A 72,089-nucleotide genomic window follows, 5' to 3' on the forward strand; every position below is an offset into this window, starting at 1 on the left:
AGACCCCGTTCTAGGTGTGGATCTGGACCACGGTCTATATTGACCCCGTTCTAGGTGTGGATCTGGACCACGGTCTATATTGACCCGTTCTAGGTGTGGTTCTGGACCACGGTCTATATTGACCCCGTTCTAGGTGTGGATCTGGACCACGGTCTATATTGACCCCGTTCTAGGTGTGGATCTGGACCACGGTCTATATTGACCCCGTTCTAGGTCCAGATCTGGACCGTGACCTGCCAGTTGAGTATGGCTGCTCTATAAAGTCATTTTTGATTGGTTTTCATCTTTCATTGCATTAGGTAAAGTGATGAAATGCCTAATAATAGAGTGGTAATTGTCTGCTTTCAGTAAAGTGAAACTTTCTGCACATCATGCATGATGACATCACACAAATATGTTTTTCTGTCTCACTCTTCTTTATTCAAACAGTTGCATAACATTACACAACACAACATAACGCAACATAACATAAGAAAACACAACACAACACAAGACAAGTTTACATAACGCAACATAACATAACACAACGTAAAGTAACACAACACAACGTAACACAAATTGCCTCTAAATCATACAATTGACATTTTGGCCCTCCTGCACGTTGTATTAACATAAATAGTTTTTAAAAAAAGTCAAAGCCCTGTGCTACAAAACGATACAATATATATTTTAAAGATATGGCTTTTAGCTGACGCTTTTGTCCAAAGCAACTTACAATACAGTAAGTGCATACATTTGTTTAGAATATGGTCCCAGCGAGAATCAAACCCACAACGCACCATGCTCTACCAACTGTGTGTGTGTGAGTTTGTAATATAGTAAGTACTAAGTAATGTGAAACTGTCTTCATGCAGGGCTCTCTCAGTTGGTGAGAACACAGCAGGTTGTCACAGCAACCCTGGGAGAAGATGCAATCTTAAACTGTGAGCTCATGACACCCAAAGACGTGCGGCAAGTCACCTGGCAAAAACTGACACCTGGGGCGAATGAAAATGTGGCCTCCTATAGCAAATACGGTCCTGATGTCAACCCACATTTTAAGGGGAAAGTGGAGTTTGAAGACGAGGGTCTGCAGAACTGCTCTATCATCATCAGAGGAGTGTCAAGAGGAGACGAGTCCTGCTACAAGTGTCTGTTTAACACCTTTCCAGATGGACCAATCAGCGGAACGACCTGCCTCCAAGTCAATGGTAAGAACTGATAACATAATGTACTGTAAATGACTGACCCAGAACAACTTCTTCAGAACTTCAGGCAGCCATTTTATCAGATCATACATCCAATGTCTTGCAAGCATTTATCAAAATGGAATCATTTAGTATATCATGTAAATGGAATAATTTAGTAAATCATGTACATGAAAACATTATAGTATTTACATTCACTGTGAACTGTGTCTGTTGTTGTTCTGTAGAGCTGTATGGACCCTCACTCCTCATCACACAAACCAACAACAGTCACACCACTCTGTCCTGTTCTGCTACTGGACGACCTGCTCCTATAGTGACCTGGGAAGACTCAGAAATTCTAGAAAATTCCACAATGGCCAATGTCACCCATCCCAATGGAACTGTCAGTGTCACCATAACTTCCATGCTGGCAGCATTCAGTCTACCTGACAAAGACACGAGGGTTGGCTGTATGGTTTCACTGTTCTCTGGAGGTGTCACCAAGAACGTATCCATGGTTATTCCAGCTAGAACTCAAGCTCCATTTGCTGGTGAGAAATGGTTCTGTACATGCCTACAGTAACAGTCAACATGCTGGTGTCATTCTGAAGTACTGTTTCTGTATTTTCTGTGCTAGGTCTACCTGAGGTCACTGATGGTGACAGGATCAGTGGTAAGTCATTCATCTAATGACCACAACTAATCTCTGACACTCTTATCTGTGAATTGTACCATTCTCATCTTGTCATCTTTCACAGGTAAGACAACAGTGATTGGTGCAGTGATGGGTTCACTGTGTTTCATTGCTGTGTGCTGTGGAGCTGTGGCACAGTGGTGGTGCAAACAGATAAATAAAATGAGAAGGTACGTTTTACTGTCCAGATGACAAAGAGAAAATACAGTATTCATTTGACATTGATTGTCAAACTTACAAAAACAATCTTTAGCCCAAATCCCACAGCCCATGACAGAGAACAGGAAGAACTATCAACAGTCAACCCTCAACATGATGACCCTGATATCTAGAGGTCTAATCTAACAGTAAGACACATATTCTAATTAACAGTAGGGTTTATGATTTCAAGTAAACAGTGTTTGTACTTACTGTAGGTAAGGAATAGAGTAGAACACACTGAATTGTTTTTCAGCATCAAATGGAATCCCTGGAGAATATGTAATTGTAAATGCCCACAAAAGTAGTTATATTAGTACACTTTTACAACAGATGATTTGGCTCTTCTCATTATCATTGCCAATTTTAATTTCTTTCAGGACCACAACAATCTCCAGTCCATTCAAAATGTAAGTATTTGTACAACCTTATTTTTATCATCCTGGTAGAGTGCTTGAAACAGAGATGATTGTGAATGTTATAATGTGTCACAATAACCCCAAAATTCAAAACATCACTCCAAAATGTACTTTTTGTGTTTCAGGTAACACTCCCTCAGCTCCTCAGCCAAGCGTATGATGCAACAAGCACAAGATGATGTAGAGAAGTAGGTTTAAGTCCTCTTTTATTTTATTCTCTCAACAAGAAGCTCTGGAATGATGTTCTGTGGTGGTAGTCACGGTGACTGAATACATGCAAATGATTTGCATTGTTGTTATGTTAATCATGTCACTAATATAGGATACTCCATTCAGTCAATTTTTTAATTACCTTATTTTATACAGAATGCAGTGCATTCGGAAAGTATTCAGACCCCTTGATTTTTTCCACATTTTGTTACGTTACAGCCTTATTCTGAAATGGATTAAATAAAAGTATACTGTATAATGATCATTTTAATTGTATTTTAAACACCTTGGTCAGCTATTTGTTTGTATTAGACCATAGCTGTCAACACTTGACAGTTTTGACATTTCTATCTTAGGAACCTTTTAGAGTCTTACGAGAACTGAGTGACTACCACACTGTATAACACACATCTGTGTGGTTCAGAGACCGTCTCTATCCATAGGCATTGTGGGTACTGAATAGTGGACTGAATGGCTGACACACATACAGTGGGGGAAAAAAGTATTTAGTCAGCCACCAATTGTGCAAGTTCTCCCACTTAAAAAGATGAGAGAGGCCTGTAATTTTCATCATAGGTACACGTCAACTATGACAGACAAAATGAGAAAAAAAAATCCAGAAGATCACATTGTAGGACTTTTAATGAATTTATTTGCAAATTATGGTGGAAAATAAGTATTTGGTCAATAACAAAAGTTTCTCAATACTTTGTTATATACCCTTTGTTGACAATGACACAGGTCAAACGTTTTCTGTAAGTCTTCACAAGGTTTTCACACACTGTTGCTGGTATTTTGGCCCATTCCTCCATGCAGATCTCCTCTAGAGCAGTGATGTTTTGGGGCTGTCGCTGGGCAACACGGACTTTCAACTCCCTCCAAAGATTTTCTATGGGGGTTGAGATCTGGAGACTGGCTAGGCCACTCCAGGACCTTGAAATGCTTCTTACGAAGCCACTCCTTCGTTGCCCGGGCGGTGTGTTTGGGATCATTGTCATGCTGGAAGACCCAGCCATGTTTCATCTTCAATGCCCTTGCTGATGGAAGGAGGTTTTCACTCAAAATCTCACGATACATGGCCCCATTCATTATTTCCTTTACACGGATCAGTCGTCCTGGTCCCTTTGCAGAAAAACAGCCCCAAAGCATGATGTTTCCACCCCCATGCTTCACAGTAGGTATGGTGTTCTTTGGATGCAACTCAGCATTCTTTGTCCTCCAAACACGACGAGTTGAGTTTTTACCAAAAAGTTCTATTTTGGTTTCATCTGACCATATGACATTCTCCCAATCCTCTTCTGGATCATCCAAATGCACTCTAGCAAACTTCAGACGGGCCTGGACATGTACTGGCTTAAGCAGGGGGACACGTCTGGCACTGCAGGATTTGAGTCCCTGGCGGCGTAGTGTGTTACTGATGGTAGGCTTTGTTATTTTGGTCCCAGCTCTCTGCAGGTCATTCACTAGGTCCCCCCGTGTGGTTCTGGGATTTTTGCTCACCGTTCTTGTGATCATTTTGACCCCACGGGGTGAGATCTTGCGTGGAGCCCCAGATCGAGGGAGATTATCAGTGGTCTTGTATGTCTTCCATTTCCTAATAATTGCTCCCACAGTTGATTTCTTCAAACCAAGCTGCTTACCTATTGCAGATTCAGCCTTCCCAGCCTGGTGCAGGTCTACAATTTTGTTTCTGGTGTCCTTTGACAGCTCTTTGGTCTTGGCCATAGTGGAGTTTGGAGTGTGACTGTTTGAGGTTGTGGACAGGTGTCTTTTATACTGATAACAAGTTCAAACAGGTGCCATTAATACAGGTAACGAGTGGAGGACAGAGGAGCCTCTTAAAGAAGAAGTTACAGGTCTGTGAGAGCCAGAAATCTTGCTTGTTTGTAGGTGACCAAATACTTATTTTCCACCATAATTTGCAAATAAATTCATAAAAAATCCTACAGAGATTTTCTGGATTTTTTTATTTCTCAATTTGTCTGTCATAGTTGACATGTACCTATGATGAAAATTACAGGCCTCTCTCATCTTTTTAAGTGGGAGAACTTGCACAATTGGTGGCTGACTAAATACTTTTTTTCCCAACTGTAGATAGGCCTGCTGGTTATTGTATGTGTAAATACAGTATGTATGTATGTAAATATATTTAGCAGTTGGTTAATGATGAAACATGATAAATCCACACTAGACTTGTGTTTTGTTTTATTCTTCCCTTTAATATGAATCAAATGTTGTAATATTATAACCTACACAATGTCATAATGTAGACTACTTTCATGGTGTGTGTTATAATATTATAATCTACACAATGTCATCATGTAGACTACTTTCATGGTGTGTGTTATAATATTATAACCTACACAATGTCATAATGTAGACTACTTTCATGGTGTGTGTTATAATATTATAACCTACACAATGTCATCATGTAGACTACTTTCATGGTGTGTGTTATAATATTATAACCTACACAATGTCATCATGTAGACTACTTTCATGGTGTGTGTTATAATATTATAACCTACACAATGTCATCATGTAGACTACTTTCATGGTGTGTGTTATAATATTATAACCTACACAATGTCATCATGTAGACTACTTTCATGGTGTGTGTTATAATATTATAACCTACACAATGTCATCATGTAGACTACTTTCATGGTGTGTGTTATAATATTATAACCTACACAATGTCATCATGTAGACTACTTTCATGGTGTGTGTTATAATATTATAACCTACACAATGTCATCATGTAGACTACTTTCACTGTGTGTGTGTTGTTTTCTTTCTTAACTTTTTATACATCAAATGCTGTAAGATACACAATGTTGTAATGTACTTGGTTGTGTGTGTGTGTTTTCTACTTTTATAAATAAAATGTTTAAACAATGTTGTAATGTACGTTTTTATTTAACGTGTCATACATTTTCTGCTGGTAATGCTTTAAAAGTGAATCGTCTTTGATTCTTCTGCTACTCAAGAGACCAACAGAAGTTACAAACAGTTGCCACTAGGGGTCGCCTAAATATACTTTTAGGGAGAGAGGTCGCAGAGAAACGGGTTTGATACTGTAGTTTTGCAGCGCTCATGCAACTGACGTCACTCATGAAGAGGCGGAACATATCACACCCGGTCTGTTCAGTTTAAACACGGATTTGATAGTCAGTGTAGCAGATTATGTTTTGCACCATACAGAGAACAGAATTGAGTGATTCTCACTAACTCCATCCACTGCTCAACAGATAAGTAGTTGTTAAAACAGTATGTATTTGTTATAGGGCCCAGTTAAAATTAAAACCTGTTAAACGTTCATAATAACGTTGTCTATATTGCATTCTTTTTGAAAGATGAGACAAACCTATAGGCCCTACATTTATAATAATCAATGTTTATATATTTTGGGGGTAAATTATATATCCTATTTATAACCTGGAACAACTCCAAACACTTACAATACATGACCAAAAGTATGTGGACACCTGCTCGTCGAACATCTCATTCCAATACCATGGGCATACATTATCTTTTTTCAGGAGAAGACCCAGATGCAGACAGTGTTGAAGTAACAAAAAGTTTATAACAAAAACAAGGCGCAGGCAAACGACAGGTCAGGGGCAGGCAGGGGTCAGTAATCCAGATCAGAGTCCAAAAGGTACAGAACGGCAGGCAATCTCAGGTTCAGGGCAGGCAGAATGGTCAAAACCGGGAAAACTTGAAAACAGGAACTTGAGCAAGACAGGCGCAAGGAGAAAACCGCTGGTAGGCGTGACGAAACAAAACGAACTGGCAACAGACAAACAGAGAACACAGGTATAAATACACTGGGGATAATGGGGAAGATGGCGACACCTGGAGGGGGGTGGAGACAATCACAAAGACAGGTGAAACAGATCAGGGTGTGACATTAATATGGAGTTGATCCCGCCTTTGCTGCTATAACAGCCTCCACCCTTCTGGGAAGGCTTTCCACTAGATGTTGGAACACTGCTGCTGGGATTTTCTTCCATTCAGCTAAAAGAGCATTAATGAGGTCGGACATTGATTTTGGGCGATTAGGCCTGGCTCGCAGTCGGCGTTCCAATTCATCCCAAAGGTGTTCGATGGGGTTGAAGTCAGGGCTCAGTGCAGGCCAGTCAAGTTCTTCCACACCGATCTCGACAAACCATTTCTGTATGGACCTCACTTTGTGCACGGGAGAATTGTCATGCTGAAACAGGAAAGGGCCTTCCCCAAACTGTTGCCACAAAGTTGGAAGCACAGAATCGTCTAGAATGTAATTGTATGCTGTAGCGTTAAGATTTCCCTTCACTGGAACTAAGGAGCCCGAACCATGAAAAACAACCCCAGACCATTATTCCTCCTCCACCAAACTTCACAGTTGGCACAGTTAGCGTTCTCCTTGCATCTGCCAAACCCAGATTCGTCCGTCAGACTGCCAGATGGTGAAGCGTGATTCATCACTCCAGAAAACGCGTTTCCACTGCTCCAGAGTCCAATGGCGGCAAGCTTTACACCACTCCAGCCAACGCTTGGCATTGCACATGGTGATCTTAGGCTTGTGTGCGGCTGCTCGGCCATGGAAACCCATTTCATGAAGCTCCCGACGAACAGTTCTTGTGCTGAAGTTGCTTCCAAAGGCAGTTTGGAACTCATTGGTGAGTGTAGCAACTCTGGTGTGGCTGAAGTAAAAATATTTGCAAACATTTCCAAAAACCTGTTTTTGTTTTGTCTTATGGGGTATTGTGTGTAGATTGATGAGGGGGAAAAATTATTTAATCCATTTTAGAATAAGGCTGTAATGTAACAAAATGTGGAAAAAGTCAATGGGTCTGAATACTTTCCGAATGCACTGTAAGTGTTTGGTTTGGGAAGAGAAGAGTGGCATCTGCTCCTCCTGTTCTCAATGTTTTCTCTTGAGTCTCTGTAAACAGGAAGAAAACAGATTGTGAGTCTATTGTTTCATGAGATAGGTTTGATTGAGCATTAGTAGCTACTGGTAGTGAAGTAAAAAGGACAGTTTATTCTTACTGACTATTAAAACTGTAGTGAACAATTTGGTTACACTTTACAATACAGTGTCCTTATTACTGTGTAGGTCTAACTCCTGTAAGTACAGTGTAACAAGTACTGTCATTACTCATTGTTACCCTGTACTTAGGGTTAGGGTACAAATTAAATAGATTATGCAATATCTCTCTTACCTTCAACAGCTGTGAATAGACCCCACAGCACCAGAAACAGAGCAAGTCTGGATATACTTCCACACGTACTGACCAACTGCAGAACCATACATTGACCCAACACTGCCTGCTCAGACCGACTACAGATATGACTAAAACAGTGGAGGCTCCTCAGAGGAGGAAGGGGAGGACCATCCTCAGTCAATTTAATACAAATATAAATAGTGAAACATTTAAAACTGTTTTCCTTTTTAGATAAAACAATACTAAATATATTCACGTCACCAAATAATTGATTAAAATACACTGTTTTGCAATGAAGGGCTAAAGTAGCCTCAACAGCACTCTGCAGGGTAGCACCATGGTGTAGCCGGAGGACAGCTAGCTTCCATCCTCCTCTGGGTACAGCCTTATTCCGTTCTGCAAATGCAGCTAGCTAGTTTAGACTACTCAAATACCCGGCTCAAACAGAGGGATGCTATGTTAGTTAGCTGGCTATGACTATCCAACACAACACTGGAACTCTTCCAAGTCAAGGTAAGCTTTTGGTTTTAATAATTAGCTATTGTAGTATCTAAACAGTTTATGATTTTGCTGACGTTTGCAAATGGTGTGTTAGAGGAATTTGGCTCTGCTTGCGGAAACATCTGGACAACATTACTATAGGGGCCCTCTAAGACAGAGGAGATTCGGATGTGTAAAGGCCAGGGATTGGTCTATCTAAAACCACCCATATTATGTTACATATTATAAATACCATGGTTGGAACAAAGGAAGGAGAGAATTACATATTAGAGATTGGGTCAGTTGTTCTCCAGATGTCTGCAGGAGTCTGTAAATTGATACTGTAATCTTTGATGTAATCTTTGATGTAATAAACCATTATAATCAAGGACAGTGTCAGCGGATTTCTTGTCATCACAGCATATCAGCATCGTTGTCTCGACACCACACTATGACATTACTTTAGCTATTCCGCCCATTCTGTTGAAAACCTTTTCTTAAACGGAAGCAAACGGAACGAAACGGGGATAAACATACCTGAATTTGTCCAATGGAAACTCTTCTATGCAACTGTTGGACTAATGATTACACACTATATCAGCTAGATGCAGGCAAGAGATGGATGTACCTGGCGCCGACTAGCTCTTAGGAAACTTTGCTCTATTTTTTTTTAAATGTATTATGTATTACATGATTAGCTCAGAAAGTGTTTTATATCATTACATACAGCCGGGAAAAACTACTTAGATTTGTGTGTATTGGGTATTTGTTGTGAAATTGTTAGATATTACTTGTTAGATTTTACTGCACTGTCGGAGCTAGAAGCACAAGTATTTTGCTTCACCCGCAATAACATCTGCTAAACACGTGTATGTGACAAATACAATTTGATTTGATTTGAAGAGTGTGCAAGGCGGTATAGAATGTGTCACTGTCTGTCAATGTGTCACTGTCTGTCACCTCACAATTTTCTCTCGACCTGTGTGCACCAACATTGCAAACTTACATTTATAGGCTTGGTTGTAGCAACCTCATGCTGGGTATAGGGAAAATGTGAGTATCATGTAGTAGCCTTAACCTATAGAAGTTACATTGAACTGGGTGAATGGAATATGAGTGACAGTCATCCAATATGCTGTAATAGAAATTAGGCCATGCTCATAAATAAATAAAAATCGTCCTCCCTCGTCTTAAATGGCATTGACTGACACTGGACTACAATGCAACGTTATTTACTCAGTAGAGGAACAAAATAAAACTTAAGCAAACCAAAGTGATGCTCCTTTGACTGGGTTCACTTAGTTATAATGGACCTTGAGAATTGAATAGGAGGAAGTGGTGCTGTTGTCTAGATTCTACCTGTCTTACAGTTTCGCCCCCCAGCCACAGACCTTCGTTGACTCCAACCTCCTCTCCCCCTTGTTTTCCTAGGGAGGGTCTGGTCTCCAACCTCCTCTCCCCCTTGTTTTCCTAGGGATGGTCTGGTCTCCAACCTCCTCTCCCCCTTGTTTTCCTAGGGATGGTCTGGTCTCCAACCTCCTCTCCCCCTTGTTTTCCTAGGGATGGTCTGGTCTCCAACCTCCTCTCCCCCTTGTTTTCCTAGGGAGGGTCTGGTCTCCAACCTCCTCTCCCCCTTGTTTTCCTAGGGATGGTCTGGTCTCCAACCTCCTCTCCCCCTTGTTTTCCTAGGGATGGTCTGGTCTCCAACCTCCTCTCCCCCTTGTTTTCCTAGGGATGGTCTGGTCTCCAACCTCCTCTCCCCCTTGTTTTCCTAGGGATGGTGTGGTCTCCAACCTCCTCTCCCCCTTGTTTTCCTAGGGATGGTCTGGTCTCCAACCTCCTCTCCCCCTTGTTTTCTGCTTGCCTTTCTTTATTTTCTTTCTCCATCCATCCATCACTCCAGCCACCCCTTTCTGACGATCTCACCTCCTCTCATTCTCTGGTAAGTCCATCACCATCTTCATCCATCCTCCCCTTTCTCCTCACCCTCATCACCCTCTTCATCCATCCTCCACCTACCTTTTCACCTTTCAACCGGTAACACCTCGCCAGTCATCTCCAAGACCTTCCTAGTAACATATCCCAGTAATCCCAGTGCTTATCTCTTTCCTGTGTGTGTGTGTGTGGCAGTGTTTGGCCCCAGCAGGGGTTATTAACCTGCTCCATATGGACCTGGATGTACTATTGCAGGCCGCCACATCTCCGGCACCCAAGGTTGGTGTGTCTCCCTATTGGTCAGGCAGCAAGGTCACCAGGTCAAGGTTCAGGGGTCAGTCAGACACAGGCTTGTTGTCCTGGTGGTTTGAACCCTTCCCCTGGTTCAGTGCACAGTCTTTGCATGCTATGCATGGGTTCACTCAACGCATGCAAGGGATGAACTGACAGCCTTCCTCACATGGCAGTAAGACCGAGGGTACCGACTGACAGACTGGGTACAGACTGACACAAACAGGGTACTGGAAGACAGGGTACAGACAGACAGACAGGGTGCAGTCAGTGTGTCTCTTCAGTCCAACCACTGAGATGGAATACGATCCATCATTGCAGCATTACCAACAGGCAGGCCACTGGACTGGACTTTAGAAAGGACAAACGATCAGTTATTCATGAACTGTAACGATCCCGGCAGTCTGAGTCGGGTCCTGTCTGTGGACTAGTTTTTCTGTTCGTGATCTCCAGTTTCCCGAGGGTTCGGGAACGCTCCGGGGAGCTCTCTTGATTTCCGCACCTGCATCCCATCAGCAATCTGCACACCTGGTCCTGATCATCACCCTTCTTAGGCTCTGGCCTAACATCCATTCCCTGCCGGATCGTTAGCCATGAACAGTAGGTTTACCAGAGTATCAGTCTTAGAGCCTAGCGTTAGTTTTGTTGTTTTTGCACCTTGTTGGTTTGTTGCTTACTTACCCCGTTTTGTTCCATCTGCAGTCACCCGTCCGGAACCTTCATCCAACCTCTGCCTGGTGGTCGGCGGCTGCCGACCCAGGATGGGATCAACCACTGCACCCCCCAACAACTAATCAACGCCGCCCGCTCTGTTCCCTGGATTATTCAGCATCACTCTTGAATTTGTAATAAACACTCACCTTCGTTTCAACTTACCTTGTCCTGGTCTGCTTCTGGGTTCTGGCTTAGCAACTCGTGACAGAGCGATCCGGCCAGTAATGAACCCAGCGGACCTGGACTCTGTTCGCCATGCCATTACCCATCAGGAGAAGATGTTGGGCCATCGATAGCACGGTACTACAGGAGATCGCGTTGTCAGTTCGGAACCTTTCTACCGGTCTGACGGAGGTCCAGAACCAACGCAAGTTTCGGTGGAGGATCCACTACCGGTTTCACCCATCTCGCCTGCCGCTTCTGGAGCTGTGTCCTTCCGTGAGCCCAAGGTTCCGACGCCGGATAAATATGAGGGGAGCTGGGAAGATGCCGTTCCTTCCTTATGCAGTGTGGATTAGTGTTCGATCTACAGCCCTACTCTTATGCCACAGACAAGGCTAGGATAGCCTTTGTGATTGCGTTGCTGCGTGGTCGAGCGCTGGAGTGGGCTTCAGCCGTTTGGGAACGACAAGACCCCTGCATGGCTTCATACCAGGGGTTCACGGCCGAGATGAGGAAGCTCTTCGACCATTCCGTCCGAGGGAGGGACGCAGCTAGGCGCCTGTTTCGCTTCACCAAGGAACTCGCAGCGTGGCCGACTTCGTGATCGAGTTCAAGACGTTGGCTGTGGAGAGTGGGTGGAGCGAGGAGTCTCTGCAAGCGGCCTTTTACCAGGGTCTGTCGGAGCAGCTCAAGGATGAGTTGATCTCCTATCCGGAGCCTAGTGACCTGGACAGCTTGGTAGCCTTGTCTATTCGGGTGGATAATCGAGGTCCGAGAGCGAAGGAGGGAGAAGCAATGGGGTCCGTCCAATCGATCAGCTTCTCAGTTCCCAGTCGGGTCGGGTGGTGGACCAGAACACGTCGATCATTCTCCACCACAAAGGATTAGTGGAGAGGTCCTCTCTCCCGATTCTGAACCCCATGCAAGTGGGGCGGCACGGGTTAACCAAGGAGGAGCGTCAACATAGACGTAAGACCAACTGCTGCCTCTACTGTGGTAGCTCGGGACATTACATCTCCACTTGTTCCCGGCGGTCGTCAAACTGCCCGGCTCGCTAAAGTTGGGAGGACTTTTAGCGAGCCAGTTTCAACCTCTCAGTACCTCTGTCAGACCCGTTTCCCGGCTACCCTTGTGAACAGGAATCAGAGCTTAGCGATTAACGCTTTTATCGATTCAGGTGCCGATGGAAGCTTTCTTGATGCCGAGTTGGTGGAACAGCTGGGGCTTTCCAAGGAGCAATTGCGGAAGCCATTAAGCGACCACTCTGAACGGCAGTAGTCTGGCACGTATCACGATGAGGACTGAACCGGTTAAGATGCGGTTGTCGGGGAATCATTCTGAGATGATTTCATTCTTCATTCTGCCGTCTTCCCATGTTCCTCTGGTCCTTGGATACCCCTGGCTGAAGGAACACAATCCCACGTTCGATTGGGTGACGGGCAAGGTAACGAGTTGGAGCCTTGATTGTCATGCTAACTGTCTCAAGACTGCCTGCCCCCATTCGGTTCCCAGTCAGGTGATTGAGGCTAAACCCCCAGATTTGTCCCTGGTTCCCGAGACATATCACGATTTGGGGGAAGTTTTCAGTAAGCAGAAGGCTCTGTCACTCCCTCCCCACCGACCATATGATTGTGCCATCAACCTGTTCCCTGGAGCTGTCTACCCCAAGGGAAGGTTATACAGTATCTCCCGACCTGAACGTGAGGCTTTGGAGACCTACATCAAGGAGTCCCTAGCTGCTGGTCTCGTTCGTCCCTCGTCATCACCCCTGGGGGCAGGATTCTTCTTTGTGGGTAAGAAGGATGGCTCTCTTCGACCGTGTATTGATTATCGGGGGTTGAATGACATCACGGTCAAGAACAAGTATCCCCTGCCCTTGATGAGTTCTGCCTTCGACTCCTTACAGGGTGCTACGGTGTTCACCAAGCTAGACCTACGCAATTCGTATCACATGGTCCGGATCGGAGAGGGGGGCGAGTGGTTGACGGGTTTCAATACACCGATGGGTCACTCGGTATCAGGTGATGCCGTTTGGACTGACCAATGCTCCAGCGGTATTCCAGAGTATGGTGAACGACGTCCTGAGAGATATGATCGGTCTCTTTGTGTTTGTTTACCTGGATGACATTCTGATCTTCTCGAAGGAACCTTCCGACCCACGTCCAGCATGTCCGGCAGGTTCTGCAGCGATTGTTGGAGAATCGCCTGTTCGTGAAGGCCGAGAAGTGCGAGTTTCACGCCCACACGACATCCTTTCTCGGGTACATCATCTCCAGGGGGAGAGATTAGGATGGACCAGGAGAAGGTTAGAGCGGTTCTGGAATGGGCCCAGCCCGGTGCGAGATTGCAGCTCCAGAGATTTTTGGGGTTTGCGAATTTCTACCGCAGATTCATCCGGGATTACAGCCGTGTGGCCGCTCCGTTAACTGCCTTGACTTCCAGTATCAGGACCTTCAAGTGGAATCCGGAGGCGGATCGAGCGTTTCTGGATTTGAAGAGGCGATTCACCAACGCACGATTCTCTCTCAACCGGACACGGCCCGTCAGTTGTCGTTGAAGTGGACGCGTCTGATGTGGGAGTTGGCGCCATCCTGTCGCAGCGATGCTCCACGGACAGTAAACTCCATCCCTGCGCCTACTATCTCGTCGCCTTTCACCTGCGGAGAGGAATTACGATGTGGGTAACCGGGAGCTTCTCGGGTGAAACTTGCCTTGGGGTGGCGCCACTGGTTGGAGGCGGAGCAACCGTTTTGTCTGGACTGACCACAAGAATCTCGCTTACGTGCAATCGGCTAAAGCGTCTCAACTCCCGTCCAGGCCAGGTGGGCGTTGTTTTTCGGACGATTCAAGTTTTCCCTGGCGTTCCGGCCTGGATCTAGAAAGCGGCAAGGCGGGACGCCTTGTCCCGGATGTTCTCAAGACGGAGGAGAGTGGGTCCAAGACCGAGACAATTCTCCCCCGGAACTGCGTCGTGGGAGCAGTTATGTGGAAGATTGAGGAGGAGGTGCTGGCGGCCCTTCGGACTCAGCCCGGTCCCGGTAACGGTCCACCCGGTCGGTTGTTTGTGCCTGAGTCGGTTCGTCCTGCTGTCCTCAAATGGTCCCACGCCAGCAAGATGGCTTGTCACCCTGGCGTGGCTCGGACAATGGCGTTTCTTCGCAGGCGTTTTTGGTGGCCTGCCATGGCCGAGGATACTCGGGGTTTTGTTGCTGCCTGTCAGTGTGTGCGCAGAATAAGAGTACCAATCGGCCCAGCTCTGGACTACTTCACCCCCCTTCCTATTCCCCGGCGACCATGGTCGCATCTGGCCCTGGACTTCGTCACTGGGTTGCCCGCTTCTGAGGGGGAACACGGTCGTTCTGACTATCGTGGACAGATTCAGCAAGTTCGCCCACTTTGTGCCAATTGCCAAGCTTCCCTCTGCCTCGGAGGCGTCCGAGATCCTGGTTAGGGAGGTTTTCAGGGTCCACGGTTTGCCCAGTGATATCGTTTCCGACCGTGGCCCTCAGTTTACCTCTGCTGTCTGGAAGTCCTTCTGTTTGGCCATTGGAGCTACAGTCAGTCTCACATCTGGTTTTCACCCCCAATCCAATGGTCAGGCGGAGAGAGCCAACCAGAAGATGGAATCCACGCTACGCTGTCTGGTCTCTTCCAACCCCACCTCCTGGGTCTCTCAGTTGCCTTGGGTTGAGTATGCCCACAATACTCTCCCTACATCTGCCACTGGGATGTCTCCCTTCCAGTGCCTGTATGGCTACCAACCTCCCCTGTTCCCTTCTCAGGAGAAGGAGCTCTCAGTGCCTTCTGTTCAGGCCCATATTCGATCGTTGCCACCGGACCTGGCATCGGGCCAGAAAGGCACTCCTTAGGAGTTTCGGACCGGTATCAGCTCCAGGCGAATCGTCGCCGGATCCCGCTCCCACCTATACCATCGGAGATAGGGTTTGGTTGGCCACACGGGATCTTCCGTTACGGACTGAGTCTAGGAAGTTGTTACCGAAGTTCATTGGTCCGTTTGTGGTGGAGAAGGTGATCAATCCAGTGGCAGTTCGACTCAAACTACGAGGACGCTCAGAGTCCATCCCACCTTTCATGTCTCCTGCCTCAAGCCTGTTTTCCTCAGTCCTCTGTTGCCTCCTCCGCCTCCCCCCTCCTCCTCCTCGGATGATCGGAGGTGGTCCTGCCTACACGGTGCGGCGCATCATGGATTCAGACGGCGGGGCCGGGGTTTCCAGTATCTCGTGGACTGGGAGGGGTATGGTCCTGAAGAGAGGAGTTGGATTCGCGGCGACAGATCCTAGATGCTGACCTCATCCGTGACTTCTACCGCCTCCATCCTGGCGCTCCGGGAGTCCGCCCGGTGGCGTTCGTCGGAGGGGGGTACTGTAACGATCCCGGCAGTCTGAGTCGGGTCCTGTCTGTGGACTAGTTTTTCTGTTCGTGATCTCCAGTTTCCCGAGGGTTCGGGGAACGCTCGGGGGAGCTCTCTTGATTTCCGCACCTGCATCCCATCAGCAATCTGCACACCTGGTCCTGATCATCACCCTTCTTAGGCTCTGGCTAACATCCATTCCCTGCCGGATCGTTAGCCATGAACAGTAGGTTTACCAGAGTATCAGTCTTAGAGCCTAGCGTTAGTTTTGTTGTTTTTGCACCTTGTTGGTTTGTTGCTTACTTACCCCGTTTTGTTCCATCTGCAGTCACCCGTCCGGAACCTTCATCCAACCTCTGCCTGGTGGTGCGGCTGCCGACCAGGATGGGATCAACCACTGCACCCCCCAACAACTAATCAACGCCGCCCGCTCTGTTCCCTGGATTATTCAGCATCACTCTTGAATTTGTAATAAACACTCACCTTCGTTTCAACTTACCTTGTCCTGGTCTGCTTCTGGGTTCTGGCTTAGCAACTCGTGACATGAACATTTGTTCCAGTGAACCAAAGGGAGATTGATGCTCTATTATTGGATGCTATCATAATATAAACAAAACCCTGAGAGGATAATAAGTAATACTAACACAGAAAATCAGAAATGGAGAGTGGTTAATATGGAATACGAACACAGAGAATCTGTTAAATTATAGATTTTAATAATAAAAAGACTTAGGCTATTTTTATTGTTCACATTATTTGCATTGATGATGTATTGAAGTCAAGTGGTTCAACATTCAAATGCAGTTTGATGTACCACACAGGACAGATTGGAAAAAGCAAAGGTTGGTGGAACTCCACCAAGTGGACAATTGCTTCAGTTCCGTTGTGGCAACAATGCTACCAGAGATATTTAATACAAGATCAAATGTTATGTCAATATTATCATCTCCAAATTGTTTCCGCCCCCACCCGTGATATATTATTATTCCAATTGAGCTGTTAATCTGGTTTTAATTTAACAATGCTCGATTGGAGGAAGGATCACCACATGACTTTAGAACCTACCAACTTGTTTCTTTGTAACAGTCAAATGTGGTTATTCCCAACATTGATCAACTCCCATTCTATGCCACCATTTTCTAAAAGCATTATCTTTGTTATTTGGCGGAAAGCTTACCGAGCTCATTTTGGTTTAACCATCTTGAATTTGAGGTGTCGGCCCCTTCCTGCTGAAAGCATTGCTATATACACAAGTTTACGCGCTGTATCCCGGGTGGCGCCATAACTCTACACAAATGCATTTCATTTCCGCGGAAGTTGTTGGCACAGCGTCTGCGGTGTAAACACAGCGATGTCGGCGCTAGCTTGGGAACACTGCTCAACCACGGCGCCTGACAAGTTTTTGTCAGAACACTTACACCCATCCTTCCGTGGCAATGCAAGACCCGTCAAGGAGGCGGAGGAGGAACTTGCAAGGGACTATTTGGAAACTCTGGGCAACAGCATTGAAACCAAAGGCTTAGTGGTGTGCGAAAAGGAACCGTGGCTTGCAGCATCTCCCGATGGAGTGATAAACAACGACATTCTGTTGGAGATCAAATCACCTGTGATGGGAAACAAGTCACTTGCAGAATTTTTTGGCAACAAAGAACTGCGAAATCACAACTGTGGCAAACGGAGATAGGGGTAGATTACCATATTGCCTGCAATGGTCCAAAAGGCTACTACATGCAGGTACAAATTGGGATACACTGCACAGGGCTTCAGCACTCCAAGTTGGTGATCTGGAACAAAACTGAGCACCTAGAAATCGAAGTACCCTACGACCAAGGCTTTGTCCAGGGGCATATCATAAGGCTACGCACATTCTACTTTGCCCACATGCTCCCGAAAATTGTTGCGATTTTGTTGAGGGGAAGGTTACAGTTCTGCAGTAAATATCTCAGCATTTTAAAACCAAAATAAACTGCCTTATTTAGGTCATGCCCACAGGAGCCAACAGATGTCCATTGTTTACATGATCTCTTTATGCTGTGCAATATATCAGTGTGCGTACTGTTTGAGTGAAAATAAAGTTTGATGTAATTTCAATCCTTAGAGTGCTACAATTTATTTTAACACAGTTCATAATTCATAGTAAGCTCATACTGTACATAAATAACACTGGATTAATTAATTGTTTTGAGGAAACTAAACAAATGGCTTCAACAAGAAAGATTGCGTGTTTAATCTTAACAGGTATTAAAAAGTAAAATACAAAAGCAGCCCACACAATTACATCACTATGAAAATATTCATATATAATATTAAAAAATACAATGCACGCAGTATTTGTTGTGTTTATCTGTATTTAATGAACAACATGGCTGGGTGTTGGTAGACAGGGACACAGGGCAAGATTCTAAACCTCACTGATCAGTGGACTCTTCAGGTTAACTAGGGCCAGCACAGATGGTTAAGATGTTGTCCAGTTTCGGTGCCATGCTGATGGGAACATTCTGGGATAAAAACACCTTCAGCCTCTGGATTGCTCTTTCCACATGTATGCGGACATTGGCTACTCGCCTGGTGCGTGTCGTCTCCTCATTGGTCAACTGATTGCGCCTGTAGGTGAAAGCAGGGATGTTCAAACTGACCCTTCTCTCATCAAGCAAGTCTCGAATGGTGAACCCACGGTCTGCCATGACCTCATCACCAGCCCTCAGATAGTCTAGGAACCCACTGTCCATGGTGATAAACTTATCGCTGCTTCTGCCAGCATAGGCATCAGATATAAACATGATTAGCCCATTAGGGGCCACAGCTGACGAGATATTTCACAGTGTTGCGTGATTTATACTGGCTGAAAGTGTCACTCCTTGAGTCGTGGTTTGTGGCTCTCTGCATGGCACTTTCGGCACAGTCAATGATGCAGGTGGTTCGAGGGTAGTTCCTCTGAAACGACAAGGGCATGGTGGCACGAATGGTCTCTCTTGGAAGCCAGGGGATCTGTTAGGCCTACTGCTGCTAGGTAGCTCTCTCTCTGCTCTCCCCCTCCCCTCTGTCTGTCCTTGATTGCAGGAGTGAAGTCTGGTGTGCGGGAGTCAGGGTTCCAGCTGCAGCTCATTCACCATAATCACCTCAGCCTTTAAGACCCGGTCAAACTTTCCACTCATCGTCAGATCATAGTCAAGACAACCATGTTAGTCTCGCTGCCGACTCAACCTGTCTGTTTTCGCTCTTGTGTTTTTTTGGACTGGTTATTTACTTTTCTCCTGTGCCACAGATATTTGGAACCTGACTCCTGCCTCCGCGTCACTCCTGCCACCACCATCCTGCTCTCCACTATCGGGCCTCTCCTTTGGACTCACCACGGACACTAGGACATTACGGTACCACACCTGCCCTGACCTGGATCTGTACCCTCCCTGTAACCTGGACTTGCTCTTCCCCATTTATTGGAAACCTGGACTATTGAACATTATAATAAACCTGTTAAAACTTCTCTGGCTTGGTGTACTTGTCTGCATTTGGGTTCTATCCAGTTAAATCATAACAGTATGATCTGACCAACATGAACCCAGCAGACAGTAGCTCGGATACCACCCCAGAGTGCACTCAAATTTGGACTGCCATAGCCAATCAGGGCATTTTACTTGGTCAACATGATACCCTGTTTAAAACGATTGCTGAGGACAGTCAGGTGCTGCTTAATCAGGTTCAATTACTCTCCAATCAAGTATCTGCCCTTACTACCCCTTCAGCCCAGATCAGAGAGAGCCTTTTGTTCCTGCTCCAGAGCGCTATGACGGGAACATGGGAACCTGTGGCGATTTTTTGACTCAATGCTCGTTAGTGTTTGAACAACAGCCCCTCACCTACGCCTCAGAAAGAGCCCGTATTGCCTACCTTATCAACTCTACTAGCGGTTCCGCTCGTGCCTGGGGATCCGCGGTCTGGGAGAGTCAGTCGGACATTTGCAACGCTTACGTTGCCTTCACCACGGAGATGAGGAAGGTTTTTGACCACCCCGTACGAGGCAAGGAGGCTGCGAAACGGCTGTTTTCTCTTCGGCAGGGGGCTCGTAGTGTGGCGGAGATGGCAGTGGAGTTTCGGACTTTAGCAGCAGTGAGTGGTTGGAATGACGAGGCATTACAAGGAGTGTTCATCAATGCTTTGTCTGAGACCGTAAAAGATGAATTGGTGTCATATGATGAATCGCCTACGCTGGATAATCTTATTTCACTCACTATCAGGTTGGATAATCGGATTCGGGAGCGCCGCCGGGAGAGGAGTGTTAGTTCCAAGCAACCTGTCTGTCATCAACAAACTCCTCCCTGCATCGTCCCTACGGAGAGAGCCGTGTCTTCCCGAGTCGATACGAGGAGGACTGAACCCGAAGCCATGGAGGTGGGTCGTGCACGGTTGTCCTCAGAGGAGCGTGCACGTCGTATTCAGGCTCGGGTCTGCCTGTATTGTGGAGAAGCTGGTCATTTCGTTCCTTCCTGCCCAGTTCGTCCGGGAAAAGGGTCGGCTCATCATTTATGGGAGAAGTTTTGGTGAGCCGAGCAGCGGATTCTTCCTCTTCTCCCGCATTCTGCTCCAGGCATCCCTCCAGTGGCAGTCCCAGAATTTCTCTGTTAGTGCGCTGATTGACTCTGGTGCCGCGAAAGCTTTTTGGATAGAGAGTGGGCTCAACAAATGGATTTGGAGACTGTTCCTATGGACTGTCCGCTGCAGGCTAAGGGGTCTAAATGGACAATTGTTGACCCGCATTACCCATCAGACTGTTCCTGTTTGTCTTAGAGTGTCGGGGAAATCATCAGGAGAACATTCAATTCCATATTATCGACTGCCCACAGACTCCCCTGGTCCTTGGTATCCCCTGGCTCATAAAACACAATCCACACATTGATTGGGTGACAGGTAGCATTGTTTCATGGAGCACTTTTTGTCATGTGAATTGTTTGTGTTCTGCTCAGACTCCTGCCAGTACTGTGCCTCAACCTCCACTGGAGTCCATGGATCTTTCCGCTGTTCCTGACGTGTATCATGACCTGGCATCCGTTTTTCTGCAAACACAGAGCTACTTCTCTTCCTCCTCACCGGCCTTACGACTGCGCCATTGACCTCCAGCCAGGAGCCCCGCTCCCCAGCAGTCGCCTGTACAATCTCTCCCGGCCGGAGACGGAGGCTATGGAGAACTACATTCGGGACTCCTTGGCGGCAGGTATTATGCGTCCTTCCTCGTCACCTGTAGGAGGCGGGATTCTTTTTGTTGCTAAGAAGGATAAGACCCTCAGACCCTGTATTGATTACCGTGGACTTAACAACATCACCATTAAGAACAAGTATTCTCTGCCTTTGATTAATTCTGCTTTTCCCTCCTTCATGGTGCTACCATCTTTACGAAACTGGATCTACGAAATGCGTATCACCTGGTGCGCATTCGTAAGGGTGATGAATGGAAGACTGCCTTCAACACACCCTTGGGACATTTTGAGTATCGGGTTATGCCTTTTGGGTTGTCTAATGCCCCTGCTGTTTTTCAGGCACTAGTCAATGATGTCCTTCGGGACATGTTGAATCGGTTTGTTTTTGTCTATCTGGATGATATCTTGATTTTCTCAGAGTCCTCCCAGGAACATGAACTGCATGTGCGCCAGGTGTTGCAAAGGTTGTTGGAGAACAAACTGTTTGTGAAGATGGAGAAATGTGAATTTCATGTGTCTGAGACCTCTTTTTGGGTTACATCATAGCTCAGGGGGAGCTGCGGATGGACCCAGCTAAGATCTCTGCTGTCACGGACTGGCCAGCTCCCTCTACCCGCAAACAACTTCAACGATTCCTGGGGTTTGCGAACTTCTATAGGAGGTTCATCAAGGACTACAGCCGCATTGCGGCGCCACTCACCGCTCTCACCTCCATCTCACGACCGTTCGCTTGGAATGAAGGGGCCGAATCAGCGTTCGAAGAACTGAAACATCGCTTCGCCTCGGCTCCCATTCTGATGCAGCCGGACCCCCGACCGCCAGTTTGTCGTGGAGGTGGATGCATCCGACACTGGGGTAGGTGCAGTGTTGTCACAACGTTCTCCTGAAGATAACAAACTGCATCCCTGTGCTTTTCTCTCAAGGAAACTTTCTCAGGCAGAGAGGAATTATGATGTTGGAAATCGTGAACTGCTCGCCGTTAAGCTGGCTCTCGAGGAGTGGCGACATTGGTTGGAGGCGGAACAACCCTTCATCGTTTGGACGGATCATAAGAATCTGGCTTACCTCCAGTCAGCGAAGCAGCTCAACCCCCGTCAAGCCAGGTGGGCACTATTTTTTGGGAGATTCAATTTTTCTCTGTCTTACCGTCCTGGGTCACGCAACGTCAAGCCTGACGCCCTGTCTCGTGTTCATTCGGCTGTTGATACTGGTAGTAACCCTGAACCCATTTTGCCTCCTACCTGCAGTATTGCAGTCATCACATGTGACATCGAGGGGGATTGTTAGACAGGCTCAACATCAGCAAGCTGACCCTGGGAGGGGTCCTCCTAACCGGATGTTTGTCCCTGAGTCTGCTCGCTCCCAGGTACTTCAGTGGGCTCACTCGTCTCCCCTTACCTGTCACCCTGGAGTTTCGCGGACCCTTGACTTTGTGCGACGGAAGTTCTGGTGGGCCACGATGGAGGCGGACACTCGAGCCTTCATTGCTGCTTGTACGGTATGTGCACGAAGTAAAAACTCCACCCAGGCCAGCGCTGGTCATCTACGACCTCTACCTATACCCAGCCGGCCCTGGTCGCATATCGCTATGGATTTTGTCACTGGACTTCCCCCCTCATCTGGTAAGACTGTCATTCTTACGGTGATTGATCGTTTTTCTAAGTTCGCTCATTTTTTGGGCCTACCTAAACTGCCCACTGCCAGAGAACGGCTGATATTTTGGTTGAACATGTGTTCCGCTCTCATGGTCTACCCACGGATATTGTCTCTGACAGGGGTCCCCAGTTTGTCTCCCAGGTGTGGAAAGCTTTCTGTAAAGCTTTGGGCATTACATCCAGCCTGTCCTCTGGATATCACCCCCAGACCAACGGGCAAGCCGAGAGAGCGAACCAGGAGATGGAGACCGCTCTTCGCTGTGTCACTGGGTCTAACCCTGGGTCATGGAGCTCCATGCTCCCCTGGGTGGAATATGCTCATAACACCTTGACTAACGCTTCCTCTGGTTTGTCTCCTTTTCTGTGTGCTCTGGGTTATCAACCTCCCCTGTTCCCTTCCCAAGAGAGGGAACTTGCGGTACTCCTCGGTGCAGTCCCACATGCGCCGCTGCTTCAAGGTCTGGAGGAAGGCCAGGGTAGCTCTGTCCCGAGCTTCGGCGTACATGCAGAGGCAAGCCAACCGTCACCGGTCCCAGGCTCCCGGTTACGCTCCTGGTCAAGAGGTATGGCTGAAGTCACGGGACCTTCCATTGAAGGTGGAGTCTAAGAAGATGGCGCCTCGTTTTATAGGACCGTTCAAGATACTGTCTATTGTTAACCCCTGCGCGGTTAAGCTACAGCTTCCTGCCTCCCTACGGGTTCATTCCACCTTTCATGTTTCCCAGATTAAGCCTGTGTCGGTTAGCCCCTTTGTGCCCGCCCTCTCGTCCCCCTCCTCCGCCCAAGATCGTGGGTGGGGGTCCGGTCTACACTGTCCGGCGACTTCTGGATGTTCGCCGCCGAGGTCGTGGTTTCCAGTACCTGGTGGATTGGGAGGGTTATGGTCCCGAGGAACGTTCCTGGGTGCCCAGGAGCTTCATTGTGGATCCTGATCTGGTCCGAGAGTTTCATAGGTTACATCCCGATAAACCCCGTCGGCCGCCAGGTGGCGTCCGTAGAGGGGGGGGTACTGTTAGGCCTACTGCTGCTAGGTAGCTCTCTCTCTCTGCTCTCCCCCTCCCCTCTGTCTGTCCTTGATTGCAGGAGTGAAGTCTGGTGTGCGGGAGTCAGGGTTCCAGCTGCAGCTCATTCACCATAATCACCTCAGCCTTTAAGACCCGGTCAAACTTTCCACTCATCGTCAGATCATAGTCAAGACAACCATGTTAGTCTCGCTGCCGACTCAACCTGTCTGTTTTCGCTCTTGTGTTTTTTGGACTGGTTATTTACTTTTTCTCCTGTGCCACAGATATTTGGAACCTGACTCCTGCCTCCCGCGTCACTCCTGCCACCACCATCCTGCTCTCCACTATCGGGCCTCTCCTTTGGACTCACCACGGACACTAGGACATTACGGTACCACACCTGCCCTGACCTGGATCTGTACCCTCCCTGTAACCTGGACTTGCTCTTCCCCATTTATTGGAAACCTGGACTATTGAACATTATAATAAACCTGTTAAAACTTCTCTGGCTTGGTGTACTTGTCTGCATTTGGGTTCTATCCAGTTAAATCATAACAGGATCAGGACTTTGAACTGTTCACCCATCACGTCAATCCAGTGACTAATCACAATGCTTGCCATGGATGTAGACACATTGAAGCGGTGAGCAATATCTCCTAATATTAGGTTTAGTTTTAGTTTCATCAACGTCATAAGTATTTGGTCAACAACAGGAAGGGTAATTGATGGCTTACTGAAAGGCAACAACACCGTCACCAGGGTGAAGAATTGAACCATAAGCACTCCTGTATACAGCCGGGACCTAGCATCATCAATGACCGTGGTGCTGGTCACAGTAGGACTCTTTTCTGCCTCGCACTGTGTGGCCTTGTCTACTTTAACAGACTGTGTTGTTGAACAGTAAATGTGATCAATATGTGACGGATCCTCCCATTGGGTCTGGGCATCTCGAAATGTTGGTGTGGCAGGCTCGGCCTCAGGTTTCTGGAGCATCTAAAAAGGGGAAGAGAAAACATGGATGGAGCTAAATTAATGCAGGCATAGAGTCCTCTCACTACAAACATCACAATGGAAAAATGTGTACTACAACATTGCACTCACACGCACACACACAATCATCATCACAACAGCCTGCCACCTTGCATTGTATTTATGATGTAGACTAAGGCACACGCAGGCAGGCACACACACACACACAATTAATGATGTAGCTATCGTGGGCATTGTTTGTCCCATCTCCAAAACAATCAACTGCCTTAGCAAAATACCGGTAGCAATGTTAATGTATGACAACTTCTTCATAATTAACAGTATTGTCAGCTTCATAGCTAAAGTTGCTGAACTTACCCTCAGATTCAAGTCTGCGTTTCTTTATCTGGGGGGAGGCAGTGGTCCGCTGGGTGAGTTGACGCCTCTTTGGCTCGGGAGGGCGATTGTATCCCAACCACAACTCTGGGAAAGGACTATCCTTGGTAAGTTTTTGGTCAACAAAGTGATAGGAACAAACAAAAACGTTGAGGGGTGGTTTCTTTAGATTCAATGCCTTCAGCCAGGTCCTTGATTCCGAGTCGGTATCATGCTTGCGAAAAAATTTAAACAATGGAGCGCATGGACATTGCCTCTTCGTAGCTGGTTTGTGGTCGTAGCACTCTCTATCTAACCACTCGTTCAGGTGCTTTCTCTAGTTTTTGCAACCAACTACCCGACACACGTCGTTCCCGAACCACTTTTCTTCATGTTGTAATTGTAATTTTTATATCCTCTTTGTCACTGCGATATCAGTGCTTTGTCGGCACAACGGAGCTAGCTAGCAAAACAAACCCAGCCCGGCAGAACGGAAGTGGATTGCATCGACGGGAGGAGTTCAAGAAGTAGAGCGGAAACGGCTCAAAAACTTGTCTATAGCTTTTCGCCTTTTGGCTAAGATCAAGATCGAGTGCAGTACCCAGGCGATCCTGAAGGTGGAGTGATGTCGTCATCTGCCACTTCACAGTCGGTAGCAGCTGGACTGAAGAACACTGCGTTTTCAATGGACTGGAAAAGAAAGTTTGATGGAGAGATTTCGTTTTGGAAAATAAGTTATTTTTGGACCTCTACGGCTGACAGCAGATGATGTGCACTGTCAGCAACAAAACACACCCGAGAAGTTCTATGATGTGTCTTTCTACACCATCACCAGGCTGGAGGAGGTGAGAGGGCTCTTCTGAACGAACGCGACAGCACCCACCCTCAGTAGTTTTCAAGTTGAGTCCCTGTGCAGGCACAATCTGAGGGTGCTAACCGTGCACATGTTCAACCCCTGGGTCACTGAAGAAACACTAGTGTGCTACCTCAGCCGGTATGTGACCATCTTGCCAGGAGTGAGAGATATTAAGGACGCCTTAGGCATCTGGACAGGGAAGAGGCAGTTTCGCGTGCTGCTAAAGGAGGACGAGAGCGGCCATGATGGCTACCTCCATCCTCCCGCGTCTTTTTCTATCGGTGCAGACAGGGGCTACCTCATGTATGCTGGGCAGCTTCGCTTCTGCAGGAAGTGCAGCACGTACGGGCACCTCGCTGATGCCTGCACCCAGACAAGGTGCAGAAACTGTGGGACCCTCGGCCATGTAATGAGGGATTGCACCGTGCCTAAGCGCTGCAGTCTGTGCAGCTCAGAGGAGTACCTGTTCCGTCACTGTTCAAAGGCAGCCCCCTCTTACGCCAGAGCGGTGAGCGGGAAAATAGCAGATGAGGGAGAAGTTATAGAGCTACGCGCTATTGAGGAGGTCGTGGAGGAGCTAGTGATGGAGAGAGAACGGCGAGAGTCTGAGGAGAGCGGGAGTGAGGCACCATCATCACCTCATGAGGAGAACGGAGCGGGGGACAGGAGTTGGAGCAAGCAAATGGAGGAGGCTACGGGAGAGCCCACCGCGCCCTCTGCTCCGGAGAGCTGGACCACTGTGGGAAAGGGGAGGAAGTGCTCTGTCAAGAGGAAGCAGATGAGCCCTGTTTCCTCACTCATCCGCATGGAGAGAACGGAGAAGTCCGCCATTGGGGGGGGGGAATCGTTTCAGTTGTTTTGCAAGCGTGTAGTCTGAGGAGAAAAGCGCGAGAAACCCGGGCAGCGCAGAGGAGACTCTGCTTTCCCTGTCAGGCGCGAGCTCTACTGACAGCAGCGGTCTGGCACCCAGCGGTGTTCCAGCACCCACACTGACTGAGGAGGAAAGTGTTTTCCCGACCCCTATCTTTGTGGACAGTCCTCCCGCCGGGGACCACCGTTTCCCAGACAGGCCTCCTAACGAGGACTTAAAGTGAGTCTGAAAATTAATGTCATAGTTAGATAGTTTGTCCGCTTCCCTCCTTTCCCCATGTCGTCCATTTTAACATAGCTAGCATAAACGCTAGAGGGTTTAGGAACCTTGTTAAAAGGGCGACTGTTTCTTCCCATTTGTCGTCCATTTGCTTCTCTGTGTGTTTTTTACAAGAAGTACATTTAAAATATCAAAATGATATGGAGCGATTTACGAGGGAATGGGTTCAATGAACTAATTACACACATTTCTGTTCTGATGAAAACAGTGCATTCGGGGGACTCTATTGAGGCGCACGAAAACATATTTAATGTGCCTAATAATAAAGTAGTCAATTAAACATTACGGTAAAAATGAATTACCTTTTTATTGTGGCATAAACAAAACCAGTCATTATATTTTCATCTGATTTGTCAAACAAATCAATTCAAAATGTAGGCTACTTCTGTGCATGTTCTTCCACTCCAAAATTATTTCAGCATCCAAACTGCATATATAACCTATTAGCGCCATTTGATGAATGGAAATAGACATCTGTTACAAAACACCTAAAATGTTGCCTAATGAAGTTCAGCAATTGCCATTGATTGGGACTACGTTAATTGATGTGCCTTGCTGACAAATTGACCCTTTTTGTAGCATGAAAAGTCGTAATGTGCCTACAGTGTATCATGTATGTAGCCTATTGGATAATGGCAAAATCATTTGGGCTTTTTGGGGCTTGGGTTCATTAAATGTCGTTAATGTAGTGCTCATAAAATATATTTAATATATGGCTCATCAGGCTCAGTTAGAATCAGGTTTGAATGTTCATGCTGATCAAAGCTCTAATCAAATCCAGACATGTATATGCTTTACAATTTTACAATGCTTTTGAATGACACTTTCGGTTTTTGCGGGAGAAAAGTGATTTATTCTCGGTTAATACCGGGTTACCTGGGAGGAAAGACATTTATTCTCGGGATGGAACATTTGTAAAATACCGGGAAAATATTGAACCCTAATGCGCATACAGATTGATTCACAAGTCACCAACCAAGTAACTTACATATACTGTACCTTCATTAGGCCTAATGGCATTTTATGTCCATGATATGACATTTCTTGTAGTGACTGAGTAAGCCTAATTGTAAAAGTAAGCCTCAAAAGTGCCATGTTTGTACAGTTTATAATGTGGAGGACACATTTAGGCAGCCAGGACCATACGCCAGGACCGCTCCGGCCTAGCTCGCAATGCAGTCGTTGAAGTTTGGCCTCTAGTAATTTAGGAGTGCAACTTTATGAAGGCCTCCTCACAATGTCCTTATCAAACAAGGCTCTACAGAAAGATTTTAATAATAAAAAGACATAGGCTATTTTTATTGTTCACATTATTTGCATTGATGATGTATTGAAGTCAAGTGGTTCAACATTCAAATGCAGTTTGATGTACCACACAGGACAGATTGGAAAAAGCGACGATCGGTGGAACTCTGGTGCCACCAAGTGGACAATTGCTTCAGTTCCGTTGTGGCAGCAATGCTACCAGAGATATTTGATACAATATCAAATGTTATGTCAATATTATTATCTCCAAATTGTTTCCCCCCCACCCGTGATATATTATTATTCCAATTGAGCTGTTAATCTGGTTTTAATTTAACAACGCTTTCTCTCATTTCCGATTGGAGGGCGGATCACCACGTGACTTTAGAACCTACCAACTTGTTTCTTTGTAACAGTCAAACGTGGTTGTTCACTATGGAGGACTAAAAGTGCCACAATTAAATAAATAAATACACCATTAAATAATTACTTAAATGTGTCATTAATTAATTAAAATTAGAATTAAATACATAAATGTGTTATTAAATGTGTCATTAATTAATTCAAATACCGATTCATTTTATGTAAAATACATATATAATAATTTCACTATTTACATTTACATTTCATGGTCCTGCGTTATGTATTTTACATAAAATGAATCGGTATTTGAATTAATTAATGACACATTTAATAACACATTTATGTATTTAATTCTAATTTTAATTAATTAATGACACATTTAAGTAATTATTTAATGGTGTATTTATTTATTTAATTGTGGCACTTTTAGTCCTCCATAGTATGTTCCCGACGTTGATCAACTCCCAATCTATGCCACCATTTTCTAAAAGCATTATCTTTGATATTTGGCGGAAAGCTTACCGAGCTCATTTTGGTGTAACCACAGTCGAATTTGACGTGTCGGAGAACGGCCCCTTCCTCCCGAAAGCATTGCGGTATCGCTTCTCGGCCTTTTGGCTAAGATCAAGTGTAGTATCTGTTCTTATCAGTTTAATATCTGATACGTCCCCTATCTGGGGACCATATATTAAATTGATTTTTGGAATAGGGAGATGGAATAGGGGCTTGCTCCGTCCACTCCACGCATCGACCTGGTATTGCAGTACCTCCAGGAACGGTGCACCCCCTGTCATTGTAAAGGTAAATCAGGTAGAGTTAACGCAGTTGCTCAGTTTGAATTTGTTAGGATCGTGATGTATATTGTAATTTCACAACAGTGCAATTCACATGATCAAAAATATACACAAATAGCTAAGTAATTAAGTAGTTTTAAAAAAAGAAGACCGTTGTTATGATTGGAAATATATACACTAGAAGAGAGACCGATTACCTATATCACCTTCCACCTGGCTACGGGCACAATTAAATGGTTTAGACAACAGACTGAAAGATTTTAATTGGCTTGTTTTACACAGACGTCTTCCGGTCCGTTCAACATTATATGATCATAATTTGACCCTGAATAAATTTTGTCCCAGGGACAACTGTTTCGCAATTGAAACAATTCCCCATGTTTTATGGGAATGCTCTTTTGCCCAAATAGTTTGGAAGAAAATTAAAATAGATTTTAATATTTTATAAAACATTGATTATGAAGGGGTAGCCAAATTTGAACTAAAAAATGTGGAAAAGGTGCAATTATTAGAATTAGTGACTCTGGTGTCCCTTATCAAGACCAAACTTTGGGAGGCCAGATGTGGTGCGGTCAATGACACCCTCAAGTGGTCACCGACGGGATTGGTTAAATTTATAAAACAAGAAATTTGGAAAAAAATACAATTCGAAATAGATAAGTGGGGCATCACATCTGTTAAACATAGATGGAAAGGGATATACCCTTCTTTGTAAACGTTTTTTTATAGCCTATATATAGGCCTATGTATAACTGTATTCTGTCATGTAAATTGAAATGTAGGCTAAGCCTTTGTAAATATTTGATATACACTGAGGTTTATTCAGAGTTCCCTTTGATATATGTGTATGTTTTTATTTCTATAATTGTTTTTATTCCTTTGAAATATCAGCTTTGGGAGATTGTTAGAGGCAATTGTTTACATGCTTCTCTTGAATGTAGGCCTTTTAGCTGGTCAGGTTCCTCAGAACAGCACTTTTTTTAGGAGTTTTGTTATTTTGATACGGTTAAGGTACTGTTTTTGTAAATCCATGTTATGTACAACGTTATGCACTGATTTTGTACTTCTATTTGAATGAGAAATGAAAATAAACATTATTTTTCCACACAAAAAAAAAAAAAATCTATTCTTATCAGTTTAATATCTGATACGTCCCCTATCTGGGGACCATATATTAAATTGATTTTTGGAATAGGGAGATGGAATAGGGGCTTGCTCTGTCCACTCCACGCATCGACCTGGTATTGCAGTACCTCCAGGAACGGTGCACCCCCTGTCATTGTGAAGATAAATTGATAAAGATAAACTTCATTGTGAAGTTAACGCAGTTGCTCAGTTTGAATTTGTTAGGATCATGATGTGTATTGTATTTTCACATTTGAACAAGTTCATCTCAACGTCAATGATGGCTAGAGAGTGCTGGTCAAGTCGGTCACCGTTATCTTGACTATGATAGCTGATATCAATGGTGCATTAATCTTCTAATCAAAGTTTATTCATCACCTCCACAGTACAGTGAGGCTTACTTGCAAGCTCTCCTCAACAGTGCAATACACATTATCAAAAATATACATAAATAGCTAAGTAATAAAGTAGTTTAACAAAAAGAAGACAATTGTTATGATTAGAAATATATACACTAGAAGACTATACAGTATAAACTATGAAATGTGCTAAAGTCATGTACCGGTAACGTTATCTGATGTACATTTTACATTTTAGTCATTTAGCAGATGCTCTTATCCAGAGCGACTTACAGGAGCAATTAGGGTTAAGTGCCTTGCTCAAGGGCACATCGACAGATTTTTCACCTAGTCGGCTCGGGGATAACGTTATCTGATGTATTTGTCTGAAGTCATTATTTGATAGGCCTGCTATTTCACAATACTCAAATATATGCCCTTGAAATGTATACAAGGTTTGTAATCCGTCTTCCGGTGTTACAAAGTAACTATGGCTATTCATCCCATTGATTCTATTTCTATGATTTCACACTGCACCTTTTCCGAGTGACAAACTTTATATAGTGTACCAAGAGTTATTCCTTCATTTACGGAATGTATACAGTACATATCATATATACAGTACATATCATATATACAATACAGTCGTTGGCTTACGGCCATACCAGTCGCAATACGCCCAGTCTCGGAAGCTAAGCAGGGTCGGGCCTGTTTAGTACTTGGTTGGTACACTGCCTGGGAATACCAGGCGCTGTAATCATTTCTGTCCAGCATGGTGTACTCTTCTACTATTTAATATGGGAGCAACTGTCTTTATTTATTACAGTTTCTCTCAATCGCCTACAATAATATTTTGGAACAATTTTCTCGATTTCCAAAACAGAGTCCACAAGACACACAACTTTTGCAAAACAGTAAATGCTTTTTGAAAATGTAGTTGTCTTTTTAAAACATAATTCATAAAAAATATTATACTGTCAAAATTGCAAATACATTCATCAAAAGAACACAACTGCCTGCAAAAAGATTAACACAACTATACTTATCTCTTGAGTGCAAGCAGAGAAAACAGAAAGTTAGTCTGTCTTTTAAAAATCCCAGTAGATCCATAAATGTTCTTTGCAGTCACTAAATCCCGATGATCAAAACTGGATGTACAATGATCCAAAGGTGCAGAATTATGGGTAATTACTCTCCTTTTATGCATATTTAACCAAACATTTTCATACACATGAAGTGTGATTCCTGATAAAAAATAAAATAATAATAAACTAAGCATATTGTGTGCATGATTCATTCATTGGAGTCATCACAATCCAATTCCATGTATTCAATACATAGGCTGGTTTGCTCACAGTTTTGTAGACTTTCCATTGGCGTACAGAAACGCAATCCACAATAGAAATAAGGAAAGCTGAATACAATGGAGGAACACAATTGATATGAACGTATAGGCCTCAATCCACAGCAAAGCAAAGCTCTAATGGAAGGTCACATGTTGGAGATGATGACTTAGGAGTAAGCCAAAGTTACTTAGAAGTAACCCAACTTAATTCTCTGCATCTCTGAATGTCCGCAATATTAAATTAGACAGTCCCTGTTTCCTAGATCTTTCCCTATATTGTACATGGTATGACACTGATGGGGTGATTTTAGAATTTTGTGCAGTACTATTTACAGATTGCTGAAAAGTTATTTATTCTCGGGAGAAAAGTGATTTATTCTCGGGATGGAACATTTGTAAAATACCGGGAAAATATTCCATCCTAGTCTGGTGGTTAAAAGGTGTTTAGCTGAAACCTTTTATATAAAGTTTATGAAGGTCTTCCCTAGTGTAGTTCCTAGTTTTGACAATTGCCATGGTAACACATCAGCATTCTCTTATCTCATCTGGTCTCTCGTCTCTTATTGCCTCACGGAAGGCGGCTTCCTGGGACTCATGGGAGGTAAGCACTTCCTATATTTACTTCATGTGTTTTTCCTCCAGCCCTCCTTCTGATTGCGCTCCATTTCATCTGTTTGGGAAAAGTATTTTATTTTCTTGATAATATGCTTTGGATTTCCATAAATATCCAATTTTTGATCTGATTGACAGGATGAGGTGAAAGTGTGTTCAGAAGTCTGCCACACTGTTACGAACCCTGTGGCTTTAAAAGTCTAGGGTGGATGGAACAGAGACCTGTAACATAATTCATGCAAATTAGAATCATGACATGGAAACAGTGAGAACAAAAACTACCACTTGAAAGTGGCACAATATTGTTTGTGCCACTTTCTTGATCTAATTGTGCTTTCACAACTGTTGACAAACCTGTTTATTTCACAACACTAAATACATGTCATATTGAAGCTGTAAATCAATCTTCTTGTTGCATGGGTAAATAGCTACAAACTCTGAATTGTTAAATAATTTGTATTTATTAGCAAAAAGTAGTAAGACAGGCTGGGCACAGCACGACGCGTTTTGGTTTCACAGAACTAGAACAAGATACACGAGGCTTTAAGCCACTAGAAGATGCTACTAGACTGAGGCTAATGTAACCACTCTGAAATTCATAGACAGAGAAATAGATGCAAGGACCGACCATCAAATAAATGTTATGAGGCTATACAGTGTTTGATCAGATTTGATCGATAAAGTTGACTAATTCAACATATACATAAAAACAAGAGTGTATGACATACTTGTAAATCATTGAGCTATGCATTAAGGTGTCTGTAAACAAATCTAGACATGAATAAATGCATTTCTATATCTTCCAAAACGTTTTAAACAGTGGTCGAGGAGTACAAAAATGGCGTCGCAGTGGCTTCAAAACATCACCTAGTCTCATGTTTTTAGTAGTCCAATCCATCACCCTCCCTCTTCGGAGGAAACACATCTAGTGTTTATATACATAACTGTCTGTCTGTCTGTCTGTCTGTCTGTCTGTCTGTCTGTCTGTCTGTCTGTCTGTCTGTCTGTCTGTCTGTCTGTCTGTCTGTCTGTCTGTCTGTCTGTCTGTCAGTCAGTCTGTCAGTGTGTGCATGCGAATTGTGTGTTAACTGTTGACAAAGCAGTTCATTTCACTACAGTAAATGCATGATTTCATATTGAATCTGCAGCTCAATACTCTTACTGTATGCAATGATTGATGTCGCTCTAATTGGTACTTTAATGTTGATGTGTGCCCTTATGCACATATCATGTATATTCTATCCTGAAATTGATAGAAATCGATAGTTTTACAACAGGTGCTACCACTTCCACCCGCATAGTCTGGACTTCCCTTACCTCCTTACTCCCCCTTCTGACCATTCTGAGTACTATTAGTGAATAGCAAATCAATCCCAGAACAACAGCAAAGGACCTTGTGAAGATGCTGGAGGAAACAGGTACAAAAGTATCTATATCCACAGTAAAACAAGTCCTATATTGACATAACCTGAAAGGCTGCTCAGCAAGGGAGAAGCCACTGCTCCAAAACCGCCATAAAAAAGCCAGAATACGGTTTGCACTGCACATGGGGACAAAGATCGTACTTTTTGGAGAAATGTCCTCTGGTCTAATGAAACAAAAATAGAACTGTTTGGCCATAATGACCATCGTTATGTTTGGAGGATAAAGGGGGACGCTTGCAAGATGAACAACACCATCCCAACCGTGAAGCACGGGGTGGCAGCATCATGCTGTGGGGGTGCTTTGCTGCAGGAGGGACTGGTGCACTTCACAAAATAGATGGCATCATGAGGAAGGAAAATGATGTGGATATATTGAAGCAACATCTCAAGACATCAGTCAGGAAGTTAAAGCTTGGTTGCAAATGGGTCTTCCAAATGGACAATGACCCCAAGCATACTTCCAAAGTTGTGGCAAAATCACTTAAGGAGAACAAAGTCAAGGTATTGGAGTGGCCATCACAAAGCCCTGACCTCAATCCTATAGAAATATTGTGGGCAGAGCTGAAAAAGCGTGTGCGAGCAAGGAGGCCTACAAACCTGACTCAGTTACACCAGCTCTGTCAGTAGGAATGGGCCAAAATTCACCCAACTTATTGTGGAAAGCTTGTGGTAGGCTACCCGAAACGATTAACCCAAGTTAAACAATTTAAAGGCAATGCTACCAAATACTAATTGAGGGTATGTAAACTTCTGACCCACTGGGAATGTGATGAAAGAAATAAAAGCTGAAATAAATAATTCTCTCTACTATTATTCTGACATTTCACATTCTTAAAATAAAGTGGTGATCCTAACTGACCTAAGACAGGGAATTTTTACTAGGATGAAATGTCAGGAATTGTGAAAAACTCAGTTTAAATGTACATTACATTTACATTTTAGTCATTTAGCAGACGCTCTTATCCAGAGCGACTACAAATTGGTGCATTCACCCTATAGCCAGTGGGATAACCACTTTACAATGATCCTTTTTTTTTTGTCTTTTTTTTTTTTGGGGGGGGGTAGAAGGATTACTTTATCCTATCCCAGGTGTTCCTTAAAGAGGTGGGGTTTCAAATGTCTCCGGAAGGTGGTGAGTGACTCCGCTGTCCTGGCGTCGTGAGGGAGCTTGTCCCACCATTGGGGTGCCAGAGCAGCGAACAGTTTTGACTGGGCTGAGCGGGAACTATGCTTCCGCAGAGGAAGGGGAGCCAGCAGGCCAGAGGTGGATGAACGCAATGCCCTCGTTTGGGTGTAGGGACTGATCAGAGCCTGAAGGTACAGAGGTGCCGTTCCCCTCACTGCTCCATAGGCAAGCACCATGGTCTTGTAACGGATGCGAGCTTCAACTGGAAGCCAGTGGAGTGTGCGGAGGAGGGGGTGACGTGAGAGAACTTGGGAAGGTTGAACACCAGACGGGCTGCGGCATTCTGGATGAGTTGTAGGGGTTTAATGGCACAGGCAGGGAGCCCAGCCAACAGCGAGTTGCAGTAATCCAGATGGGAGATGACAAGTGCCTGGATTAGGACCTGTGCCGCTTCCTGTGTAAGGCAGGGTCGTACTCTCCGAATGTTGTAGAGCATGAACCTGCAGGATCGGGTCACCGCCTTGATGTTAGCGGGAGAACGACAGGGTGTTGTCCAGGGTCACGCCAAGGCTCTTCGCACTCTGGGAGGAGGACACAACGGAGTTGTCAACCGTGATGGCGAGATCATGGAACGGGCAGTCCTTCCCCGGGAGGAAGAGCAGTTCCGTCTTGCCAGGGTTCAGCTTGAGGTGGTGATCCGTGATCCATACTGATATGTCGGCCAGACATGCAGAGATGCGATTCGCCACCTGGTTATCAGAAGGGGGAAAGGAGAAGATTAGTTGTGTATCGTCAGCGTAGCAATGATAGGAGAGGCCATGTGAGGATATGACAGAGCCAAGTGACTTGGTGTATAGGGAGAAAAGGAGAGGGCCTAGAACTGAGCCCTGGGGGACACCAGTGGTGAGAGCACGTGGTGCGGAGACAGCTTCTCGCCACGCCACTTGGTAGGAGCGACCGGTCAGGTAGGACGCAATCCAGGAGTGAGCCGCGCCGGAGATGCCCAGCTCGGAGAGGGTGGAGAGGAGGATCTGATGGTTCACTGTATCAAAGGCAGCAGACAGGTCTAGAAGGACAAGAGCAGAGGAGAGAGAGTTAGCTTTAGCAGTGCGGAGAGCCTCCGTGACACAGAGAAGAGCAGTCTCAGTTGAATGACCAGTCCTGAAACCTGACTGGTTTGGATCAAGAAGGTAATTCTGAGAGAGATAGCAAGAGAGTTGGCTAAAGACGGCACGCTCAATAGTTTTGGAAAGAAAAGAAAGAAGGGATACTGGTCTGTAGTTGTTGACATCAGTGGGATCGAGTGTTGGTTTTTTGAGAAGGGGTGCAACTCTCGCTCTCTTGAAGACGGAAGGGACATGGCCAGCGGTCAAGGATGAGTTGATCAGCGAGGTGAGGTAGGGGAGAAGGTCACCGGAGATGGTCTGGAGAAGAGAGGAGGGGATGGGGTCAAGCGGGCAGGTTGTTGGGCGGCCTGCAGTCACTAGTCGCAAGATTTTATCTGGAGAGAGAGGGGAGAAAGATGTCAAAGCATAGGGTAGGGCAGTGTGAGCAGGACTAGCAGTGTCATTAGACTTAACAAACGAGGATCGGATGTCGTCAACCTTCTTTTCAAAGTGGTTGACAAAGTCATCCACAGAGAGAGAGGAGGGGGGGGATTCAGCAGTGAGGAGAATGTGGCAAAGAGCTTCCTAGGGTTAGAGGCAGATGCTTGGAATTTAGAGTGGTAGAAAGTGGCCTTAGCAGCAGAAACAGATGAAGAAAATGTAGAGAGGAGGGAGTGAAAAGATGCCAGGTCGGCAGGGAGTTTAGTTTTCTTCCATTTCCGCTCAGCTGCCCGGAGCTCTGTTCTGTGAGCTCGCAATGAGTCATCAAGCCACGGAGCTGGAGGGGGAGGACCGAGCCGGCCGGGAGGATAGGGGACACAGGGAGTCAAAGGATGCAGAAAGGGAGGAGAGGAGGGTTGAGGAGGCAGAATCAGGAGATTGGAGGGAGAAGGATTGAGCAGAGGGAAGAGATGATAGGATGGAAGAGGAGAGAGTGGTGGGAGAGAGAGAGCGAAGGTTGCGGCGGCGCGTCTACCATCTGTGTAGGGGCAGAGTGAGTAGTGTTGGAGGAGAGCGAGAGAGAAAAGGATACAAAGTAGTGGTCGGAGACATGGAGGGGAGTTGCAGTGAGATTAGTAGAAGAGCAACATCTAGTAAAGATGAAGTCAAGCGTATTGCCTGCCTTGTGAGTGGGGGGGGATGGTGAGAGGGTGAGGTCAAAAGAGGAGAGGAGTGGAAAGAAGGAGGCAGAGAGAAATGAGTCAAATGTAGACGTAGGGAGGTTGAAATCCCCCAAAACTGTGAAGGGTGAGCCATCCTCAGGAAAGGAACGTATCAAGGCGTCAAGCTCATTGATGAACTCTCCAAGGGAACCTGGAGGGCGATAGATGACAAGGATATTAAGCTTAAATGGGCTAGTGACTGTGACAGCGTGGAATTCAAATGAGGAGATAGACAGATGGGTTAGGGGAAAAATTGAGAATGACCACTTGGGAGAGATGAGGATTCCTGTGCCACCACCCCTCTGACCAGATGCTCTCGGGGTATGCGAGAACACATGGTCAGACGAGGAGAGAGCAGTAGGAGTAGCAGTGTTATTTGGCTAAGGTGTATGTAAACTTCCGACTTCAACTGTATATTTGCACGGGTGTTGTTAGGCCTACGGTTCTGACTTGGTGGTCTACAGGGAGAACACTGTAAGAACATTTACATTAAAATTTACGTCATTTAGCTAAAGAGGTAGGGTTTCAAGTGTCTCCGGAAGGTGGTCAGTGACTCTGCTGTCCTGGCATCGTGGGGGAGCTTGTTCCACCATTGGGGTGCCAGAGCAGCGAATAGCTTTGACTGGGCTGAGCGGGAACTGTGCTTCCGTAGAGGTAGGGGGGCTAGCAGGCCAGAGGTGGATGAACGTAGTGCCCTCGTTTGGGTGTAGGGTCTGATCAGAGCCTGAAGGTAAGGAGGTGCCGTTCCCCTCACAGCTCCGTAGGCAAGCACCATGGTTTTGTAGTAGATGCGAGCTTCAACTGGAAGCCAGTGGAGTGTGCGAGGAGCGGGGTGACATGAGAGAACTTGGGAAGGTTGAACACCAGACGGGCTGCAGCGTTCTGGATAAATTGTAGGGGTTTAATGGCACAGGCAGGGAGCCCAGCCAACAGCGAGTTGCAGTAATCCAGACGGGAGATGACAAGTGCCTGGATTAGGACCTGTGCCGCCTTCTGTGTAAGAACGGCCCATGTTCTGAATTCTGCCGCTGTACATTTCAAAAGTCTAATATTAAGGATCTGTTTTGGTCCTATACTTGGCGCTCCGGTACCGCCATGGTCCAAACACAGAGGAGTGATAAAAGCTGAAGCCAGGCCCACTGTCTTCAGATATTGTGTATGTTCTCATGCGTTCCATCTCCCCAATGCATTTTAATAAACTTGTCCTAAAACATGTATTATTTCCTTTACATTGTTGTCCGATCTCACCTATGATTCCTCTGTCAGTGCAATGCATATACAACTTCAAAATCAAATCAAATGTTATATGTCACATACTTCGTAAACAAAAGGTGTAGACTAACAGTGGAATACTTACCTATGGGCCCTTCCCAACAATGCAGAGAGAAAGAAAATAGAGAAAAAAAATAGAAATGGAATAACATGTCATAATAAAAGTAATAATAAATACACAATGAGTAAAGATAATTTGGCTATATACATGGGGTACCAATACCGAGTCGATGTGCAGGGGTAGGCGACGAGGTAATTGAGGTAGATATGTACATTTAACTAGGAATAAAGTGACTAGCCAACAGGATAGAAAATAAACAGTAGCAGCAGCGTATGTGATGTGTCAAAGGAGTTAGTGTAAAAAGGGTCAATGCAGATAGTCCTGGTAGCTATTTGGTTAACTATTTAACTAACTATTAAGCAGTCTTATGGCTTCCGGGTAGAAGCTGTTCAGGGTCCTGTTGGTTCCAGACTTGGTGCATCGGTACCGCTTGCATGTCATGTTGATGATTGTTTGATATCCCCTTTTCATTAGATTGAAGTGTGTCGAGTTTGAGTTCATATCGTCATTTATTTGATTATGTAAATAAAGGCTTGTTTTGTTTGATTCCACACTTTATTGAATTATTGAATTATTTTCCTGCTTGATCTGTCGGATTTTCAGATTGTTCAACATTCAAAACCATTGTTTATTTAAACAGCCTTTATGGATTGTGTTTTCTCCCTCCAATCTGTTGTCTGAGAATAGCTCATCGAACTTTGTACTGTGGTTGGGGGGCAGATATACAGGAGGCTAAATTGATTGAGCTGAACTATGACTGTAGACAGAGAACAAGTTTAATTTCACTTTTATGGAGGAGGGTAGCCTGGTCCCAGATCTGTTTGTGCTTTTGCCTACTCCATTGCCATTGCCAAGCTAAACATTTTTGGCATTACAATTCCAGAGGAGTTGGCAAGAAAGCATAAACAGACTGGTACCCAGGCTATGGAGCAGAAGGGAAGAAGGAATTTCCCGCTTTTTTTCTCTCATCTCAATACTGTGGTAATACAGTAAATCACATTTTCACCATGTCTGCTGCACTCTACAACTCCCTGTTTATTCTGCTCATAATCCTCCCTAAAGGTGAGTTATATCAGTTTTATGCATGATAATACCGCATTTGACTACCACTTTGAAAGTCGCACAATATTGATTGTGCCACTTTCTTGATCTAATTGTGCTTTCACAACTGTTGACAAACCTGTTTATTTCACAACACTAAATACATGTCATATTGAAGCTGTAAATCAATCTTCTTGTTGCATGGGTAAATAGCTACAAACTCTGAATTGTTAAATAATTTGTATTTATTAGCAAAAAGTAGTAAGACAAAGGCTGGGCACAGCACGACGCGTTTTGGTTTCACAGAACTAGAACAAGATACATGAGGCTTCAAGCCACTAGAGGGTACTACTAGACTGAGGCTAATGTAACCACTCTGAAATTCATAGACAGAGATATGGAAGCAAGGACCTACCATCTATGATAATAAAAATAAATGTTTTGAGGCTATACAGTGTTTGATCAGATTTGATCGGTAAAGTTGACTAATTCAACATATACATAAAAACATAAACAGGAGTGTATGACATACTTGAAAATCATTGAGCTGAGCTATGCACTAAGGTGTCTGTAAACAAATCTAGACATTAATAAATGCATTTCTATATCTTCCAAAACGTTTTAAACAGTGGTGGAGGAGTACAAAAATGGCGGTGCAGTGGCTTCAAAACATCACCTAGTCTCATGTTTTTATTTCTAAATAGAAGTAGTCCAATCCATCACCCTCCCTCTTCGGAGGAAACACATCTAGTGTTTATATACATAACTGTCTGTCAGTCTGTCAGTGTGTGCATGCGAATTGTGTGTTAACTGTTGACAAACCAATTCATTTCACTACAGTAAATGCATGATTTCATATTGAATCTGCAGCTCAATACTCTTACTGTATGCAATGATTGATGTCGCTCTAATGGGTACTTTAATGTTGATGTGTGCTGTGCCCTTATGCACATATCATGTATATTCTATCCTGAAATTGATAGTTCTACAACAGGTGCCATCACTTCCTCCCTCCTAGACTGGACTTCCCTTACCTCCATACTCCCCCTTCTGACCATTCCGAGTGCTATTAGTGTCTAAGAACTATTGTGTCTGTCTTCATGCAGGGTTCTCTCAGTTGGTGAGAACACAACAGGTTGTCACAGCAACCCTGGGAGAAGATGCAGTCTTAAACTGTGAGCTCATGACACCCAAAGACGTGCGGCAAGTCACCTGGCAAAAAGTGACAACTGGGCAGAATGAGAATGTGGCCACCTACAGTAAACGTGGTCCCAATGTCAACCCACCTTTTAAGGGGAAAGTGGAGTTTGAAGACGAGGGACTGCAGAACTGCTCTATCATCATCAGAGGAGTGTCAAGAGGAGACGAGTCCTGCTACAAGTGTCTGTTTAACACCTTTCCAGATGGACCAATCAGCGGAACGACCTGCCTCCAAGTCAATGGTAAAAACTGATAACATAATGTACTGTAAATGACTGACCCAGAACAACTTCTTCAGAACTTCAGGCAGCCATTTTATCAGATCATACATCCAATGTCTTGCAACAATTATCAAAATGGAATCATTTAGTAAATCATGTAAATGAAAACATTATAGTATTTACATTCACTGTGAACTGTGTCTGTTGTTGTTCTGTAGAGCTGTATGGACCCTCACTCCTCATCACACAAACCAACAACAGTCACACCACTCTGTCCTGTTCTGCTACTGGACGACCTGCTCCTATAGTGACCTGGGACGACATGATGATAGAACATTCCACCACGGTCGATGTCACCCATCCCAATGGAACTATCACTGTGACAACTACTGCAACAGTGGCAGTGGCCAGTCTAACTGACAAAGAGGTTAGGTGTGTTGTGTCACTGTCCTTCAGTGATGTCACCAATAATGCTTCCATGGTGATTCCAGCTAGTGATCAAGCTTCAATTACTGGTGAGAAATGTATATAGATCAATGTGTAATATATTGACATGATCAGGAACATGATGTCATGATGAAGTATCTTAGTCTATGCCGTTCTGACATTGCTTGTCCATATATTTATTTATATATTCTTAATTCCATTCCTTACTTAGGTTTGTGTGTATTGGGTAAATGTTGTGAAATTGTTAGATATTACTTGATAGATATTACTGCACTGTCGGAGCTAGAAACACAAGCATTTCACTACACCCGCAATAACATCTGCTTAACACGTGTATGTGACAATACATTTGATTTGATTTGATTTGATGTACTGCCAGTGTTCATGATGAAGTACTGCCAGTGTTCATGATGAAGTACTGTCTGTGTATTTCTATACTAGGTCAATCTCAGGTCTCTGATGATGACTGGATCAGTGGTAAATGGCTGTTATTCTAATAATGACAAGTCATAGTGTTGATAACGGGATATGGAGAAGGGAGAGTCGGTCAAGGATGGATTCAGACTAGGTGGTAAATTGTATGACAAGCGGCAGTTTATTCAGAGTAAAGATATCTGGTACAAGCGTGCACGGACTCGTTCTTTCAGCTCATATGGAACTTGCAGACGGAGCCCCGAAAACACAGTGCACATATGTTTTATACAGTTAGTAAAGTAGGTTGAGTCTGGCAGATCTGGTCTTCTGGTTGGTCCATGCTGTTCGAGCGTCGTCCTCTGTGATTGGGTCTAGGAGATCTACGCGCTGTAGCTCAGGCCCTTTACTCCGAATGTTCAGCAAAGTAGGAGATTTGGTGTGTGCGTTTAGTTATCTTGTCTTGTGTAAGTCTATGTGTGTCAGTGCATCTGTGGCAAGAGTCACGAGATGTTGTTGTCTATAATCAGCAATGACCCTAACACCCTGTGGTCAGGCGTTACCTGTTTTATCAATGTCTATGCAAGGTTGGTGTCAGCATTCTGTCTCTGAGTGTGTGTGTGTGTTCAGCATCATGTGCCTCTTGTGCAATGCAGAACATGTTTTCTGCAATATATGTGCCTTCGAGTTCTTGACAAAACTTGTCTTGAAAAAGGAATTAGTTATAGCAATGTAATAGCAATAAGCTATTTATAAAAATAGCATTTATTACAATAGTCAACCTACTGTTTTTGATCTTTTATGATTTAACTTTCAGGTGTAGTGTACCTGTGAATTTGACCTCTGTCTTCTCTTGTCATCTCTGTCATTCACAGATGCAGTGGCTGGTTCAGTGGTTGGTTCAGTGTGTCTCATTGCTGTAATCTGTGTATTAGTGTTGCTGCTAAAGAGGATAAAAGAGACCTCGTCCAGGTAGAGATACAAAATATTACCTTGAAAATGAAAACAGTTACTATGAATATAATATGTGATTTGTCTGCCAGATGTTTACCAGTTGATATCTAATTTGATGTAGAAAACCCCAGTAACTGACCCTGAAACCAGCAGAACTCCCTTAAAGACACCACCACCATCCAAACAGTAAGATGATCATTCTAAAGAACATTTAAGGGGTCATGATTGAAACCTTTTTGAAAGAAAACATGAAACATGACAATTACATTTTCTGGACTGTGCTATGCTGGTTTAAACGCATTCTTCAAGATTAAATAATTGTAATAAAATAATAATGAATCCGATTATGTGGTTCTTGTTAGTACATTGTACATTTTGATTTATTTCAATGTCACACCAACCTCCAGTCCATCACAATTGTGAGTATCTCTTCCACATTTTAAAAGCTTTTTAAGGTAAATAATAATTATAACTAAAAAATATAAAGTTTTTTCAGGTCAAACTCGTCAACCAGCTCACCAACCAGCTCACCAACCAAGCGTAGGACGACTAAGAAGTAGGTTGACCTTCTCATACTTTCATAGCCTCTTCATGTCTTCTGTAATCTCTCTCATTGAGAAAGAAACTTTGGAATGAAACTTGGAAATGTACTTCTGTGGTGTATGTTTCCTGCCGGTACATTGTCTGTTTTGATCTCTTTCACACCAAGCTCCAGTCCGTCACACATGTGAGTATTTTTACAACTTTATTTGATTATCCCGATAGAAAGCGTGAAACAGACGATATTGAGAATGTTACAAAAGCTTTTAGTATAAATTACAAAAAAAACACAAATTGAAACATAACTCAAAAATGTCCTCTTTTGTTTCAGCATACAATCCCTCAGCTCGTCAGACAAGCGCAGGATGCAACCAGCTCAGGAGGCTGTAAAGAGGTAGGTTTCCATCTTCATTCTCTCACTGTCTGCTGTAGTCTCTCTTCTTCAGGAAGAAGCTCTGAAATGATGTACTGTTGTGGTGGTCATGTTGTCTGCATCCATGCACTCAGCTGCATGTTAATACCTGTTCTGCTGTGTTTTGTCACAATGGCTGTCAGACCATCTTATTACTGGACTGTGTGTACAGAAGAAAACCTCTACCTCATAATGATGAGTGTATTTATCCAATTGAAAAATGACAATTTTCTTTCCCCCTCTTTTCTCTCTCAGGAACCTTTTTCAATGACTACTGAGTGACTACTCACACTGCCACACACACACCTTATCATTATTGACTAATCTGGTTCATGTTATTTTATCTTTAAAAGTCTGTGACAATCAATACGTATTTTAAAAGCAGTCCTTTTTTAAAGATGTTGTATTGAGCCTGTCATAACAGTTAGCTTAGTTGCCTGGTTTGGCTCAGGTCATGATACTCTAGGGCCTAGGGAGAGTTGTGCAGGTCAGTTTAAAGATTGTAGGGAGAAACCATAAGGCTCTCTGAGACATTTACAAAGATCACACACGTACGAGGGGAAAATCAATCTTATTGGACACTTCCACTGAACAATCAATATGCAGTACTGCCATCAGGTAACATAATCAGGTTTTGACCTCTTAAAACCAAGAGAGACGGCATCAGTACAGCTTTTAAATGACATTATGTATTTTTTACTCATGTTTATCTTGTATATACCTTGTAAGCATTTGTATCTGTCATGTGTGTTGCTGTTTATATGTTTACTTTAAATCTTTATCTTATGTGATGTGCCACAACTGAAGTTCCTTCTGGAAAAAATGTAATTTAAGGTTTCAAACGAAGGGTATATTACTGGAAACTTTCGACGTTTACCAGTAAACTACCAGAATTTTGGTAAATTTCAAGTTTTGGGGGGGAATTTTATAAGATGACATCTAATGAGCTTTTTTGGGTATTTCTGATTATCACATGTCTGTAATTATCTCTGGCCCTCTGTGTGGCCTTATCACTGTAATTATCTCTGGCCCTCTGTGTGGCCTTATCACTGTAATTATCTCTGGCCCTCTGTGTGGCCTTATCACTGTAAATATCTCTGGCCCTCTGTGTGGCCTTATCACTGTAAATATCTCTGGCCCTCTGTGTGGCCTTATCACTGTAAATATCTCTGGCCCTCTGTGTGGCCTTATCACTGTAATTATCTCTGGCCCTCTGTGTGGCCTTATCACTGTAATTATCTCTGGCCCTCTGTGTGGCCTTATCACTGTAATTATCTCTGGCCCTCTGTGTGGCCTTATCACTGTAATTATCTCTGGCCCTCTGTGTGGCCTTATCACATGTAAAATATATCCAATATATAACAAATAGAAGAAACGCTGTAAAACATTCTCCTAAATATCAACCATCACCTTAGTGAATACCATTGGTGTTTAATATGAGGGTTTCAGGATGAGATATCCTTCATATATTTTTACACATTTTAATGTATTTTACAATATGTCTTTGTTGTAAAATGTTTTGGCGCCAAACTGGTGTCAGTTGTAAAAAAAGTCAACAGCTGGAATAGTTGCAGAGTTAATAAAAAATAATGCAGTTGTTGATTAGATGCTTTTCTCATTAATTAGACTATTTTCTCTTGAACCATATGGTCTATCCACTAGAAACGCATGGACAATATGGACACAGATATAAAAAACGAATACTATATGTGAATAATTTTTTAAAACGTTATTCAAGTATAAATTACCAAAGTTACCATTGATTGCCATAGATTACCTGTTAATTACAAAAATTATCGAAGATTCCGGTAACTTTGCAACCCTCATTCTATTCTATTCTGTCTGTCACACTCTCTTTACTTGAGCCATAGCTTAATAGGGTTCATCCCTGGCTGTGCACTTTTCATATTAGTCTCAGCTGCTGGTATAAGTGTTTTTTGTTTATTTAAATGTTGTATTAATAATTTGTATATGTTTTAGTTGTCTACATTGGCTATGTTTTTGAAATTTCACTTTTGCTAAATATTTTTGTTAAATAATTCAAAAAGGTAAGGGCTGCATTATTATTCATGAGATGTTGCCTGACGACATATCGTGCATTTAATTCCGCTGCTCTATCTGGATGGGTAGTCAGGCTAACTGTGATGTGGATGGGTAGTCAGGCTAACCGTGATGTGGATGGGTAGTCAGGCTAACTGTGATGTGCAGGAAGGAAACAAAGGAGCTGCCACCATGAAACAGTTATCTCATGCTTTTAATAGACTGGCCTTGCATCCACAGAAGTACATAGGCTACAGCATGCGTACATGTTTTTTTCACTTTTTTTGTTTGTTGGAAAAACAGTTCTAATTTATTTATTTATTAACATATCCACTTAAACATGTAGCCTAATTCATGTAGCCAGGCCTATATAGTAAACAGAAAACTATAAAACAGGTCTACATTAATATTCTGTTTTCTAAAGTTACAGTTTGAATACAGTGGCAGTTGGGACTTTTACTGATTTCTCCATTAATGTTTATGACAGGAAAATGTTAGTCTTTTACAACAGTATACTGACACCTGGTGGAAAAGTTTATGATTTTGGGATCAGGTGATCTCCACAGAAACAGCTTTGTTCTATCCGCAAACAACAACAGAACAGCTATAATTTTGAGACATGTATAATACAATTGTATTTCCATAACAGATGTGCAGCCTGCATACAGTGTTGATATTTACAACAACCACAGAAGATCTACAGTAAAGGAGAGGCTGATATATGGCAAGTCAGACAGGGATTTGTTTTTGCATTTTCAGTAATCAAAATATTCACAGTAAATGTATATCTACCACTCTACCATAGAGCTTTATAGCTAGCTGTTACGAGAAGGTGTCTAATGCCATGTCGTCATTGGTCAACGGAGCCAGAGGGTCAGGGGTTAGGATGTGGCAGCTGGAGTGTTGAGTAAAGCCCATTGTCTCTCCCTGTGAACGTGAACGTGCTGGGAATGTCCTGTTGCTCCTCCTACAAAGACATTAACAATAGTCACCATATTACACAGGGGGCTGTGGAAAATTCAATTGAAAATGTAAAAGAGCCTAGTCTGCAGGGGCCTCATTTATAAACGTTGCGTACACACAAAATATCCCCCAAAACACACATGCGCCAGTTTCCGTTTATAAAAACTGAACTTCACGTGAGAATGTGGAGTTCTCCCGCTAACTTTAGACCATGTGTACACACAGTTTCTAGTGGTTGAGGTACTGCATTGCAAGAAGGCATATGTAGCTTACATTTCCATTTTAGTCATTTAGCAGACGCTCTTATCCAGAGCGACTTACAGTTAGTGAATGCATACATTTATTTTTTTCCTGCCCCCTGTGGGAATCGAACCCACAACCCTGGCGTTGCAAACGCCATGCTCTATCAACTGAGCTACATCCCTGCCGGCCATTCCCTCCCCAACCCTAGACGCTGGGCCAATTGCGCGCCGCCCCATGGGTCTCCTGGTCGCGGCCGGCTACGACAGACCCTGGATTCTAACCAAGATCTCTAGTGGCACAGCTAGCACTGCGATGCAGTGCCTTAGACCACTGCGCCACTCGGGAGACTTGTACTAGTAGCCTTGTGGAGGAATATATGATGACACTCTGATTCAGAATAATAAAATGGGTAGCAAAATATAATAACAAGATGCAACCATTTGCAGTTAGTTAGAAGCACGAAAATCTATTTATTTTATATTTGCATTCTAAAATAATTAGGTGTGCTTGCCAAGCAAAGCACAACTCTAGATTTCTTACATACTCTTATTATAATTATTATTACTATTATTATTATATTTATTTCGCTCGCTCTAGAGTTTAAACGATTTAAGCTATTAAAAAGAAACCAACTTCCAGACTGCCCCAACTTAGATTGCTTGTCAAAGGATTTTTGATGCTGTGTATACTTTTTGAGCTATAACCATTTAAAATTTTCATTAATTAACACAGGTTTGAATGAGAACCATAGCAATCAATATATTTTTATTTATTTATTACTTTTATTTATACAGGGTGGGTCAGCATTGAGACCAGGGTCTCATTTTCAAGGGAGCCCTGTGGACATACAATAAATAATATCAATACAGTAAATACAACAAGATTAATCAAAACAAGGGCCCAAAATCGACCCCTTTCGTGATATTGAGAACGCAGCTACTGACCACAACTACTGAGCACAACTACTGACCACAACCACACAACAACTGACCATGACCACGCAACTACCGACCACAACCACACAACTACTGACCACAACTACGGACCACAGCCACTGACCACAACTACTGACCACAACTACTGAACCACACAACTACTGACCACATAACTACTGAACCACACAACCACTGATCACAACCACACAGCTACTGGCCACAACCACAGAATACTGACCACAACTACTGACCACAACCACACAGCTACTAACCACAACCACACAACTACTGACCACAGCAACTGACCACAACCACAAAACCTCTGACCATAACCACACAGCACAACTACTGACCACGACGACTGACCACAACTACTGACCACAATCACAGAACACTGATCACAATCACAGAACACTGACCACAACTACTGACCACATCAACTGACCAGAACCACACAACTACTGACCACAACTACTGACCACTGCTACTGATCACAACCCCAAACTACAGACCACAACTACTGACCACAGCTACTGACCACAACCACAAAACGACTGACCAGTATTGACCCCAACTACTGACCACACAACTACTGACCACACAACTACTGACCACACACCTACTGACCACACAACTACTGACCACAACCACACAACTACTGACCACAACCACACAACTACTGACCACAACTACTGACCACACAAATACTGACCAAAACCACACAGCTACTTGCCACACCTACTGACCACAACCACACAGCTATTGACTATAACTATTGACTACAACCTCAGAACTACTGGCCACACGACTACTGACCACAACTACTGACCACACAACTACTGAACCACACAACTACTGACCACAACCACACAGCTACTGACTATAACTATTGACTACAACCTCAGAACTACTGACCACACGACTACTGACCACAACTAATGACCACAACCACACAGCCACTGACCACAACTACTGACCACAACTGCTGACCACAACTACTGACCACAGCTACTGACCACACCGAGAAAACGACTGACCACAACTACTGACCACAACCACCCAACTACAGACCACACAACTACTGACCACAACCATACAGTTACTGACCACAACTACTGACCACAATGACTGACTACTGACCACACAACTACTGACCACAAATACTGACCACAGCTACTGACCACACCCAGAAAATGATTGACCACAACTACTGACCACAACAACTGACCACAACCAGATAACTACTGACCACACAACTAATGACCACAAACACACAACTACTGACCAAAACGATTGACCACAACTATTGACCACGTCCATACTGTAGGGCCCAAAGAACCAGCAACAGAACAACACAACTACTGACCACAACCACACAACTACTGACCACATAACTACTGATAACAACTACTGACCACAACCACACAACAACTACTGATCACAACTACTGATCACATCCATACTGTAGGGCCCAAAGAACCTACAACACAACCACACAACTACTGACCACACAACTACTGACCAAACCGATTGACCACAACTACTGACCACTACTTACCACAACTATTGAACCACAACTACTTACCACAACCACAAAACTACTGACCACAACTACTGACCACAACCACAAAACTACTGACCACAACTACTGACCACATCCATACTGTAGGGCCCAAAGAACCAGCAACAGAACAACACAACTGCTGACCACATAACTACTGACAACAACTACTGACCACAACCACACAACTACTGACTACAACTACTGACCACAACTACTGACCACATCCATACTTGTAGGGCCAAAATAACCTACAACACAACCACACAACTACTGATCACAACTACTGACCACAGCTACAAACACCACCCCAACGATGACATGTGCAGACTGACAAAACGTAGGTGCCTTCAACACAGATTTTTGATATCATTCTTACTTCATAAACTATAAAGCTATAAAATTGGGGAATGCAGGCTTCAGCACTCAAAACTGAAATCACTGCCACAAAACTTTCAGAATGTTCAAACTAAAACATTTTGAGAGCTTTAAAACCCATTATATGGCTTATGATTATATAGTACTCACTCTAGCCTACAATGCTAGCCCACTATAACCCACTAGAATAACTCCACACCTACAAACCACCCCAAAGTAGGTCACTATAACTAACACAGAGCCTATGAAAACCCTATGACTACCATTGCTACTACTAACATTACTACTGCTGTCACTACTACTACTATTTCACAAGCATAAATACTTCAAGACTAGCAAGCACACCACATTTACTTCAGTAAATGTCCTTTTTCTAGTTAGAAAATACATATTTTTCCTATTTATCTAATTTCCATGGTCATTGCAGAATAATCTCTCACCGTTTCTGACCGTGATGGTTTCATAGCCTATAGGCCTACAACAAGTTAAGATAGGCTACCATTAATGCCATCTGTTATTTAAGTCATGTGTAGCTCAGTTGGTAGGGTTGTGGGTTCGATTCCCACGGGGGACCAGTATGAAAATGTATGCACTCACTACGGTAAGTCGCTCTGGATAAGAGCGTCTGCTAAATGACTAAAACATAAATGTAATTAGACCCACTTCACAGTAGTAAATAGATAAGCTATTTCAACTATTTTGCTCTATGCGATCCGATCCGAAGTGCAGTTTAACAGTAGGACAGACGGTTCACCTTTTCGGTTCACCTTTTCCATTGACGTTTGTCTGAATACTGCACTGTCAAATTTCTCGAAGTAGACAATATTTAATTTATAAACATAATACATGTATCATAACCATTGTAGAATAGATTCCTTACCTTTTTTGGCCATGATGAGTTCATATTCCTAAAGTAGCCATAACATAAATTACCATTTACTTGTGCCTATGAGGCTATAATATCAAGTTGTTGCTCTATGCAACTGAAAGGAAGCGCGGTTTATAACAGTTGAATTTAACAGAAGAACAGACAGTTGATTTTTTGTATTGAAGTGTGTAGGCTACCACTGTAAGCAGGCGTATACTGTAGTTGTCATTTCTTTCCGAATAGACAATATTTCAGAATTCACGGGCAGTGCAGCATATTAAAAAGTTAATGCAAAACATTATTGAATTCAAACAATCTGTTTACATGTTCACAACAATTTGCAATGGTTTTTTTTCTTTCAGAAATGGTCAGATACAGCAAATGTCACTGTAAACGTTTACAACATTCTGCCAGAGACATTTGATAAAGCTCGCCATTGCTATTTAGAAACTGCCACGGTTTAATTCCAATACTTCCAGTACACAGCTAAAACGGGCGTTATTGTCAACATAAAAGGTAAATGATGGTCGTTTTTCAGGCGGATTGTAATGCTCGTTCATGTGCGAACAGGTTCAGGATGGGTCTGATTTATAACGGGAAACATGCGTATGTATGGCATTCGCCTAGTTTATAAATCTCAATATTTTTGTACGTGTGCAGTCTTTTCAGAAATGGCGCAGGCAGATATTTTGTGTGAAATGTACGCAACAGTTATAAATGAGGACCCAGATGCCTTCATCTGACTAACAGGCAACAGCAAGTAGTGTTGTGGCACCTCGTTGACGGTTCCAGACACTTGTAGCTGTGTTCTCCTGTTGAGCAAATAATAACAAGATTGAATTAACATAGCACCAAATGAAACATGTTTTACACAGCACATTTTTCAGAGCAAAATGATTGTGTGCAGTGTATGTGTTTTTTTCACCACACTTGTTTTTGACAGGAAATGAGAAGTGAGAAGCCACAACAAAGTGCAGTTTTTGGAAAGTACTCACTGGTCACATATCAGTTGAACATCTAGCCTAGTTTCGATTTACATTTTGGTTGAGTTGTCAACTAACGTGATGCAACATGAATTCAGCAAAACATTTCACCATGTTATTGGATTTAGGTTAAAAGTAGGGTGAAAAAAATACGAAATTCCTTAGATTGATTACTTTTTGCAAATCCAATCAGTCCCACGTTGTCATCACATTACATTTTTTTGTTGAAATTAAGTGTAAACAACATTGATTCAAAATGTTGCCTATTGGGTAGTGATCAGTACAAAACGAATCGAGTCAGACTTAAAGTATGTCAAGTAGCCTGTGTGTTATACATGGTGTTTAGGTATTTAAAAATGTCTCAGTAGGATATATAGCATTGCATGTGAAGGGCTTATATAGAACAACTTCCAAACGGACTAATTCGAGGCAGAAAGGAGTTGGAGCACTGAACAGTCACAAGTTCTCATCCTATCCAATGGATTAAAGTGAGCTAAAATCAATCAATTTCTCCCTTTCTTGTTGAGTGCTCCAACTCCTTTCTGCCTGGAATTAGTCCTTTTGGATGTTTTTCCTGGTCAGCCCTTTTCATGCTTTTCGTCATTGTTGTTGAGCACCCCTCCTTTCCTTTGTTTGCTGAAGAGTGAAGGCCCACCTGAACTCAGAGCATTGCATGTATTTCTTAGACACCAATTCAGTACTCTGAATGCACCATTTTTACTACAGTGCTTCCAAGTAATTATTCAAATACCAAAAAGCTGACAAATAGTCATGACAGCAACTCTTTTTTATATTATCTTACCTGAGATGAATTTTCCTCATGATTATGCCACCAAACACCAGGACAGCGACACATGCTGCAACGCCTGTTATCATCCCAAAATAGAAGAGACTGTTGTCTGTGGCCTCTTGCACTTGGGTTCCTGAGAAAGGAAAAATATATATTATGATCTTATATGTGTCTCTTCCGCCATCTTGTTCATTTACATGAAGTCATTGTGTTGTCCACAGTCTCCATTTTAAGACATTATTACATGTATTGATGAGAAAATCCAATATTGTGACTACAGAGATTCTCTCAGTTCTGTCAGATGTAACTTCTATGACAGACGTTAAAAAACAAGACAACAAAACACTCACAGAACATAAAGGTAAGCTAAATACATATTACATATTGAAGGTACTTTTGCACATGACGTGCATTCCACTAAATATGTGGTAATAACATTATGCTGAAGTTCATTTAAAATGATTAAACACTTACCATTGACAGAAATATGTATGTTTATTTCAGCATTGCCTTCCCAGTCATATGTACAATCACAGGTGTAGTTCCCTTCATCAGATGGTTGTATGTTGGTGATGTGTAGAAACACTCTGTTATTCTCTATCTGTAGTGTGACTCTGGGGTCACAAGTGCTGTTGGTTTGATCTTTCTCAAAGTCTTGTGAGACTCTACACTCATTACCCTCACTCATCATTCTATTTTTTTTACATACTACAATACTGATGTTAGTGATTGTTTGGTTTGGGCAGAGAAGAGTGGCATCTGCTCCTCCGGTCTCCAATGTTTTCTCTCGAGTTACTGTAAACACGAAGGGAAACAGATTGTGAGTATATTGTTTAATGAGATCAGTTTGATTGAGCATGAGTAGTACTTTCAATTCTCATTGATAAAAAAGTCCCATTTCAGTCTACAGAAATTACTACAGACCCAAAATGACGTTTCTTAATGGTAAAAGGAAACCTGGCACAAGAAAAAGTAACTTTACTGAGCTGTTATTGCCCAAATGATGACGACCCAAAGTTCATTAATGAACTTATACTAAAACTATCTCAACGTAAAGGTAATATTAAATGGGGGGGGGGGGTTTAACTGTGTACGGGATGTAACTCTAGACAAGTCATCGACTAAACTATATGGTCTTCCTAACATGTCTAAGGTATTAAACCACAACATCAAAGAGATGGTCTGTGTGAACTGTGGAGATATAAACATCCAACTGAAAGACAATACTCCTATTACTCACACGTCCAAAACTCATATTCAATCATTTACTTTTTTATTGTAAACTTTGCTTTAATTGACTGTGTTTCTGAATGTAAATACCTTCCTAGAATAATTACGGACAATAGCCCATTTTCTTTCACGTTTAAGGTCAAACCTCCTATGCCAAAAGCAAAGACCTAGCGATCCAACACAATGTTTCTTGGAGATAAGGAGTTTACCTCATTTCGCAACACACAGATAGACATGTTTTTGGAAATCAATGTAGACAATGAAGTATGCCCAACTGTTGTCTGGGAAGCTCTTAAATCATACATGAGAGGTTGTATCATGTCTTACTCTTCACAGAAGAAAAAGAAGACCCATAAAGAATTAGAAATACTAGAACAGAAAATCCACGACTTAGAAAGAAAACACAGTTTAGATAGAAATGTTGACACCCTTTAACAGTTGAACACTTTGAAGCTTGAATATAACACAATAAACACACCCTCTGCAGAGATTGCTGCCATGAAATCCAAGCAACAATATGTTAGCGAGGTGAAAGTGCAGGGAAATGCTTGCTTGGCAAATTAAGAAAGAGGAAGAGGAATGAACCATCCATAGCATTGAAACCCCAGATGGTAGCATAACAATAGATCCTTCTGAAATTAACTCAGTCTTTAAAATATTTTATCACAAACTGTATCAATCCAAAAACAAAAGTTCAAAGAAATATATAGACAATGTCCTTAATAAGGCCATTTGACCAATTATGAGTGAACCAGAGAAAATGAATATGGATAGAAATATTACCCCTGGTGAACTGTTGGAGGCAATCAATAATTTACAGATTGGGAAATCTCCTAGTATTGATAGATTCCCAGTGGAATTTTATAGACACTTTCATCCCAAATTACTAAAGCTTATGTTACTTATGCTCACAGCAGCTCTAGAGAAAAATAAACTTCCCCAGTCACTATGTTTGGCTACAATCACCCTCCTTCAAAGGAAAGAGAATGATCCATTGTTAATACAGAACAGTGAAATGGGCAAAGATACGTATGAAATACCTGGGTGTACTGATACCATGCAGTCTGGAGGAGGTATATACAATCAATTACTCTCCTTTAATAGATATGATTGATTCTGATGTTCAGAGATGGAGATCTCTCCCTATCTCTATGTTAGGTAGGGTCAACATATTTAAAATGATTATATTACCAAGGTTGATGTATTTATTCCAGGCCTTGCCCGTTTCAATTCCATCCAACCTTTTAAATAAAATAAATGGCCTGCTCTCCAACTTTATTTGGAATGGAAAGACCTTGAGAGCCAAATTGATCTGTTTTCACTTCCCTATAAAGCTGGAGGTCTTGGACTACCTCATATGAAGATGTATTACTGGGCTGCACAACTGTGTTCACTAATACAATAGACAGCAAAATATCCTTGTGGCATGGAAGAGTATCGAAGCCACAAATGTAAAACCGTATGATGATCTAAAATATATTCACTACTTCGGGTCCAAGGCATTGAAGGAAAAAACAGACAATGCAATGAGTCTCAATTCCATTCGTATTTGGGGCAATATAAATTCATGAGGTGGAAAGAACCAATATTGCCAGGCACACATTTGGAATAACCCCACCTTAAATCCAGCATTTAATGATGACACCTTTAAGTCCTGCTCCCAAAGTGGCATCATGAATTTTGAACATGTTTACTATGATGGATCTCTACTGTCATTCAATCAATTACATTATCCAAGGGCCGATTTCTTTAAGTTCTCACAACTCAGAAATCATATTCAATCGCTTCAACAAAATCTGGATGAACCTAAGGCATCTAGCATAGAAAAATGCTGAAAGTAGCTGCTACGCCAAAGAAGTTGATTGCCAAGTTATATCAAGGGTTGATTGAAATTCTACCTGATGACTCAGAACCTATAAGGAACAAATGGGAAACAGATCTAAATGAAGAACTTGATGAGAATATATGAAAATGTTCATATCTGCTCCTACAACTTAAGACATGAACTACTGCAATTTAAGATAATTTATAGGACTTACTACACTCCCTGCCAGAATGCATGTACGACCCAGAAATGTCACATCTCTGTTAGAGATGCAAAAAGCATAAAGGAACCCTATTACATATGCTGTGGTCCTGTGACAAACTGACACCATTTTGGGATAATGTATGTGCTATCAATTCATTGGGTCTAGCAATTCATATCCATTCATCTCCACGATTATGTTTGTTGGGAAATGTAAATATTGGTGATCAATATCAGAGAAGGTTTTGTAATCTAGGTCTAATTGCTGCAAAGAAATGTAAAAGCCATCAACTGGAAAGCCCCGTACCCACCCTCAATAACTAACTGGAGGATTGAACTATCTAGCTACATCCCATTAGACTTAGAAAATCAAACATAAACCAGACATATTTGACAGAATTTGGAAATGTTATGTTGACCATCTTAGAGAATGTTTTGTATAGTTGACATTTTGTTTTTGTGTTGTTGTTTGTGATAAATAAATACAAATATCAAGAGTATGAGTAGCTACTGGTAGTGAAGTAAAAAGGAACGTTTATTTTATTGACTAACTGCATTAAAACTGTAGTGAACAATTTGGTTACACTTTACAATACAGTGTCCTTATTACAGTGTAGGCCTAACTCCTGTAAGTACATTGTAACAAGTACTGTCATTACTCATTGTTACCCTGTACTTAGGGTTAGGGTACAAATTAAATAGATCATGTAATATATCTCTTACCTTCAACAGCTGTGAATAGAGCCCACAGCACCAGAAGCAGAGCAAGTCTGGATACACTTCCACACATACTGACCAACTGCAGAACCAAACGTTGACCCAACACTACCTGATCAGACTGACTACAGATATGACGTCAATGCAACGTTATTCACTCAGTAGAGGAACAAAATAAAACGTATGCAAACTAAAGTGACCCTCCTTTGACTGGGTTGACCTAGTTATAATGGACCTTGAGAGCTTGCTGTTTTCTAGCTTCTACCTGTCTTAATCATGCTAGTGCATCTTGGTCTTTGTGACTGAGGTCTTTGTAAAGCACTCACCACAGAGAGGTCTTTTGATCAACCACAGACACATCAACAGGTCCACTTCCTTCTTTAGACACAAACAATGATAGATTCTGCACCACCATATGGCTATAGGGTGCTTTTTATCAAGCGTAGAACAGATGCAGGTATTGGTTAGTTTCAATCAACAATGAAACGGCCAATGTGTACACATTTGTAGTTTTGACCGCAAATATATTCATTGTTTTTGTATTATTGCAGTATCCATGCTTGTAATGTCACCTATCTCCATCCCCATCCCTGAGCTAATGTGGCTATCACTGGGCTAAAACACAAACTCCAGATTGTGGCTATATGAAGACAGCAGCACCACCTGCCGTTTACTTATTGAAAGACCAAAGAGAAGAGTGGAACGTATTATAGATAATGTTCACTTCTCTTAGGAAATATTGTCTGAATATTTGATCCTTCATTTATTTCACCTCAATCCATTTCAAAATGATAGTAGACGTGTTGCACTTATATTGATGTAAGGTGTATGAGGTCTTGAAAAGTAAAAGTGATGAAAAAAATTGACTTATGGTGTGTTTGGTTGAGTAAATCTTGGGGATCCATTAAGTAAAGTCAAGTCAATCTCTTGTCGTCATAGCGCCTAGGCTCGGCCTTCAAAGTTCAGAATGTCCCTTCTGCACCAACTAAACTGTCCCTTTGTGGTAGAGCGCGCTCACGCCCTGGACATTGTGTGCTGGAGTTTGGATTTGTTCTCCTGGTTAACTACAAACCACTAAGTTATTCTTCGGATTGCTTGGCCTGGCTGTAGCAATGAGTAAGATGGCTAACGCAATTGCAACGAAAAAAGGCTACGAAGCCGGGTTCGGGGTCGCAACCTTGTATGTCTCGGCTCTGTACATGCTCTGGCTGCCCTCACTCAAATCAGTTTGTGTGCGGGACTAGGGGACGGTGCTGGTAAAAGTGGCTTGCCCGCAGCGGGCACTGTTTCCCTAGTAATGGGCACAGGTTCTCTTGACAATCGTAGCATTCTTGAGGGGCCTTGGTGTTTCCAATAGTGACTTCCTCTCCCTCGTGCGGATACCTTGGCTGTGTCCAAGTGGCGGGATGCAGAGATGGATCGGGTCTTTGGTCGAAGCAAATGTCTTGTCTGCCTGGGCGTTGTGTATGCGCCTGTCTCGGGCAAGCACCGATTGCCTTTCTTCCTAGACTTGTTGATGAAGGGTCCGGTCCCAGCTCTGTGATCCGGTCATACGTAGACTTTTGAGACCGGGCTAGCCTTTTGCATAGCGTGCTAGACATGTTGACTAACTCGCAAAGGCGAACTAGCTATTACTAGCTATTCCCGCTTCCCCACGGTGGAGTTGCTTGGTTAGCTTTCTTGTTTAGTGTACGTAGTGTTAAGTTGTTTGGTTATTCTAAACGGACCATACTGCGGTCAAAGAGGCTAGCTAGTCTCAATTACACTAAAAAGCCTCCTGGCTAACGTCGGCTATCATGCTAAACTTCCTAGCTTTCCCCCGTCGTTATGGCAACCCAATTCCTATTTCCAATTTCTGGAATCGGGTAACCCCCAGAGCGAGGGGCCTTGGCACGGGTCTGTGCGACCAATGCACCCCTCCACAAAAACGTTACTGTGGCAACAGTGCCCCTATGTTTGGCTACAGTTCAAACGGGGTACTACGCCAGCCGTTGCCGGAGCCCCCTATGCCCGCAAGTGGTTGTTGGTAGCGAAGTTGAGGGAATGAGCAGGGTTATTATCCCACACATGGTCTCTGTGATTCGTATGAACCCGAACATGAGCTGTCTGTCTCCAGCTCAATGCTTTTCATGCCCGTTTTGAGGGAGGAAATATCCTCCCGTCTCCAGAAGCAGGCAATCAGAATGGTTCCTATGTCGAAGATCCAGGACGGTTGGTACAGCTGGTATTTCCTGGTTCCGAAAAGGCGACGGGACTTTGCGTCCCATTCTAGACATACGTGCCCTCAGCAAGCACGTCAGAGACTACAAATTCAGAATGCTCACGAGCCGCCGGCTTTTACAGCTGATTGGCTGGTGGCAGCAGATTTGAGGGAGCAAGCAGTTACACACATCAATGCTACTGTCCGGTATTCAGTCTCTAGGCTTCATAAGAAACCAGAAAAATAGCTGTCTGACTCCATCTCAGCGCATTCTGTTTCTGGGTCTTGTGCTAGACTCACTTGCATATCGTTCTTTTCTATCCCCACGGAGGGTGTCTTGGTTCTGGATGGGTCACACAGTGCGTTGTCGTCCACTCCCCTTAATTGCTGCAGCAGCAGCTGAGCTGTCTGTGCTGCTAAGCCTAGCATCACTGGGACCAGAAGACCAGGGGACCACACTGCCTGTGCTGGGCCCAGCATCCTCCTAGGGTAACACTTTATTTGAAGGGTCCATAATAAACCATTTATAAGGCCTTTATAAGGTATTTACAAACCTTTTGCTCACCTTTTATTAATCATTACTCCCACATAAATGTTAGTAAGCTAGTTATTCACACATGTAAATATATATTTCCTTAAACATCCTGTGTTGTGTGCTTGTTCTATTACCAGGTACTGAAAGAATGTCTACCAATGGCCAGCCCATCTTTTTGTGAGAAATTACACTGGTAACTGAAAACATTTATAAGTATTTATAAAGTATAAATAGCACTCACTTTAGATTAGGAACCGCAAAAAGACTAATGATTAGTAGTAAATGGGGGTGGTGTAAAGTACTTAAGGAAAAATGCTTTAAAGTACTACTTAAGGAATTTTTTGGGGTATCTGTATTTTACTATTTATATTTTTGACTACTTTTACTTTTACTCCACTACATTTTCCCTGACACCCAAAAGTACACTTTATATTTTGAATGCTCAGGCAGGACAGCAATATGGTCCAATTCAAGCACCTATCTATATAACGTTTTGTCATCCCTACTGCCTCTGATCTGGCGGACTCACTAAACACAAATACTGCGTTTGTAAATGATGTCTGAGTGTTGGAGTGTGCCCCTGTCTGTCAGTAAATTTTTAAAACAAGAACATTGTGCCATCTGGTTTGCTTAATATAAGGAATTTGATGTATAGCATTTACTTTTACTTTGTACTTTTACTCAAGTATGAACACTGAGTACATTTTCCACCACTGTACTTAAGTACATTTAAAACCAGATACTTTTAGACTAGTATTTTACTGGGTGACTTTTAACTTTTACTTGAGCCATTTTTTATTAAGGTATATTTACTTTGACTCAAGTATGTCAATTGAGTACTTTTTCCACCACTTCATCTATTATTTTATCACTTTTATCACCACAAGACCCAATAAACCTTGCCTCAAAAAAATGCAACACTTGCTATCATTTTGAAATGGGTTGAGGTGAAATAATTGAAGGATCAAGTATTGCAGACACAGAAAATAAGTACCCCTGCACATTGACTTGGTACTGGTACCCCTTGTATATATCCTCGTTATTGTTATTTTATTGTTACAATTTTTCCAAGCACATTTTTCTTACTTACTTTTTTATAACTCTGCATTGTTGATTAAGGGCTCGTAAGTAAGCATTACACGGTGAGGTCTACATCTGTAGTATTGGGCGCATGTGGTTTGATTTGATTTGATATTTTGTAAGAGAAGTGAACATGATCTACACTCCACTCTTCTCTTTGGTCTTTCAATAAGTAAACAGTAGGGGGTGCTACTGTCTTGATAAAGCCACAATCTGGAGTTTGTGTTTCAGCCCAGTGGGAGCCCCGCCACATAAACTGAGCGAGAAAGATAACATCACAAGCATAGTGATAGCGCAATAATACAACATCAGAGTTTATTCAGCAGGATAGATCTCATCCAATATGATATTTAACATGACTTTCAGTCACATCTTTATCTACTCGGAATGTTTTTGTTTGTTTACGTAAAGGACGGCATACTGCTTGTTTAGCGAGTACTGCTTCCCTCCCATCTGACCCATACCTGGCACGAACTCGGGACCTCTGCCTTGTTAGCACACGTGACCGTCCTCCCTCAAGCATCTTAGCTGATCGCGCCACCTCAAAAGTTAATGAGGAAACGAAAAACGGGACAATTAAAACTGAGGCGCAGGGTTGAGGTCAATTCCAATTAAATTCCAGTCAGTTCAGGAAGTACACTGAAATTCCAATTCCAATTATCTTCAATGCCTTGCAATTAGGAACATTTAGAATTGGAATTTGTTTACTTTATGAATTGATCTGGATTTTAAATGGAATTGACCCCACAATAACCCTGCTGAGGAGGATTTTTCACACATCTCCATGTGCTACATTCATCCCTCAAATGTACTCAACAGAGACCCCAGCGTGCTACATTTACAAACTACTGCTTAGTCCACTGAAGACGCCTCTAAAATAACTAGTGTGAAATGTTACAGCTGATAGAATTAAACAAACTCATTTGTTTCAAGACAATATTTGTTGAGCTGAACATATATTTTATCTTTCTCAGAATCCCCTGTGCAAGAGGACCCAGTCAAAGGAGCATCACTTTGGTTTGCTTAAGTTTTGTGTTCCTCTACTGAGTAAATGCATCATATCTGTAGTCCATATGAGCAGGCAGTGATGGTCAACGTTTGGTTCTGCAGTTGGTCAGTATGTGTGGAAGTGTATCCAGACTTGCTCTGCTTCTGGTGGTGTGGGGTCTATTCACAGCTGTTGAAGGTAAGAGAGATATATTACATGATCTATTTAATTTGTACCCTAACCCTAAGTACAGGGTAACAATGAGTAATGACAGTACTTGTTACACTGTACTTACAGGAGTTATGCCTACACTGTAATAAGGACACTGTATTGTAAAGTGTAACCAAATTGTTCACTACAGTTTTAATGCAGTTAGTAAATAAGAATAAACTTTCCTTTTCACTTCACTATAGCTACTAATGCTCAATCAAACCTTTCCTGTGAAAAAACACTCTCACAATCCACTTCCCTTCCTGTTTGCAGAGACTCAAGTGAAAACATTGTGAACATGAGGAGCAGATATCACTCTCATCTGCCAAAACCAAACACTTAATTATATTACGCAAATTATATTGTAATGACCCGACTAGATCATAAAAGAACAACTGTCCAGACAGAGGATTGAGTTTACGAATGGACGGTTTATTAAACCAACTTTACACAGGCTACTGTTTGGCCGTAGCCCACGCCAAATAAATGAAAGATAACCCACAAGCCAATCGTGACCTTCTCTTGTGAAGCCCAGACGTAAAGAGAGAGAACAAAAGCTAAACCTGGTCTTAACTTCCAATGCTCCATCCCCTGCCCAACCCCCTCCACGCCACTCCGCCTAACCGCCAGGATGCCCGGCATCAGAACATTCCAGGCATTCCCGTGATTGGCAGATAGCAGGTTGACTGACATATCGGACCCCGCGAACACTGGGTACTGGTAGGTACAACACAACCATCTACTAGCCTAACACATAACACACAGCTGTCTGTGCGGGTCGCTACACAGCCCCCCCACCACAAAGTCCCTCGTTCCCGAGGGAACAAACAAAGTCTCTGAAGCGACCCGGAGGTCTCCTTTGCCTGCGTGGCTGTGATGGCCGCAGAGTGCCCCTCTGGGAACCAGGGATGAAGGCAAGGACATGGGGGACAAGAAGCGGGAACCGGGTAATACAGTCCGTGGCTCTGGGGAACCACGCGGTGACACAGGGGAGTGGGCTGTCTGGAGCCTTGTCTGCGGCACCTGGGGTTGGGTGCCTGGAGAATGTCATTGCCAGAGAGGGAAATTGTGGGGGGTTCCTGGGGTTTGGGGAGAAGAGGCCCTCTATATGGGGCTAACCTGTCCCGGTGCAGTGTCACCTTTCTCCCCCTGGGAGGAAGCTGCACCCGGTGAAACAACCTCCCCTACCCTCTCCAGGACACTGCAGGGTCCCACCCAGTGACTGTCCAACTTGGGGCATCTGCCTTTTTCCTTAGCGGCCTGTAGACCCAGACCAGCTCCCCAGCCACAAAGTGCCTTCCCCGGGTGTGCACGTCATAGTTCCTCTTCTGCCTCACACCTGCATTCAGCAGCTGCTCTCTGGCGAAGGTGTGGGCTGTCTCCAGGCGGTCCTGGAGTCTCCGGGCATACTCCGGCCCCGGGGAAACATGAGGGCTATCCAGGGGCCGACTAAACGCCATCTCCGCAGGGGTACGGATCTCTCTCCCCAGCATGAGGAGGGCAGGCGTGCAGGAGGTGGAGTCTTGGACAGCGGAGCGGCATGCCATGAGGACCATAGGCAGGTGCTTGTCCCAGTCACGCTGGTGTTTGGAAGAGACGATGGCCAGCTGCTGTCCAAGCGTTTTGTTGAAGCGCTCCACAAGGCCATCACTTTGAGGATGGAGAGGAGTAGTGCGGGTCTTGTGCATACCCAGCCTCTCACACATGGTGGCGAACACACGGGACTCAAAGTTTCTGCCCTGGTCGCTGTGGATGGACTCTGCAGCTCCAAACCTGCTGAACATCCCCGCTGTCAGGGCGTCGACGATGGTCTCTGCCTCCTGGTCAGGCAGAGCATAGGCCTCGGGCCATTTTGTGAAATAGTCCATGGCCGTGAGCACCTAGCGGTTTCCACTGTCTGTGGTGGGGAACGGCCCAACTACATCCACTCCCACCCTCTCCATGGGAGCCCCCACTGGGAACTGTTGGAGCTGAGCATGAGAGCGGCCTGGGGGGCCCTTTCTTGCTGTGCAGTTGTCACAGCGGCTGGCAAAAGTCTTCCACATCCCTCTTGTGCTGCCCCCAGTAAAGCCCTGACGGAGGCGGCGCAGTGTTTTGTGACCCCAAAGTGTCCAGTCCCCACCCCCCATGAGTACTCTGGAGCACAGCCTCCCGCAATGCTTTTGGGACCACCACCTGCCACCTCTCCTCCCCGTAGCTGACTCCTTCCATGCCCGCTGTAACACGCCATCAGCCAGCCGCAGTCGCTCAAACTTTGACCACAACCCTTTGGTCGCGAGTGAGAGCGCTGTCACCTCTTCCCATGGTGGCCTCACCTGCGCCTCTACCCACTGTAGCACTGGCTGTAGGTCTGTGTCCCGTCCCTGCTGCTGCCCCCATTCAGCCACGTCGACAGTCTGCAGCTCACAGCAGACAGGCCCGCTCGCTCGACACACTGTGGCACAGACCCCCTCCTCTGCACACAGCTCTCTCTCCCGTCCCTCTCTCCGTTCACAGTGGCGGCAGCCGTCTGCAGTACAGGGCCCGACGGGACATGGCGTCGGGCGTTGGAGTGGCGTGCCCCTGCCCTGTGCACCACCGTGAAGTCATACGGCTGAAGCTCCTCCAACCAGCGTGCCACCTGCCCCTCTGGCTCTCTGAAAGACATGAGCCACTGGAGAGCAGAGTGGTCAGTCCTTACAGTAAAGGGCAGACCACCCAGGTAGTACTTGAAGTGTTTGACAGAAGCCACAACAGCCAAGAGCTCCCGCGGTGACACAGTAGCGGCGCTCATGTTTGTCAAATGTTTTGCTGAAGTACGCCACCGCTCATCTCCCCCTCTGGCCCCACCTGGGCCAGCACCCCACCCATGCCCACATTGCTCGCGTCTGTGTCCAGGATAAAGGGCAATGTGAGGTCGGGGGCGAGCACGAGGGCCTCGATCAGTGCACGTTTGAGGGTGTTGAACGCCTCCTCACACTCCACTGTCCAAGTGAAAGCCTTGTCCTTCGGCAGCAGGCGGTTCAGTGGAGCAGCAACACTTGAGAAGCCCCGTACAAACCTCCTGTAGTACGAGGCCAGGCCCAGGAAGCTCTTCAGCTGACGCTGGTCGGTGGGGGGTGGGCCAGTCTCTGACAGCCGCTACCTTGTCCTCCATGGTGCTGATCCCCTCCTTCCCCACTCGGTGGCCCAAGAAGGACACCTCTCCTCATGAAGTGGCACTTCTCGGGGTGGAGCTTCAGACCTGCGGCAGCCACCCTCTCCAGCACACCGTAGCGCCCCAGGGCTGACTGGAAGGAGCTGCCATGGGCCAGGATGTCATCGAGGTATACCAGACACTGCTGTCGGGGGATGCCATCCAGCACCCTGTCCATCAAACGCTCAAAAGTAGCTGGAGCGTTGCACAGGCCAAAGCACAGGACCTTGAACTGCCAGTGTCCTCTGTTAGTGGAGAACGCAGTTTTGGCTCTGGCCTCTGGGGAGAGGGGCACCTGCCAGTAGCCACTGCGGAGGTCTAGTGAGGAGAACCAGGAGGACCCCCTAACCAGGTCCAGCGACTCATCGATACGTGGTATGGGGTATGAGTCCTTCCTGGTTACCTCATTCAGCCGCCTGTAGTCCGCACAGAACCTCAGCTTGCCCCCTTCTTCGGAACCATGACGACTGGCGCCGCCCAGGGGCTGTCTGAGGGCTCAATGAAGTCTGCCCGCTGCATCTCCAACACAGCCTTGTCTGCCGCCTCCTGGCGTGCCAGCCCGGGATACGGCGGGGACGCATCTTGATAGGTCGAGCATCACCTGTGTCGATCTCATGCTGCACCAGATGAGTCTAACCCACCTCTTCCTCACTCAGCGCAAAGCTGTCTCTGAATTCAAACAGCAACTGCCTCAACCGTTCCTGCTGCTCGGGGTCAAGACTAACACAGTTCCTCCCCATATCTCCTCACTGCAGACAGTGTCCTCTCCCCTCCCATCTGGGGGTAGCTGGGCTGGGGGGCGCGGCCCGGGCTCACAGAGGGCTGTGTCGTGGAGGTAGCTGGGGGAATGTAACACAACGCCGTAGGTGACAGGGGGGGCTGGGGGAAAAGTCACACCCAGATGTGGGGGAGGGGGGCAGCCATGAGTCTCTGCTGCTTTAACTGTTGGAGTAAAGGGTTTGTTGGGTTGAGTGAATGTGACATTAGGGGGCCATGGTGACCTCCGGCCCTCCCTGGAAGCTCAGTGTGCCCCTATTTAGGTCTAACTGGCAGCCTGTGCTCCTAAGAAAGTCCAACCCCAGGATACAAGGGTCCTGCACAGCCGCCACCCACACAGGATGACGCACAGTCCTGCCCCCTACTGTCAGAGTCATTATTCCCTTCCTTTCATGGGTGCCAGCTCACCTGTGACTGTGCGGAGCTGCACAGTTGTAGGCTCACACTGAGTCCAACCTGGCACAATATCTGGCCTCACCAGGGTTACTGTGGACCCAGTGTCCACCAGGGGCGGAGCAGGGCACCCCTCCACAGTGACAGGGACATGACAAAAGTCCCCAACACAGGTCCGGCCCACCACAACAACAGGCTCCATCCGCTTGCCCTCGTCTGCTTCTGGGGAAGTGGAGCCTTGCTTCCCCGTCTGTGCCGGTGGGCTCCTCCTGAAGAAGATGGTGGTTGGGATAGAAAGCCAGGGGTCCGCACTACCCGGTCTATGCGGACCCCGAGCCGTTTCCCTGAGCTCTGGGGACATGGGGCAATCTCGGGCGCAGATGGCCTGGCTGGCCACAACCCCAGCAGACCCTGGGACCAGGGCATGTGTTTCGTGCCGCCTGTAGCGACACAGCACGAATGAGTTCTGTCATTCAGCCACCCATGCAGGCTTTTCCGGCTCCGGGCTGCTCTGCCCCCAGCTCGCACAGAGGGTCTGTCTCCCTGCACCCCCACCAACGCCCCAGCTGAAGCCCCAGCCCACACCAGCTCCCTCTCCAAAGCCATCTCCAAGGCTACCTGCAATGACTCAGGATGAGCCAGCTGGGTCTGTATGCGCAGCTCCGTAGGAGAGAGCGCCTGTATGAACTGGTCCCGTGCTAGCTCGCTCTGCACAGAGGGGGGCATGTGAGCATATGCCCGCCGAGAGAGGCTCTCAATGTCATTAGCTAGCACCCGTAGAGGCTCTCCAGGCTGCCTGCGTCTATTACTCAGTTCGGAGCGCAGTAGCCCGGGCTGTACACACTGTCCATAGCGCCTCCTCAGTGCTCCCACTAAAGCACCATAATCACGTCTGTCCTCGGGGCTAATCAATATCAAACAGGCCAGAGCTTCATCCGTGAGGCATAAAGCCAACTGCAGTGCCCTATCTTCATCCGACCACCCCCTAAAATGAGCTAACAGTTCAAACTGAGCATGAAAAGCTTCCCAATCCGCCTTACCGGAATACTTGGGGTCTTAACGGATACGACGCAGCCGGGAACTGGGCGCCGCCATGTTTGTTTACATCCTGAGCCCCAGATTCCTCGTCCTGCCGCGTCGACGTCACCCCTTCGGTCCGCCCACCAGAATCCGCGCGAAACACAGTCGACGAAGCACTCATGCCCGCTTCAGCCGCCATCACTCTAACGTCCTCCCTCAAGCGGCCTCTGGGCTCCGATGCCCTGGCGATCTCCTCAGCCAGAACCCCCGACGTCCATGCACACGCACCTCGGCCACCTTGGCCATAATCGTCCCCTACCTCCACCTTCACTTTCGGATTCCCTCGAAGCATCTTCAACCCCCGTTCTCACCTACGGTAGCTAGCCACAGAAGTCAGCTAGCTAGCTAGCTGGCTAACTTTTATCAACGTTTTTACTTCTGACACCAATGTAATGACCCGACTAGATCATAAAAGAGCAACTGTCCAGACAGAGGATTGAGTTTACGAATGGACGGTTTATTAAACCAACTTTACACAGACTACTGTTTGGCCGTAGCCCACGCCAAATAAATGAAATATAACCCACAAGCCAATCGTGACCTTCTCTTGTGAAGCCCAGACGTAAAGAGAGAGAACAAAGGCTAAACCTGGTCTTAACTTCCAATGCTCCATCCCCCTGCCCAACCCCCCTCCACGCCACTCCGCCAACCGCCAGGATGCCCGGCATCAGAACATTCCAGGCATTCCCGTGATTGGCAGATAGCAGGTTGACTGACATGTCGGACCCCGCGAACACTGGGTACTGGTAGGTACAACACAACCATCTACTAGCCTAACACATAACACACAGCTGTCTGTGCGGGTCGCTACAATATGTAATTTAAATAGAGTGATGAGTGTCGAGTGTCATATCGATCTGACCCAAAACGTACAGACAGCACTCGTGACCCAGAGGATGACAGAGTGTTTCTACACATCACCAACATACAACCATCTGATGAAGGGAACTACACCTGTGAGTGTTCACATCATGGAGGAACACATCTTTTGCATTTCAGTATTTCTGTCAAAGGTAAGTGTTTGAGTTTTTCCAGGTTATAGAGCTCGCCAGCTTGTAGTCCTAAAAACCGAAAATTAGTTACCTCTGGTTCGTTCAGCCCTTCCTATGGGGAACATGAATGGAGAAAGAATACGTTTTTGGAATAAACACCGAAAATAAGGTCTGAGGTTAACACAGGTTTAGGAGATATTATACATTTTGTTCTATGAGATAATATCAGTCAGTTAACATGACCTTTATGAATTATGAAGCCTTCATATGCTTTATGTGTTCTTTATTATTACATAAGTGCTTCAAAAATCACAAAAAAATGATGTTAGCTGATGAAGATGATCTCATAGAACAAAACGTATAAGACCACAGACCTTATTTTCAGCGTTTATCAAAAAACCCTACAAAAACTCCATTAATTTTCCCAGTCTTTGCCCGAAGAACCATGGCGGAGTTAGTGCCTACAAAAATAAGCTATCTCTATAAGTAGGCTATACAATTCCCCTCCCAAAATATACTAACATTGATTATTATAAATGTAGGGCCTATAGGCTAACCCTATAGGTTTGTCTCACCTTTAGAAAAGAATGCAATATCGACAACGTTATCATGAACTTGTTTATATTTAGCTGATATTAAATATACAACATAATACAACTTTATTTTAACTGGGCCCTTTAACAAATGAATACTGCTATAACAACTACTTACCCCTTGAGCAGTGCATGGAGTTAGTGAGAATTATGAAATTCAGTCATCTGTGTGGTGTAAAACATAATCTGGTACACTGAATATCAAATCCATGTTTCAAAAGTCTTTCACCTGAACACACCGGGTGTGATGCGTTCTGCCTCTTCATGAGTGGCGTCAGAGAGTCTGTCTAGTCAACTGTGGATCGAGTGTACAATCGGTGGCGCGCAGTTGCATGGGCACTGCAAAAATAGCAAAACCGTTTCTCTACTGCCTCTCTCCCTAAGATGACCCCTAGTGGCAATTGTTTGTAACTTTGGCTGGTCTCTTGACTGGTAGAAGAATCAAAGACGATTCATTTTTGAAGTATTGCCACAAGCAGATTTATGACACCATATAACAAGCAATGTCACAACATTCATTACAACATTGTTTAAACATTTTATTTATAAAAGTAGAACAAAAACAATACACACAAAAACAAAGTACATTACAATATTGTGTATCTTACAGCATTTGATTTATAAAGAAAGAAGAGAACCACACACACACACCATGAAAGTAGTCTACATGATGACATTGTGTAGGTTATAATATTATAACACACACCATGAAAGTAGTCTACATGATGACATTGTGTAGATTATAATATTATAACACACACCATGAAAGTAGTCTACATGATGACATTGTGTAGATTATAATATTATAACACACACCATGAAAGTAGTCTACATGATGACATTGTGTAGATTATAATATTATAACACACACCATGAAAGTAGTCCACATGGTGACATGTGTAGGTTATAATATTATAACACACACCATGAAAGTAGTCTACATGATGACATTGTGTAGGTTATAATATTATAACACACACCATGAAAGTAGTCTACATGATGACATTGTGTAGATTGTAATATTATAACACACACCATGAAAGTAGTCTACATGATGACATTGTGTAGGTTAGTAATATTATAACACACACCATGAAAGTAGTCTACATGATGACATTGTGTAGATTATAATATTATAACACACACCATGAAAGTAGTCTACATGATGACATTGTGTAGATTATAACATTATAACACACACCATGAAAGTAGTCTACATGATGACATTGTGTAGATTATAATATTATAACACACACCATGAAAGTAGTCTACATGGTGACATTGTGTAGGTTATAATATTATAACACACACCATGAAAGTAGTCTACATGATGACATTGTGTAGGTTATAATATTACAACAATTGATTTATTTAAAAAAGTGAAGAATAAAACAAAACACAAGTCTAGTGTGGATTTATCATGTTTCATCATTACCCAACTGCTAAATATATTTACATACACACTGTATTTACATATACAGTAACCAGCAGGCCTATCTATGTGTGTCATCCATTCAGTCCACTTTTCAGTACCCACAATGCCTATGGATAGAAATGGTCTCCGAACCACACAGATGTGTGTTAGACAGTGTGGTAGTCACTCAGTTCTCGTAACCCTCTAAAAGTTTCCTAAGATAGAAAAGTAAAAACTGTCAAGTGTTGACAGCTATGGTCTAATACAAACAAATAGCTGACCAAGGTGTTTAAAATACCATTAAAGTGATCATTCTACTGTACATCCAGCAACAAGCACTGATATTTGATAAGGGATCAATCAATGCCAAGACCTTTACCTAAATAAGATACAACAGAATGGCACAGATATATATATATATATATATATATATATATATATATATATATATATATTTTTTTTTTTTTTAAGATACTTGACTGCATCTTTGTAATTATTTATGATTATTTCAGCTCACCTTCTACATTGCAGGTCATCTGGTCTCTCAAGAGATATTCTGTATAAAAGAAGGTAATTTAAATATTGACTGAATGGAGTATCCTATATTAGTGACATGATTAACATAACATAACAACAATGCAGCAATGCAACAATTGCAACTCATTTGTATGTATGCAGTCACCATGACTACCACCACAGAACATCATTCCAGAGCTTCTTGTTGAGAGAATAAAATAAAAGAGGACTTAAACCTACTTCTCTACAACATCTTGTGCTTGTTGCATCCTACGCTTGGCTGAGGAGCTGAGGGAGTGTAACCTGAAACACAAAAAGTACATTTTGGAGTTATGTTTTGAATTTTGGGGTTATTGTGACACATTTTAACATTCACAATCATCTCTGTTTCAAGCACTCTACCAGGATGATAAAAATAAGGCTGTACAAATACTCACATTTGGAATGGACTGGAGGTTGGTGTGGTCCTGAAAAGAAATGAAGACGTCAATGTGTTGATAAGGACCATATTATCTGTGGTAACAGACAGTCAGTGCCGTTTCTAGAGGTAAGTGACATAAGTGGCTGCTTAGAGCCCCGCAGCCACTAGGGGGCCCCCAACCAAAACAATGTTTTTATATACAGTATATATCATATGTTTTAGGAAGTCAGTCGGGGGTCTCAACATACTGTTGATTTGCAGGACATTAACTTTAAGCTGCACATTTTTCTCTCTACCGCCAAGAGGAGGGCCACTAAAATGTTTTGCCCCCAAGGGCAGACAGTGATGTAAACACTGACATAATAAACATGACCACTCTGATCACAGAAACACACATCTTTCCCAAGTTTCCCAAGTTGAGAGAATATATAGTGCATTAGTGACATGATGAGTAACAAAGCGGAACAAATACTAACATGCAGCTGACTGCATGATGCAGACAACATGACCACTCTATGACCACCACAACAGTACATCATTTCAGAGCTTCTTCCTGAAGAAGAGAGACTACAGCAGACAGTGAGAGAATGAAGATGGAAACCTTCCTCTTTACAGCCTCCTGAGCTGGTTGCATCCTGCGCTTGGCAGACTAACAAAAAAGTAAATGTTTCAGTTTTGCTTTTAGGGTTATTGTAATTTATCCTAAAATCTTTCGTATGCGTT

At 44.0% G+C, this 72,089-nt stretch overlaps 3 protein-coding genes, 1 long non-coding RNA gene and 2 other non-coding genes across 7 annotated transcripts in view; 4 read left to right on the forward strand and 2 right to left on the reverse strand.

The window, feature by feature from the left end:
* The window catches only part of LOC123487333 (OX-2 membrane glycoprotein-like), a 6,242-nt gene extending 3,561 nt beyond the window's left edge, over positions 1-2,681 (forward strand). The window contains exons 2-8 of the mRNA XM_045218555.1: positions 855-1,190; positions 1,415-1,720; positions 1,807-1,842; positions 1,928-2,033; positions 2,117-2,210; positions 2,442-2,471; positions 2,606-2,681. Of these exons, the coding sequence (XP_045074490.1) occupies positions 855-1,190; positions 1,415-1,720; positions 1,807-1,842; positions 1,928-2,033; positions 2,117-2,195 (863 nt within the window). The 3' untranslated portion in view covers positions 2,196-2,210; positions 2,442-2,471; positions 2,606-2,681. The remainder of the gene's footprint in view (positions 1-854; positions 1,191-1,414; positions 1,721-1,806; positions 1,843-1,927; positions 2,034-2,116; positions 2,211-2,441; positions 2,472-2,605) is intronic.
* A 26,583-nt stretch (positions 2,682-29,264) lies between these two features.
* On the forward strand, positions 29,265-29,455 carry LOC123487337. The gene has a single exon (XR_006659736.1). It is a non-coding gene; the product is annotated as a U2 spliceosomal RNA (small nuclear RNA).
* A 1,098-nt stretch (positions 29,456-30,553) lies between these two features.
* LOC123487338 lies at positions 30,554-30,735 on the forward strand. The gene has a single exon (XR_006659737.1). It is a non-coding gene; the product is annotated as a U2 spliceosomal RNA (small nuclear RNA).
* Positions 30,736-39,804: 9,069 nt separating this feature from the next.
* On the forward strand, positions 39,805-45,296 carry LOC121558987 (OX-2 membrane glycoprotein-like). 2 transcript variants are annotated; one of them, XM_045218552.1, is made up of 10 exons: positions 39,805-40,094; positions 41,180-41,515; positions 41,713-42,009; positions 42,383-42,418; positions 43,228-43,324; positions 43,428-43,492; positions 43,794-43,862; positions 44,016-44,033; positions 44,178-44,240; positions 44,514-45,296. In XM_045218552.1, the coding sequence occupies exons 1-6, from the start codon at positions 40,040-40,042 to the stop codon at positions 43,438-43,440; spliced, it is 834 nt and encodes a 277-aa protein (XP_045074487.1). In that variant the 5' UTR covers positions 39,805-40,039; the 3' UTR covers positions 43,441-43,492; positions 43,794-43,862; positions 44,016-44,033; positions 44,178-44,240; positions 44,514-45,296. The 2 variants fall into 2 exon arrangements, with proteins under 2 accessions (XP_045074487.1, XP_045074488.1); XM_045218553.1 differs by lacking the exon at positions 42,383-42,418.
* A 1,141-nt stretch (positions 45,297-46,437) lies between these two features.
* Positions 46,438-53,143, reverse strand: LOC123487336. Its single transcript, XR_006659735.1, has 3 exons — positions 53,032-53,143; positions 52,022-52,058; positions 46,438-47,265 (listed from the first exon to the last, which is right to left on the reverse strand). It is a non-coding gene; the product is annotated as an uncharacterized LOC123487336 (long non-coding RNA).
* Positions 53,144-70,115: 16,972 nt separating this feature from the next.
* LOC123487332 (OX-2 membrane glycoprotein-like) overlaps positions 70,116-72,089 on the reverse strand; it is a gene marked incomplete at its 5' end in the record, with an annotated part of 2,515 nt that continues 541 nt past the window's right edge. The window contains 4 exon segments of the mRNA XM_045218554.1: positions 70,116-70,644; positions 70,947-70,985; positions 71,186-71,248; positions 71,383-71,412. Of these exon segments, the coding sequence (XP_045074489.1) occupies positions 70,617-70,644; positions 70,947-70,985; positions 71,186-71,248; positions 71,383-71,412 (160 nt within the window).

Source organism: Coregonus clupeaformis, unplaced genomic scaffold (genome assembly GCF_020615455.1).
Source record: "Coregonus clupeaformis isolate EN_2021a unplaced genomic scaffold, ASM2061545v1 scaf1662, whole genome shotgun sequence".
Lineage (NCBI taxonomy): Eukaryota > Metazoa > Chordata > Actinopteri > Salmoniformes > Salmonidae > Coregonus > Coregonus clupeaformis.

Coding starts and splice junctions, on each gene's coding strand:
- LOC121558987 (XM_045218552.1), top strand. CDS start 40,040: ATGTCTGCTGCACTCTACAACTCCCTGTTTATTCTGCTCATAATCCTC. Junction 40,095..41,179: donor GCTCATAATCCTCCCTAAAG/GTGAGTTATATC, acceptor GTCTTCATGCAG/GGTTCTCTCAGTTGGTGAGA. Junction 41,516..41,712: donor GACCTGCCTCCAAGTCAATG/GTAAAAACTGAT, acceptor GTTGTTCTGTAG/AGCTGTATGGACCCTCACTC.